The 72,089-nt window shown below is 38.1% G+C and overlaps 1 protein-coding gene across 1 annotated transcript; it reads left to right on the top strand.

Moving 5' to 3' along the window:
- The first annotated feature begins 29,914 nt into the window (after positions 1-29,914).
- On the top strand, positions 29,915-67,720 carry ANKRD10 (ankyrin repeat domain 10). The gene is made up of 6 exons (XM_005145919.2): positions 29,915-30,277; positions 35,600-35,752; positions 44,324-44,415; positions 59,030-59,265; positions 63,143-63,238; positions 66,072-67,720. The coding sequence occupies exons 1-6, from the start codon at positions 30,077-30,079 to the stop codon at positions 66,530-66,532; spliced, it is 1,239 nt and encodes a 412-aa protein (XP_005145976.1). The 5' UTR covers positions 29,915-30,076; the 3' UTR covers positions 66,533-67,720.
- Positions 67,721-72,089: the final 4,369 nt, after the last annotated feature.

The following is a 72,089-nucleotide window of genomic DNA, read 5'->3' as shown; positions in this document are numbered from 1 at the left end:
AAATATATACTAGGAAATGAGACAAAGACTGAAAAAAGAAATGGTGGGGTGATGGTAAAAAAAAAACAACTTGAAATGGACTGTGGTCCTTGCGATTCAAACCCACATGGTTTTCACATCATATTGTCCCATCCAAACTCACAGGACTGTCTGCACCAGTAATGATTAGTTTGATATCATTACATTCCAGTATACACATGTGTGCCTACTGGTCAAACTTCCTGAAAATAGGATTATTTAATTAGTTCATATAGAAGTCAAAAGATCAAAGTCCATGCTTAAGCAAATTGTTACAAAGCAATTAGGAGTTTTACATGAGAAAAAAGTGATGAAAAAGTTCAGAGCCCATTTCTGATTCTTTTTTCTATCCTAAATTTCAGTACAAAACAAAGGAAAAGTGTTGTTTAAAACATAAAGTATGAAATATATTATCTTTTATCCAAAAGACATCATAGCATCAGGCGAATTTCATCTGTGGCAATTTCTATGGACAAATATGAACCCTTCGATCAAACTTGTAGCTGAGTAATATTTAAAAAGTAACACCCTACTTTCCTGGGTGCCATTTCCCTGGCTGAGGAGTTGATGACAGAAACCTGTACAGAATAAGCAAACATGCAGGGAACAGACTTTCACCAGGACTACTCCATCTTCGATTTCAAGCTCAGACAACCAGTATGCCACAGATTAAGTCGAGCCACCAGAAAGCAGATCTTTCACAAATGGGCTCCCATGTGCCAGTTTCAACTTCTTGTTCTTGACATTAAAACTGTTCAGAAGTTAACCTCAAGCTTTGACTGTTTTCCAAGCCAGCTAAGAGAAAAATGCAATTTGTTACTGTTATGCCTGTATGGCTGCTCCCCTTTTGCTCATCCCAACATAAAGTAAGTCTTTTGAACAAATCTTCCATAAAGACATGAAGTATTTCAAGAGAAAAGGCAAGCACTGCTGTTTCCTGTCATTTGTAATATTCTGAAATGGAAAATAAAAACTCAGAGACACCATCCACTTCTGCTATTTCCTTAAAAGTGGAACTGGACCGTTTACTGGCTCCACCAAGGGAGTAACCCTCCAAATCTGCACTTAGCATTCATTCCAGGAAGGATGCTTCCACTGTCCTGCCCTGGAAGTGCAAAATGATGAAAAAAACACTGATACAGGAAGTCTGTATGGTTTCTAGGCTCCTCACCTCATTATGTTTAATACCAAGTCTCATTTTTCCTTCCTCACTCTCTCTTGCTTATTTTAATGCATGAAGAATTATTTTATGTCCAAGGAAAATTGTTCTGAATCTTTCCATATTTTGAATATTGTTGCAAATAAAGTTTTGTCTTTATATGGAAGTTGAAACAAATTATTAATTTAATAGAAGCAACATTGTGTTTGGACCAGAGCTAAAAGTCTTGCATACATAGAAAGTAAGAAGTTAAAATAACGAAGTAATGAATTCTACAATTACCTGTGTTATTTATCTATGCTCTTTCAGCTAGAAACTGAGTTTCTTCAAGGCCTGAAGCCTTTGAAGTCTCCAATTGGTGAGAATTATGAATCAAGTATTTCGACAGTATGATATATACTTATTTAAGCATCACACGAAAACAGCCCATGATGCATTTGACTTAAACGATAGCCGCTACAGAGTGACCCCATAATTTTCATTCAGTCCCTGATAAATACACTGAGATACTTTCTTAAACAACTGTAAGAGCAGATCTTCTGTAATAGAAATGAAACACAATTAAATGTTGGGTAAAAAGCTGGTTAGTCTCATTCACATGGAAAAGGACTGTACTCCTCAAAAAGACACAGCAGGACTGTTTGAGGAGCAGATACTATTCCATGCAATAAGGAAATCAAAATTTAAGCCCAAGATATTTTTAGTTAAGACTGTACCTTTTAATTTGCAAAGCACAGGACAGATTGTTTGCTTTATTTTAAAGTACTTTTTAAGGGTGTATTTATTAAATAGTAGAGGTCTATCTAAAATACACATAACAAAATAGCCTAAAAATGAGAAAAAATGATGGCACATTGTACCTGCAGGACTGCAAAGCTGGGTATAATTTAGCTTCCTCTCACAAAAGGAAAACTCAGAAAAACTAAGCCAACAAACTTTGAAAGAATCCAACTTCTTGATGTCAAATATTGTTCTTTCACCAGGTTTGTAAACACTAGAATGTCACATAAGCAAATTTAGCTTCAACAAAGGCATTTAATTGTTTACTGCAAATTACAGCTGTATATATTTTGATCATCAATGCAAGCCAAGAAAAATATTGTTACAAGTTAAATGACCTAAAAATAAGATGACTGTGAAGAAATACTCACTTTTAGACCACGAACTTAAACACTGCCCTTTAGTCATAACTCTAAGAATAAAATAAAAAACCCCTCTGTGCTACAACTGTATTTCCTGTAACATCTGTTCATGATTGAGGTATTTCACTAGCACAGGATGTACTCAGCTGAAACGGAAACTGCCCTTCTAACTGCCAGTTGAGCTCCCAAAATATAGATGAGTTTGCTGACCACAGCGCAACTGAGCCTCAGCTTTCTACTCAGGCAGGGAGGTATTAATACACTGACAGCAGGAATGCTGCTAATAATCTGAATATTCAGTTAATAATATTGGAACTTATTCTGGAAGAAAATGAGATCTGCAGAAAGGTATTTCTTTAAAGGGGTTTAGATGATGAAAGCCTACAAATGGATTGATGTCCAGCATGTCCATTAGCCACCATGATCTGCTTAAAGACATAGGAAGCCTGTGGCACTGACAGCACAAAGGAGTGAAAAGGACTGTTTGAGGAAGACATTCAAATTGATGCTGAACTCTAAATAAAAGATACATTAACAGGGACTAAGCAAAAACGTTTCTTATTGTGAAGAAAACTCATATAAACAGCCTGAAGAAAAAGGGAAGGAAAGAATTAAACTTTTAAATCCATACAGAAACTATCTCAGCTACATTAACCTCCTGCTCCCTCCAGCACTGTTAAGAGTGTAGCCAGACAGCCAAGGAAAGTGATTTTCTCTCTTTCCTGTATGAGAGATTCTTTCTTGTACGTGATTTTCTTTCTTTTCCTACTTTCTTGTTGCTCCCATTTGAGGAGCTACATCTGGAGGACTTCATCCTGTCCTGGACACCCCAATACTGGATACTTGCTGACAGTCTGGAGCCAGTCAAGTGCAGGGCCATGAATATGAGCACACCACTGAAAAGGAGAGGCTGAGAAAGCTGGGCTTGCTCAGCCTGGGAAAGAGCTGGCTCTACATATCTCACGTAGAGGAAAACAGATGCCTGTAGTTACTCAAAACCCAACTAGAGAAAGACCTTCATAAGCTTTGCTTTAAGCTAGAGGCTGGACTAGAGACCTCCAGAGGTCCCTTCTGACCCAAGTTATTCCATGATTCTGCTCTGGGATTATGTGAGGTGAAATGATCTATGTCAATGTTGTAGGGATGGCAGAGATTTCACCATTGGAAGTCGGGCATGGAAGGAGAGTACTACTGCATGACAAGAGGTACCTTCTAAGGGCAGATTAGCAAACTCTCTGCCAGCAGTTAGCACTGGCAGTCTAGCTAATCCAAAGCTAAATGTTTCTGAGGGACAAGATATATAGCCCTGCTGCCCAAAGCTGTTTCCTAGAAGGAACAGTATCTGCATAAAATCAGACACTCTGATATTCCAAAACCACAGGCAAGTGCAAGGAATACCTAGCTATTTTCCAGCTGGAGAGCATTTTTATAAGGAAGAGCTGAAAACAGAAATCAGCATTAAAAAAAATACTGAAATAAAGTATTAAAATTCCTGTGACTTAGGAAAAATTCTTGGTGTATTGACTTTAGAAATCTTATGTTTTCACCAGTATAAATAAAATAATTCTGCTAAAATAAAAAGCAAGTTTTGATGATTCAATATCATGAAGTTATCCACTGTGAATATGCTAAGCATTTGAGACAAAAATGGAAGAATTATAACAGGCACATGTGCTAAAGAAGCTACCATGCAAGATATGAAGCAAGTGAAAGTAAGGATGCAAGACAGGAACAACAGCATAGTACAAAAAATATGATTTATGCAAAAGGATGGAGCAAATCTTGAAATAGACAGAAAGGCAATTGCAAACCATATGGAAATAATGTTTTCCATGACTGTGGTGCACAAATGAGAAAGAACAAGTTTAAACAGCAGCAAGGAAAACTCAGGTTGGATACAGAAATGTCTTAACAGCTTTTGTGGGAGGTGCTATAACCTTAGCATTGCTGGCAACCTTTAAGAAAACATGAGACAAGTATCTGTCAGAAGTGATATATCTACACATGTTCCTGCCTAGCAGCAGGAAGATGCACTAGATGAACTTTGATGTCCTTTCAAGCCCAATGATTTCATATGGAAGCTTCTATATATCAAAGATAGGAATAAAAAAATACCACTAATCTAAATTACAGCCTAAAATACAATCTGAACTAGAATTACAGAATTATAAATGAAAGATTAGTGATCAATGAGTTTTAGAGAAAACTATGTAATCTTTGCTTGTGATGGTATATGATAATGGAAATTCATAGTAATCACCTTGACATTAAATATATATATAGGAATAAGCTTGAGGCATTTTATTTCTCAGTACTGAAGTACTAAGACAGCAGCCAATTATGAAATGCAGCCTCCATGATTATGACTTAAAATGTGACCTGTGTTATGAAGAACATCAGACTAAATAATCATCACTTTCACTTCTGGCCTTAAAATGCAGGCATAAACCAGGATTATTATTGTTAACACATCCCTCAAGATACAGAAAACAGCAGCCCATAATGAACCTCTGCGTGTTAGCAAAAGGCTCTGTGATTTCTTCAGCAGCATGATGTTAGGCAATGAGCATCTTCTTTCTCTTCCTCTCTGCTATTTCAAGAGGTGACCTCATCCATATACCTAATAAAATCACAAAGGCTGAAAAGCATACTGGCTGAGCTCACTGATGTTCTTAGCTCTGTCTCTTAATAATTACTTTTACAGTGCCTCCCCTTACCAGTAAGTTGAGCTCGATGAATCGGAGCTAACTTTATTATGTGTCTTTGCCAGAAGCAGCTTCCCCTCCTGTCATCTTCCCAGTGATGAAAGGCTCTCCTCAGCTTTAACTACAAAGTCCAGACTGCTGTGCACATACAAATTTTATTCAGGCAGTACGATTTCTATCAGTCCACACAGACTGATTTTACACATACATGTGCGTAACAGTAGCTCAAAATAATACAGCTGCCACATGATTTTCTTAGTTCTGCTGTAGTGTAATTGTCTTTCTGAATTTTAGCAATGGACAAAGGCATCTGTGCAAGCAGTTAAAATTAAGTGCATTTGAAGGGTAACCTACAGTAAATAAATGGTACAAAATAAAAAAGTGTTTAAATAAAGATCTTAAAAATTATCACAGAATGGTTTGGGTGGGAAGGGACCTAAAAGACCATGTAGTTCCAACCCCCTGTCATAGGCAGGGACACCTTCCCTAGATAAGGTTATTCAAAGCCCTGTCCAACCTGACCTTGAATACTGACAGGGATGAGGCAGCCATAGCTTCTCTGGGCAACCTGTGCCTCACGCAACATAACTAACAATTAAATAAACCTGTTAATTTTGTAATAATTTAAATAAGGTTAATAAAAAGAATAATCTTTCTCAAGATTTGACACTCAAGTCAGTGGTATTTGAACAAATATTATTTCTAAAATCCCAAGTAAGAAATTAGCCTGCTTCACATTGACTTTTCCCGAGCCTCTAGCTATATATGTGGCAGTACTGTTTGCACACACAAGGCATTACTGCAAGCAGAAATTACTCCATGCCTTTATTTGCATTTGCACAATCAGGAACATTTTTGGAAATATAAAAGCCATAGAGCTGTAGCAAACTCACTGAAAGAAGCAAATATGAATGTCCTCCCTCAGAACATCTTGTCTTATGCAGAGCTGTTACTTTTATTTAGTTGGAATGTAATGTGATACATATAAACTATCTTAAGTGTCTTACTCAGCATCAGTGCTAGGCACCAATACCAGTGAATGAAAAGAAGGTTCTGGATCAAAGCCAGGTATGATATTTCCTTCTCTGACTCCAGTCACATGGCATGTTATTTCCTTCTTTCTTGCTTGATGCTCTCTCCCTCTTTCATATTTGCTTTACTTACCCCTTGTGTGGGTTTTCCTCTTTTTCTTTTGTCATTACTGGTAGTTACCATTAAAACATAAGTTCTTCTTCCCAGAGGGATTTCATTAAAAGCACATAGAAATCAGTAGTTAGTACTGCCAAAACCATTTCTACAAACAGAGTTTGGCCAAGCTCAGGACTTCAAGGGATATAGAATGCTGGCAACAATCAAATACCAATTTGATTGGCCATTTTTAAAAAAGATGTTTGCTAGAAATTAGATGTTTTGGTTGGGAGAAAAACCTGGGATTTGGTCTGCTCTTGAAAACTAACCAGCAAGATTGGCTAAACTATCTTCTGATAGGAAAGTGTGACATCGACCAAGTACAAATTTCCTTGAAATCTCCTTTTTCACAAAAAAAAATAAAAGCTTTTTTAATTTTCCTTGATTTCTTAAATGAAAATACTTTGACTTTCTCAACTTTCAAGCTTTAATCCAGGGGTGCTTTTCAATCAAAAGTCTTACTTATATTTAGTGGTCTGTACCTTTTAGAGAAAACAAATCTGCTCAGATGCATTGTCCAGTTTACCCTAGAGATACGTAGAACATCTCTTTGAAAAAGAAAGAAGGGCATTTTGTTCCCATTGTTTTTTGTTGCCATGGCCTTCCTTTCCCTTAGTATTATCAGAGGTTTAATTTGATGTAGTGGCTCAGGCATTCATCAGCTGTATTTCATGCAAGGAGAGTAAATGCTTCTGGTTTTGCTCCAGTTCGGTATTTTTCATCCTTGAGTTTTTCCTGTCCTTTAATCCCTGACTTCCAGCTGTGTGGTTTCCAACCACAGCAGTTTGTGGGCCTAAAGAGTCATTCAAACAAATTCTAAAATGTAAAGGCTCTCTACCAGCTAAAGAAGAAAGAAAACCCCACCTGTTCCAAGCGTAAATGTTAGCTCACAGGTTACAGCTTGGAAATCCCTGCTCCAGCACAGACACATTGGATCAGCACATTCAGCTGCCTTGGCCACATCGCCAGGTCTTAAGCACAGGCAGGGTCCTGATAGCAAGAGTGTGCCAAGGGCTTTGAGCCAGACCAGCTCCTCTACAGATTCCAGTCCCTGTACCAAGAAGAGCTGCAGCTATACACTATGTCTCATTCTGCCTCCAAATCTTCAAACAGACAGCATAGCCAATGTGGGACAGAGGGCTGGAGGGCAGGTTTTCGGTGTAATGGGGCGATGGCCAGACAGAGTAGTGGGAACAGAGACAGCAACTGCAGTTTAAAAAAAGAAAGGTCTTGTGACTACTGGATGTGTGCTTCACACCCAGACAGGGGTGTCTGCACTTGATTCATATTTGAGGTGCTAGAGTGTCAGCATAAAATAATATATGATCAACAGAGCCCAAGCAGGCAACATGAATGTTTAATAAATAGCTGAAAATAATAACAAAAATTTGACAGTGTTGATAGCCACCTATTTGGCAGCTTAGCAGAAGCATGAATGATTTTACAAACTGCTGCTCAGATACAGTGACAACATTCAGCTGTCCAGGTCACTCAAGTGTACATCTAGCCCGATCTGCACCACCCTTCAAGAGAGTAACGTAAACCCATTATTAAATATGATCCTAAAAAGTCAGCAGTCAAAAAATGCTCTGCTCTTTTTGCTACACTTGGGGACCTTCACATTTGATTGGTAATATACAGATTAAAAGTATCTGCAAAGTGGAGGTGGATAGACACATGGTCAAACTCAGATGACTGAAAGCAGCATATAGATCAGGATTTTTACCAAGCTTGCCCCTCCTCTTCTTCATGCAACTTTCCCAGTCACAGGACATGACCTGAAGTAGCAGAAAACATGTAGCCCCTGTATAGGATAGTGACCCTTTTTAAGTGGAGTAATAAATCTTATAGAACCTTCTGACATCTGCTGACCTGTTTAGAACTTTTTAACTCATGTATACTTATGTCTTGGTCCTCCAAATAAACTTACGAAGTGCAGCATTTGTCCTTTTCAGGACACAGTCCTTTAATGAAATCTACCAAGATAAATTTTCCTAGATTGCAAAACACTCCAGAAGTAACATCAGCATCTCTGTGAACTGGCAGAGTTTCATCCACCTTTGACCTACGTTTAAGACTTAGCAGAACATACAAAACCCAGCTCCCTATCAACCGATTAAGAGTAATAAAAGATAGTTCTCTGGAGGAATAAGATAAAGAAATCCATAGGATTCACAAATCTTGCTTCAAATCTTCACCATAAATGAAACAAACTTAAAAAAAAAAGAGATTGGCTTTAAAAACATGTGATTTGAAATATGAATAATTTTGGAGTCATTTATCTGCCGTTGAAATTGTGAGCCTCTAGAGTGTGCTCCAGTCATATTTTCAAGTGTTTCCTTAGAAACTGAAATGTGTAGACACTTCATTTCCCAAGAACACTGAGATGCATTCACAAAAGTACAAATATAGAAGTTTAGGCCACCAGAGAAACATGAAGTTTCAAAAATGTTCTGAAATTGTATTATTAGAAATACAGTAGAATATTAGAAAAGTAATAGAGGAGAAAGGGATCAAACTGACGGCAGAAGGCCTGGAAATGCTAAGCATTTCTCAAAAGATTAAGAAAAAATTCTTGTGGTGCCAAGGAATACATATTCCAAAATTTTGGGAATACCTTAGCAGGCCCCTTGGTGTATCAGTTCACTTATCCTGTCAGTTAAGTATTATTAACAACCGACACGCCCAGACAAAGAAAGACTTTTTACGATATTGAACACTCTATCTCTTTTCAAGTTCTGAACTGATTCCTCAAACATAAAGAGGGCTGGCTTGCAAAAAGTTTCAGATTCACTTTCCAATAATTCACTCTCAGCTCCTTTTATTTGCCCTCCAAGGATCTTCCCACATTATTTTTAGTATTTCCAGGCACTTGCCTCCATATCTAGGGCTAAAAACCTTACTTTTATTTAAAGGAAAACAGGTTTTTAAACAACCATAGAAACACAGAACAACCCACAATAGAAATTACCTCAAAATAACATCAGACATACCTTTCATGGGGAAAAGGAGCCTCAGTGAGATGATCTAGCACCCTGTCCAATCTCATCTTGAAAACCTCCAGTAATGGGGACTATCACACCCCTGGGGAGGTTGTTCCATTGAATGATTGTTCTCGCTGTAAGAAATTTCTTTCTTATATCAAGACAAAAATTCCCCTTGTGCAGCTTGTGCCCATTGCCCCATCTTCTCCACATGGCTCCTTGTGAAGAGAGAGACTCTGTCCTCTTTGTAGCCACCCTTCAAGTGGCAGCTGGAATGCTGTGATGAGGTTCTCCCTGAGCCTTCTCTTCTCTGGGGAGAAGAGACCTAACTGCTTCAGTCTGTCCTCACCGGGCAGGTTCTCTAGCTCTTTGATCATCCTTGTGATACTCCTTCAGACCTTCTCCAGTCTGTCTGCATCAGTCTTTAACTGTGGGGACCAGAACCAGACACAGTGCTCCAGGTGTGGCCAGACAAGCGGTGAGTAGAGCGAGATGATCACGTCTCTACCTCTGCTACTAATGCCCCTGCGGATGCAGCCCAGGATATGATTTGCCTTGGTTGCTGTAGGAGCACACTATTGCCTCGCATTGAGCTTCTTGTCCACCAGCACTCCCAGGTCCCTTTCAGCAAGGCTGGTCCGCAGCCACATTTTGTTAAACTTCATACTGTTCTTGCTTGCCTACTCTTCCAGACTGTCCAGGTCTCTGTGTAAGACGGCTCTCCTTTCTGATGTGTCCAGCTCACCGCCCAGTTTGGTGTCATCAGCAAACTCGGTAAGGATGTTTTCAATCCCATCATCCAGAACTTTTATGAAGGTGTTGACCAGTGTGGGGCCCAGTATCAATCCCTGGGGATCCCACTTGTGACAGGCTTCTAGCCTGGGTGAAAACCACTGATCACCACTGCCCTCTGACTGCAGCCAGTTAGCCAATTTCCTACCCATCTTGCAGAGCACCCAGCCATTCTGTATCTTGCCACTTTGTGCACAAGAAGGCTGATTGAAACTGTGTTGAATGCTTTGCTGAAGTCCAACAAGAGGCTGATGGAAATGCCAAATGCTGAAATAGAATCACAAAGTTAGCAATCCTGCATCTTCTAACCTGAGCATTAAATCAAGACCAAATCCACATGAAAAGACAGCAGTGCATGCTGGCTTTCTTCATTCCACCCTGAGTTCAACTGTTCTGTTTACAAGTAAGAAAATAATACTCTGTATTATGTATTAGATGTGGAATATGAATTAACCATGCCAATAATCTCCTTATTTTCCCAGCAGTTCTGCAATAAGCATGTGGAATTAACCATGGTAACATGCATAAGTCTATTCAATTAATATTTGTTCACTGACATGCTGCACTTGCTAACTGAATGACTTTATGATAATTTGATAAGCTAGAAGCTTCTAAGCGGGGAAAACAGGCAGAGTCCTGTGAGCGCTGTTCTTACATATTCAAAGATGGACAGTTTACTGTCCATGCAGAATTCTTGTAAACCTGAACCCCCACATTTAAAAAATGGCCCTTTTCCCTACTGTCCCCAAGCTTTTCAGATTCTCCTCCAGCTTTACCTGTCACACAGTGGCTAAACTTCAACAAGAACAGAAAATATTTTAGCCCTCAACTGGGCATATAGCCCAGTGGCTAAAACACTCCTATAGGCAGTAGATGGATTTCTCAGTGTGCATCTGCATTTGCAGCTTGTAATGCTTGTGCTGTAACTACAAAACATTAATCTAGTGAGATTCCTACACTAGAGAGGTCTTATGACCTGGCAATAGTATATATGGCCATCAGATTAATTTTTCTATAATTTAAACTTATTCATTTCTCTACTAATGAAGGTGGTATTTAACTTAGGTCAATAAATGAGGATTAAACCTTTTCTTGCATAATATGAAAGAATAAAAACTCAACAACCCCTTAAAAATTAGATTGATTCAGATCTGGTAGCAGGTAATTGTTGAATTGTGAAATACGATTTCCTGACCACAATATTTAAGTCACCCAGCCTTCACCCAGGTAACACTCCCATAGATTTGTTCTGGAGATTTACTGAAGCACCCACTTTGGTATTTGAGTGCACACACTTTACAGTGCAAAGCCATGCTTTTACGCAGTCAGATTTCTTCAGGCAGTTTGGAAACATGGATTTCCTGAGGGAGAAAAAATATTGCCCAGAGTCTGATGAATTGTTCCAGCTGCATAAAGCAGTTCAAAAGTGCACAAGGGGCAACAGAGGGGCTGGGAGAGAATAATGAACAAAGGATGGTGAAAATACTGTGGCAGAGCCATGGTCATGAAACAAGCCCATGTGGCAGTAAGACTTCAGAGTGTGTGGCAAATTGCTAACAGACTCTCGTACAGAAAAAAATTAACAGGAACTGGCACTGGCTTCCATTTTCCCATTCATACCCCATGCAGGGCTCCACCAGAATAGCAAACACAACGCCTCAGCTCTAAACCAGTACACAATGGTCCCATACCAGGCTTGTCGATCTCAGAGAACCTTTAGCTTCTGCAGTCTCTTGATTAGGTCCCTGATTAGGCCTTTTTCACAGTGCTAACACAAAGACCTACTTTCCTACCCAGTGTTAGCCTATGTCCTCCCCTTCCTTACACCCACAGCATGTGCTTTAAGTATGAAAAAGACAAGGAAAGCTTGAAAACCTTTCTGAAGCAAGCACCATAATTCAGCACCATTGTGAATTTCATTATTTAAATAAAAAACTATTAATAAGCAAATCTCACATTGCTCATGAGACTGTACATCAGCTAGTATTTAGTCAAAGTAATTTTTAGCTGAGCTAAAAGAGAATAGAAAACAGGCTGGTATTGAGTTCATAGGGCACTTCACACTGGTACAACATACAAAGAACTGAAAAAAACTATTTTATGAACTAGCTAATGAGGAGTGTTGCTGAATGCACACAGCTAGTGATCACACTCAGTAATTAACCTTATAATCATCAACTACAGAAACACATGTATGCAGTCAAATAATTAATCCAGAGAGAACCAAGTTTAAAAAAATGCACTGCAAAAAAAAAACCAGAGCATATGATTTTGGCCATTCTAAAAAATGTCAGATTTTAAAATACTCAGGAATTACAGTGAAAAGTGTAAGGGGGGATCAATGTGAAAGCAGGACAGAATTGGAACCAAAAAGTATAGGTGAATGACAATGCAATAGATGACTTTTCAGCCTTTGGTCACCAAAACAGCCTTGGTAGTGAGTGAAAATGATTATTAACTGATAGCTGTTTATCACAACTTGGAAGCGAATCATCCCAATAGTCTCTAGCCAAGCCTGCATGGGAAGATGTATACACTACCAAATTCTTGTTGCATGTGGTAATGTTTCTGCCAGACCATGAACTACCTGAAGATGAACACAAAAAAGGTGATCTTCAGAAGCTGTCTGAAGGCATTGATAATGCAGAGTGAAGACTGGTTTTTGTCTCTCTTTTGTACTGGCTTCTGCTCCAGGGCATGCAAGTACTTGTAACATTCTTCTCTAGGCACAGCAACCAACAAGCTAGTTCCTTGAGTTTCTCACCTCACATGAGAGATGAGAAACTGTTTGTTAATCCATGCCTCTGTTTTCCTTCAAAGCTAAAGTCAACTCCTCCCTTACTCTCATGTAAAACCCATCAATGTCTTAAAAGTGGTCATCACAGTTTGCTATGCCTTTATCTAATACAGCAGGCAACTGATTTAAACCTGCTTGATTTTTAAGTTCAGGTGGTAAGAGTTCAACAGACACCAGCAAAGCCAGATCATATGTAGAGTACAGGCTATAACAGCAACTATTTCTACCTCGATGAAAATGTAGGGCAAAAGTCTTAATCTAATTATATATATAATGCACACTTCCTGCAATATGTATTTTCTTGCCCAGCTACAGTAGCATTCCCCTAAAAAACTACTAAGAGCTAATCAGGTTCCTAAGCATGACTGTAAGAAGCCACACAAACTGTTCTCACTCATCCATGGGATGATAACCCCTGTATTTTGTGAGATGGCTTTGTGACAATAAAAATGTCTCTGATTCTTATAGATGTTGGCAAATATGACACAGCCATAATAAAACAAGTTCAATTTTCTATTAAAAAACATGTGAAATTCTGTTCTAAGGCTACATAGGTTTATCTGAGCAACTGTGCTGCAGATTTCTCCAACTTGCTGAAATAATTTTGTGAAATTCAGCTGAACCAGAACTACTGTGTGTTATTCTCTTACTAGATACTACCAATAGAAAGAAACCAAAACTGGAGTGACTCTTCTAATATGCTGATTACTTCATGATCTCCATCTTCCCAGCCCTCCCATAACTATCAGCTGCTCTACACACCAAAGCAGCCATATGTTGACACAGAATGTTCCTTTATTGAAAAGCCATCCTTTCCCCTAGATTGACTGCAGGCACAGAAGTTCAGCCTAAAAAGCTTGTTCAACATTTGTGTCTAGACATACAGTTTTTAACATATTCTGCATCTATGGATGGGCTTTTGGCTCTCTGCACTTGTGACCATCTGCTGGGAGGGCGGGATGCCCACTGGTAAGTAAGTTAGCCAGAATCTGTGTCAGTTGCCAAAAGAAGGGGATATATAGTCCTGCAAGTGACATCTGTTTCACCAGAAGCCCTTTTCTCTCTGAACAATGTTTCTGTTTAATCTCAGCCACGGTTGTTAAGAATATAATTTAAAAGACAAACTAATGAAAAACCCTGGAAAGCATTGGAAGGGAAACATAATGATGCCCAGCACAAGGACGCATCTCACAGACCTATGGAGAATTCTTTCAGTATTAAAATGATGGGAATATTGGAAGAAAATTGTAGGTGCTATGGCTGTGTAGGCAGTCTCTTGGCAGATAAAGTCACCAAGGGATAAAATGAACCACAAAGGACTCACTATAACTTAGCCCAAGACAGCAGCTGGGGTCTTAAAGAGAACACTGGAGAAAAAAGGACAACTGACTGACTAATAAGATAATGCCTTTTCACATGGATGAAAGATAGAAAAAAGGAGTAAGCCATTATGTAATCTTTAAAAAATCTGATTGATAAAGTCAGACACTTGACTGTGTGTGGAAGGAGAGACATCAAATGACACAGGTTGCTCGTCTTCTGCTTGTAGGCTTAGCAAGTTGAGCCAAACTGGCACATCTAGAATGGAATCCATAACGTAGAGCAAAAATTATTCAATCCACTAACATTGCCGAGATTCCTGCAAGAGAACTTGAAGTTTCTGACAGCTACGTCCCAAACAGACTTGAGAAGTAACAAGAAATGGGAAAGAGAAACAGCAACAAAGGAAGAAGAGGAAGAGATCGTTGAGAAGTCATTAGTACTTACAGAAATAAAGAGATGAGTTACACTGATTGACTGTTATTCCTGGAACAGTCAATGAAAGGAGGGGATATATTCCAGCAAGATACAACATTGGTCTCAAAGCACCATTGACCATATTGTCTGAATCTTCTGTGTGTTAAGCATGTACACAGGAGACACCTAAACTTAGCTCTGAATCTGAAGCTGACTCCCACTCTGAGAGTTCTGATTCATGATCAGAGGTAACTTGTTCTGGATGCATGTTTCATCCAAACCTGTAGCTGGGTTATGGCTAGGGCAAGTTCTCACACCAAACAGCCTGGAAATGTTTCTGAGATTTTCAGCACAGAATACAATATAACTTTGTTCCCCTCTAACTTCTTGACTTTTTGGGATATTGATAAAAGTTCCATCGCCCTTTCCCCCGAGATTTTTGGTTCTGTGGCAACTATGTCTTGTTTGGAGAACTGATGCTTAAGTACTACAGTTGGTTGGACAATGCTTAAGGTAAGCCAAAAATTATTTGGGCTCAATATACTTAGCTGCAAATTATAGAAATTCAGCAGCTGCCACATAAAGAGCTGAACCATCTCTGCACTGAGGGTGGAAAACTGCATGTCATGGGATGGAAAGGACAGCTGGGAGCTGGAAGTGTCACATCCATCACTAGGTGAGCACGGCCACTTGTGAGTCAGCACCCTCACTGCTCCTATTCTTGACATACTGTTCTTATAAATATGTAGTTCTGAGCGATAGGGTTTCGCACTTCCATTTCCAGCAGTACATCATCTGTATAATAGTAACCATAAGGTTTAAGTAACACTATAACATATATATTGTGTAAGAATTACATCAGTTTTGAAAAAAAAAACAAAACAAAACAACAAAGCATCAGACAAACCCTTGACAGTTATGGGTTCTTTCCCATAATATAAGACACAGGGGAAAACTGAGTTACTCTCAGTTAAGCTACCTGGCAGTAAAACCATGGAAATCCTGAATAAAACTGAGCAAACATTTATAGCAAATAGCTAAATATATCCCAAATCTAGACTACTGAATTAAACTCAAATAATGGAACTTATTACACAAGACCTGCCCTGACAGAGCTCTTGAGCATTTGGTCAGAAGAGTCCAAATAAGTGGCTAGAGATGAGAAACGCAAAGTTAGGCTCAAAGTATCATTAGCATTTTTCTTCCTGATTCTCCTTTCCAGGAAATACCCCACTCATCTGAGACTCTAGCACTGTGCCTATTCCCAAGTTGTCTGCTAGCTACAACTCCCTTCAGAAGCTCTGCTCCTAAATTCACTATAGACCTGACCCCTGATTATACTTACAATTCTTCAGTGAATCTCTGAGTTAATATTCCTGGGTTAAGCTTTTTCCCTAAACTGAAAAATCTAAATATATTCTTTTCATCCCAAGCCTACTTTGGAAAGCATGCAGATTCCCAGCAAAGGTTCCTTATACATGTAGTATGTGCATGTACACACCTCAACACATTTAGTTTAGAATCTTTAAAAACAGCAGCAGTGGCATGACAGAATTTCACATAGCGCTACACTTGTAGAAAGCAGAGAACTGTTGTTTTGTGTAACTGTATATATCACAACTGCCTGGAATTCTTTCAATACAAATTTTCTTATAGCATCAAATTTGGGGGTTATTTAAGCCTAATGGCTCTTATCCACACGCAGGGCTTTATTTTCCTAGCATTTCATTGAGAAAGAAACTGAAGCATTTCCCAAACGTACAACAGATTTATAGCTCGTACTTTTGATTCTTTGTTTCATTTTGTTTTGGTTTTTTTTTCAGTTGGTAATATGCCTTATAGTATGAATATATTAGAGCTTTATTATCAAAGATTTTTCATGGTTATGTATTAGAAAAACTTGTAAGCTTTTGTTTCTGGATTTCTGTGCCCCTGGCTTTTGTAGTAGCTGAGCACTGCACATAAATTACACTTTGCCTCACAAATCTTGGGGAATGATGGAGTCCCACCAGTTCTCCTAGACTTCATTTTCCCAATGAATACAGACCTAGGCACAGACCCATGGAAGTTTTTAAGAAAGTAAGTGCTATTTGAAGTGGGTTTCAGCTGCTACCAATATGAGCAAGAAGCCTTTGTAGATCTGGACCCGTATGCCTAACCCAGGATAACTTAAGAAATCTGTAATAGTGGACAAACCAAACCTACTCTATCATAATGCTGGCTGGTATGCTAACTGCTGGGATACTCCTCAGCTTCTCAAACACTTGAAAGTCAAGGTTGATTTGCAAGTTTGGGCATCCATTTTGTTAATGTGATAAACATACAATTATTCCTTATGTAGGGAGAAAATTATGTGTGTTTCAAAAAGATAACATGTTTTAGACATGGTACTATCCATCATTTTAAAACCTGGCATGGTTAAAGATTTCAGCATCAACTTGCATGCCAACATGTGATATCAGACAGTCTCCATGTCCTGTCTGATTCTTAAAATAACACATTGACATTCCTTTGGGGTTACTCAGTTCCTTTATGTTGATATAACCAATGGCTGTGGCTTAAGCTTTCTTGTAAGATGCTCCATCAAGCTTCCTAGGTCTAATTTCACAAACTTCTTCAGAACAGCAGCATCAGAACTAAATAAAACATGTGTTTTTTCTCCCTAAAATGTCTGTATATCTGTCAGAGAAAGCATGATCAATAAAAATAATATCTGCATGTTAGGATACTAGATTTTTATAAAAGAATGTCATTGTGACGGCAGGAGTGGGAGCATCCGTAGAATAAAAACTGCTACATGGAAATGTTTTCAGGTTAACATGCTGGTTTACACTACTTAAAGCTTTTGTTTTCAGGCCAGCATTTACACGTGGTACTTCCTGCTCAGAACTTGTCCTGGTTTGAGCTGTAGCAGTCATTTTTCTCCATGTTGGTAGCTGGTGCAGTGCTGTGTTTTGACTTCTGGGCTGGGAACAGTTGCTTGATAGCGAGCATGTTTTGAGGTACCGCTCGGGTGTTTTTTTGTTCAAGGCCTTTTCTGAGCTCATGCTCTGCCAGGGAGGAGGGGAGGCTGGGAGGAAGGAGAGACAGGACACCTGACCCAGGCTAGCCAAAGAGGTATTCCATACCATAGCACATCATACCCAGGATGTAACTGGGAGAGACCCGGAAGGGCTGGAGCTCTGGGGGGGGGAATGGAGGAGGTATCGGTTGGTGCTCGGTTGGGCAGGGTGGGGTGAGTTCTGGGTCGGTGGCTGGTGAGGTGTTGTATTCTCTTCGCTTGTTGTTTGTTTTATCATTATTATTTGTAGTAGTAATGGCAGTACTGATTTGTGTTATGCCTTAACTATTAAACCGTTCTTATCTCAATCCGTGGGGGCTACATTCTTTGGATTCTCCTTCCTAACTCTCCGGTAGTTGGGGGAGCAAGGGGGGGAGTGAGTGAGTGAACTGTGCGGATTTGGTTTTAAACCACGACAGAACTGTGTTGTTTCAGAAGGTATTCTAATATGCCTAGCAGATAGAGGAAAATATACTGAAGTGGCACACAAGGCAAAGTCTTCAAGTGTTCAAGGCCAGGTTGGACGGGGCTTTGAGCAACCTGGTCTAGTGGAAGGTGTCCCTGCCCATGGCAGCGGGGTTGGAACTAGATAGTCTTTAAGGTCCCTTCCAACCCCAACCATTCTATGATTCTATTTCTTCAGTCCAGCCAATTAGTTATCTCTGGCACAGATTTATCTAGTAAAATTACCAATCTAATTAACTTAGTATTGTAGTTTAAAGCTGTTTTGTTATTTTGGTGAGTTCAGTGAAAATTCAACTCATTCCAATTAGATCAGAACCTGGATTTAGATATTGCAGAAGATACAGCACCAGAGAAGGACAGGCAAGAACCAACATCTGCAAGAACCAACGCGGTTCAACAGGATTTTAGCAGTGGTTTAAATGACGTCAAGCATCTACTGGAAATGGTAAAAAATATGCTATGCTTCTCAAGAATCAATTTAAAGATTTATGAGAAGAAAAAGGAACAAATATTCACTTGTGAAAATACCACAATAAATGATAAAAAGAGACAACACTCACCTGGAGGTGAATCAACAAGAAATTTTGTTGATTAACTTATACCAGGCTCTCACATCCTATATCCAGCACCATGCATGTGACATCTGAAAGCTTTCTGGGATACAGATAGAGCTCATATTCCTGCATAGATATATGAAAAGTCTCTTTGTAAAAAAAGGATTTCCAGCAAGTCAGTAGTTTACTATTGAACCAAGAGGTAATTAAGCAAATTAGACATTTATTCAATATGCCAAAGTGGAAAAAGAAACAGGGAGACAAACACTTTCTTTTTTGGATGAATTTCCAGACAATGGCATGACAACATTTTCTTCCAGAATCTGCCATTTCAGTATTTCACAATACAGCTTAAAAATGCTTTCCTTACTCTTTTGAATAAAACAATTTCTGATTGCAAACTCAGTGTAATCCTACTTAACAGGAAAAAAACAATCTATATGAAGTACAAAGGAACCTTTAAGGCTGATCTGCTATAAGCTTCCACAAACAGTGGGTGGCAATGATTTATATCTAGGGAAAATCTTACCCTCCTTCTTGTTTATTAATTTGGAAGTGCAGACCTAGGTAGAAAAAACATGTATGACTACAAATTCACTTAGCAACCATGACTTTTTGGAAGTTGAATCCATGTCATTCTAATAAACTCAGCCCAGCTCTGTCAAGAGTGGATACTCTGATACTTTTCAACAGTTTTTGTAGAGTTCAGATATTACAAGGATTGTAATGCGTTTAAAATGTACTCTCTTCTAAGCACTCCATTCTAACATTTGATCCTCTTTTAAACTCATTCATTATATTCCACATTTTTTAGACTACATGTTTATTCTCCTCAGAATACACAAAAATGCCAAAATTCTTGACTTTCATCATCCTTAACATTAAAAAATTGCACAATTACATCAGTCTGGGATCTGATTTTGTTTCCTATGTTTGATTTCAGTTTCTATCTCTGATTTCAGTTTCACCAAAGGAAATCCACGTTTTTACAGAAACATACAAAAAATAAGCTTTTGATTCAAGTCCCACTCAGAAACGTAGATTCAGAGGTCAGGCTGTGATTCTTGATAACTGGGGTGGCTGTCTTCAGAGATGCACAGAGAACTCAATTTTTTAAAATAGACTTTTTGCATACTAACAGGTAGGGAAATGAGGCAAGTGAACTATGCAACTGTGATTATTTTAGTTTTTATATTTAAACAATTATCTTTCAGAATCCTATACATCCAAATACTTTCTTTGCTACATCACAGTGGATTATTTGTGTCAAAAATAATCCCATATATATTTCGCCTCTCTTATTGTAGTGCTCAGAATAATCACCATTGTCATACTAGTATCACTTTTGGAGGGAAGATATTTTAATTCACATTTAACTGATTTCCTAAGCAAGAATCCTCTGCTGTTTCTTTTATTATAGGCATTGTGTCTCCCTTACTAGATGCGAGATAGAGAAATCTTACATGGTACAATACCTTTCATTTTCCTACTTATGTTACCGACAACTATTGTGTTTCGTTCAAATAAGTAATTTTCTCAGATAGTGAGATGCCATCTGATGTTTTGATCTTATTTATTGATACACTGTGAGGGCAGTGAGGCACTGGAAAGGTTGCACAGAGAAATTGTGGCTGGTCCATCCCTGGCAGTGTTCAAGGCCAGGTTGGACAGGGCTTTGAGCAACCTGGTCTAGTGGAAAGTGTCTCTGCCCATGGCAAAGGGATTGGAACTGGACGAGCTCTAAGGTCCCTTCCAACCCAAAGCATTCTATGATTCTATTATTCTATTTTTTACATCCCAAGAAAAATATCATTTTTCAAAGTCTTATCTTTAACTGGGGGGAAGAAGTAAAAATCTCAGTAAAAGCTTAAAAAGCTAAAAGCAACTTGAGCATCTTATTTAACAATTTAAAAACATTTAATTTTGAATTTGATGTTCTGAACTATTTAAATAATTTTAAAGAAATTAAATTTTAATTAAAAAGGTTACACTTTAGGTTTTAAAAAAAAAGAAGACATATTCTGAATTAACTTATGCACACATTTTCAGTAAAAAGCTGGATTTTGCCCCAGTTAATTGGTATCCTCTGACTGAAAATTCTATAAAGTCTAATTTTTAATCCAAAGGCTCAAATAATTTCCCAAAATAAGTCTTTACACTGTCTCCCCTAATCAGCTGTAGTAAAAACTCTTATTAATTCTGTCTCTCTTTTTCCCAAAGTCTACCTCCAATTCCAGCACAAGTAACTACTAGTCTCACTGCAATCCCCAGTTCCACATTTGCATTTTCCTAGAACAGTCTTTTCTTCCTATCCAAGGAATACAGTAAACCTCAAACAGCACATTCTAAAGTAAGACTTTGCTTATCTATTAGTTAGAATATGTGAGCAAATTTACCAGAAGCTATGGATTTTGTACATTTTTGCCTTCAAACAGTATTCTAGACAAATAGCAACCGAGTCAAATTTGTAACATTTTTCTGTACTTTCTTCAAATGACAGTGATCCTTGGCCTTGACGTTACATTTAGTCACCAAAGGCTACAAGGATAGATGGCTAAGATGAATCATACAGAACCTTACTCAGTGTTATTAAGGAAATAGAACTTTAAAAATTATGACTGAGGCTTGTGTTTATACATAGCTTTTAGGTTAACTTAGGTTTGTTTCTTCTAATATACTGAATTAAATTGATACAAGCTCATTGATAAATGAGCTAATCTATCTAAAATAAATTTGCTGACATCTATTCTAAAGAACTAGAAGGAAAATTATCACAGAAGCATAGAGGCATCTTTCGCTTCAGCTTTTTAAGGCAATATTACAACAACATTTGAAAAACAGACAACCACAAGATGGCTCCTTTCATAGGATGCTAGCTAAAACAGAAACCTATACTGAGAATATAGGCTGCTTAGTCTGCACTCTTTCACAGGCAAATGAAACACCAGGCACCATCCTCTTTGACAAAAAGATGGTGCTACAATTTCTTTAATAAATGAGTTTGGGGAGGAGATGCTCTTTCTTCAATAAATCAGTACTAAAACCCTCAAATACAAGCACCTAATCTCACTGAACAGGGTGCAGGTTCCAAGAACACTTGCCAGGCTCAAGCACAGACATTTCATACTCTTCACCTTTCTCAAGGTTTTTGTTTGTCCTCTTTGTAAGAGGATATGGCATTTTCCCCTTTATTAAATAGTTTTCCATTGAAAGACATCTGGATTATTGAACCGTAAAATTACTACATGATTTATTAATTCCACATCCATGTAGATGCACAATCAAGCTACAGATTTGGTTGTTGTTCCATTTAACATCTCAATAAATATTACACAAATGTACCACTTCAAGCTTCCATCCAAGTGCCAAACAAAACAGTAGATAGAATAATTGTGGGTAATACGATTCTTAATATAAGAAAGTCTGGTTTGGTGTGAAAGGTTTGTTATGCTCCATTACATAGATTCTGTACCAGCAGCCATGAATTCCAGGAGTTGCAATGTGCAGTGGCCTGTGGTAGCCTTCCTCAGGGTGTGAGGGCATCCTCTGCATTCCTTTCATCTCAAAACACCTCAGAGCACAACAAAAATGACATGAACATGTTGTTGAACAGCTGGCTACAACATGGCAACTACTTACCATGGCATGACAGTGAAGGAAGACAGCATCGCTAATGAAATATCAGGAGGAATTTAAGGAGTGAGCATGCGAATTATTTAAACAGAAACTTGAGCAAGACTACTCCATGCACTTGTGTGCATTTTCAGATAAAAGTTATTTACTGAACACAAGCAGTCAGGCAGTCAGTTTTACATTCACCTTAAATGTAAAGCTAAGGGGAGATACGAAATTTGGCAGTCCTGCAACTCTGCCGAGAGCTCCTACTTGTGTTTTCTTTTTCTATTTTTACAATCAGAACACAATTTGAGGATGAGGACATTGAAGGACCTTTTTATTACTGTGGCTCAGGTTCAATATAGGTGGAAGATGGAAATGGTTTGGTATTGATTTCTTACAGGACTGTTTCTTACCACAATGCTGGTATCCTGCCTCTCAAGAAATGTTAATTTTCCGTTAAAATTGGTGAGGAATGTGGAAAAAAGAAGGGTAGTTTGACAAAAAGCCAGCAACCATAATTAACTCCTGTACTTTTTAGGCACCAGACCTCTCAGTTAAGCATGGCCCTGATGACTCACGTGTATCAAAAAGAGAATAGTTGCATGGAGGCAGAATTGACAAAACCTTATGAAGAATAAGGTCCCTCTTCCCAGGCTCATAAAAGATGGCAACTTTACAACTGTAGTGTAACAAATCTGGTTTTATTTGTAACCCACAAAATCACATCTTTTCCTAAGTAGCAAGGTCTTAAAAAAGGGCTTCTTTATGCATGAGTAAATATTTTTCTTTTGAAATCTCTGTCTTACAAGCCAGCCCGAGTTTATTTAATAGTGAGATAGCTTTCTCCAGGGAAGGCAGTCAGAAATGGGGGATGGGAAAGGCAGAAGTTGGCTCTGGCTACCGGGCACAGCTGCTCTTTGCTACTAGCCTGCAATGGAGTAATACATCAGTAATTATTTGAAAGTCAGACAGATTCCCTGCTTTCCTTGCCAGACAAAACTCTGAGAACTGAGGGCTGGAAAGCAGGATAAAGGACTTTCAGTTTACTGTTTTTCTGCTCATGGCTTTTTTTTCCATGTTAGCAGCTACTGCTGCTATTAATTTTCTGATCTTCATGCCTTCAAAGGCCTCACATACTATGTAAACTTAGTTTTAGCATTTGAGCACTGATTTTTTAAGTGTATTAAATTAATTCTTACAAAATGTTTCAGCTGTTCCTCCCAGTAACTTCCATTGGAAATAATGATGTTTATTTCCATTTCTGTTTTAGGAGTGATCACAGCAGAACATTTGGTCTTCACTGAAGGAAGGTGAAGAGAACAAAAAATCTAGATAAGAACATTGTACTTCAGGGGGTACACCACTCAGCTGTGATTTAATTTAATAAAAAATAGGAAGTAATACGAACCTTTGAACTAGCCCTTGAAAATTAAGAGTCAGCCTCTATTTTACACTAGGAAAATGATGGAAAGTTCCCACCATTGCTAAAATAAATTCATGGCATCTGATGAAATATTTTATTTTCATCACAGTTCACAAAGAGTTAAAAAAAAAGGTAATGATGAATAATCATAGAATCATAGAATGGTTTGACTTGGAAGGGAGCTTCTAGTTCCACCCCCCCTGCCATGGCAGGGACACCTTCCACTAGAGCAGATTGTTCAAAGCCCCATCGAACTTGGCCTTGAACACTGCCAGGGATCAGGCAGCCACAGCATCGCTGGGTAACTTGTGCCAGTGTCTCACCACTATCACAGTAAAGAGTTTCTTCCTAATGACTAACCTCAATCCACCTTCTTTCAGTTTAAAGCCATTCCCCCTTGTCCGGTCACTACATGCCTTGTGAAAAGTCCCTTTCCAGATTTCTTGTAGGCCCTCTTTAGGTACCGGAAGGCTGCTCTGAGGCCTCTTCTGAGTCTTCTCTTCTCCAGGCTGAACAAGCCCAACTCTCTCAGCTTGTCAATAATGTTTGAAGAAGTTTATCCTTTTGTAAAATCTCCCTCAACATTTTAGATAGGAAAACAAAATTAAACACAAGGAGCTAGTGTAACGCCCCACAGGACAGGATTCAAGCAATAACACAGGAGGCAGCAAGCAACTTTCCCTGACAACCTCCTTCAAAGACAAAAAGTTTTATGGGATTGAGGATCAGGCAAAATGTGAGGAACTCCTTATGTGACTGGGCACATCAATGCAAATGACATTGATGGAGGATTCCTGTACCAGAACATAGATGCCCAATGTGACCTACAAAGCGTTTGGACTCCCAAAGGGTCTATTAGTTCTGCACAGGCACAGCACAGCACCTGGGTGAACTGACTCCTTTTTGCAGCATCAGCTGGCACCACGGAGGAACATTCTTGGCCATCTCAAGAGGCACTAGACATGTATGTGTGGGTGAGTAAATAAAACCCTAAGTGCTAACCAATGCAAGCATCCTACAGCAAGAATGGGAGGATTTGAATGAATTACATAGTTGATGAAATTCCACAGTATTTTTTAACAACAAAAAAAAACCATCTCAACCTTTGTTCTGTACAAGTTATTATCAAATACTCTATATTCACCCTGTCTGAAAAGAAAAATTGGCAAATATAATTTATTTGTATCAGAATGGCACAGAGAAGCTGAGTACATTACAGTTATGTAAGCCAGCAAACCCTTTTTCACGAAACAGTTTAAAAATAACGTACTTTCTAAATTAGTCTTGTTAGACTCTCTTGAATATTCAAGAAGTCCTCATTTACAGACCACTTGCTTTCTCAGCCTTTAGCCAGAAGAGAGTGCAGAAGCAAACATAGTCAAAATAAAATAAATCTCTCCTTCCACCCCGCTTTGCCTATAAACTTCTCCATGTCTTTTTCTGTTTCTTTCCATGGGGAAATTCAGTTCTGTTAAACGCCCCAACAAAACATGAAGTCTACCTCCTTGATCTGACAGAAACAGAAACAAAACCTCTCACTTCACTTAAAAGACCAGGAATAGAACTGAAGGCAAAATTAATGCAAATAGGCCTGCAAATAACAATTTTTTTTCCAAATATACAAAAATGTGGGCTGGTAAATTTAGTAGGTGAACTCTTCTGAGTCATAAAAAAATCAGGAATGTATTTTTTTATGTAAGCAATACTGTAAGCATACTACTTACTGCATTCCATTAGAGAATTTCAGTTTATAAAACACATTAAATACTAAAATCTGTCTTCATACAAACCAGAAAATAAAAAAGAACCTGAGATATTATGTAGTACTGCTTCCCTTTTTTCATAAAAGGTTGTAAATTACAGTTTAACCCATGACTGTCAATTTCCCGAATTACGCTATGTGCAAACAGACCACAGTAGCAGCTATATCTGTCAGGGAAACCAAATCTATCATCTAGAAAGAAGTTAGAATCACATAGCAGATTTATACTTTACATATCTGATCTTTTGGACAGAAAGACTGTTGAATATATCTTCAAGATTTGTCATTGTTCCATATAGAAGCTAACTGTGACAATGACAGAGAAGTACAAAAGAATGAATTATAATGTAATTGTAATTAAATAGTAAAAAAATTAAAACCAGAATTCCCAGGTCTCCAGTTTCACAACATCTGACATCAGCTAAAGAAAGCATTTTTAATTAAAACTTAATTTCTATTAAAATCAGCTTATAAAGCCCATTGCCAAAATATATTAAGGAAGTAAATGGAAAAGCAGAATATTTACATTTATCTGGATAATGATTCACTATTTAAATCAGAGAGAGACAAATGTGACTCCCCAGGTCATATGCCAACTACAGACTGATTATGGAATCAGTATAATATGGAGAGCAGTGTGCATGTCTATTTTGGAACTGTTGGTGTAGATGACCAGCAGGAAATAAAAAAGGTTGACCTCACAATGAGGAATTTAGTTATGAAACACGCAGAATTCCTATGCAGCATTGTTGAAGCCTCCTCCCTTCTGTGCATTCTGCTTCCCCCTTTCTAGAATGAATAGAACAGCACTCGTCTGTCTTACATTGAGTGCTAGAAGGCAAATACAGTGTCTATAAGGAAACAAGGTAGACCACTGCATTTATTCAGTATGGTGGTTCCCAGTAAGAGAGAAAAAATACATGCAAATCCTTAATACCTATCTTCTCAAGTTCAGGGATATTTAATTCTTGTTAATCTTCACTATAACCCACTTTTTTATATATTTATTGCTTTTTATTATGAACCGTACGTGAACAACTTTGTCAATGCTTATACAATACCATAAGAAACAGTTTGTGTGTTTTCAACTTAAGAAATTGTATTCTTTAATAGCAGGTATTTTGGTAATGACTATTTTTATAACATAAGTTATGGTTCTGGATATTGGGTTGGTTTGGGATTTTTTTTCTCCCTTTTTTCTTTCAAATGTTCTATCACGTGGGGCCTTTCTTATTTAATCCCAAAAAAAGGCATACTGATGTAAATTGTTAGCATCTGCCTAGCTACAGATTGGGGGGGGGAGGGGGGAGGAATCTACATAACCCAAAACCAGAAATGCATGCAGAATTAGAAACTTGTAGAATATGTGAAAACAAAGGCCAGATCCAACAGAAGATGAACCTGTTTGTAAGGCAAAGGATAAGGTACTAGACTGAAAGTTGAAAAGTACTCCCTCCCCTGGCCAAAGCGTTTACCTTTCCCGTGCTGCAGTGCTCCCATCTATAAAAGAGCCTGTTTCTAATTCACCCTCCTTTACACATCATTCTGAGATCTGTGACTTGGCAGCCTTGTATAAATCTAAGTTTGTTTTGGTGAAGATAGAGTAGTATCTAGAAGATGTAAGTATTAGCTGCACCAACTTCAAGTGTTGAAATTCGTCATCTGTATATTCCTATTGTAGTACTATATTTTTACCTCAAAGCACTTTGATTAATTGAGCTTCTTACAACCACTCAGGACATGACTTTATTATTCCTATTTTGCAGATAGAAAACCTAATGAAATAAGACTCTAAATAATCCCACAATGAAGAACACGGCTAAGGTCAAATCAAAGTTTCTGACAGCCAACTTTCTATCTTTGTATTCTCTGTCTTGACAGTGCTGTAAAAATACAACCACATACAAATATAATATTTTTTATGAATTTACAGTTAAATATGATGGTTCTTGATACCAGACTTGTGCTACTTGCCTGAAGTAGAGACATATGTTATTACTGACTGTCCAGATCAAAACAAACCTGAGAATACAAGTAAGGTGTTTCATTTTGCTAGTTTTTACAGTCTAAACACCCTGTTTCTAGCTCAGGCCACCATTGTGATATTTTAAGGAAAATTTTTAGCCAAATCTCTTGTTAGCTGTTGCAACAGCATTTCGGAAAGCACCCACACAGTATCAGCCCTTTCCACAGTGAATGAATGTCCTTATCACCTCCTTGACAACTAAAAATTTACCCCATATGCTGTATATCTAATTCCGTTTCTAAGATTTTACATATGTACAAAAAGACTCTTTGCTATGGAAGGCATATGTCAAGAGGGTGTTTTATGATGGCTGTATTCCAAGGTGCAGTTTTTTCTGCTTGAAGGTAGGTGTTTTTCTTGTCTCTGAGTTCAGGACATCATACATACACAGTTCAGCTATGCCAAAACACAAGGAAGCCAAATAAATGTGAGGATCTCCTATGGAACCACAATACATACTTTCTGAGAGTATACAAAACCATGACCAGGGACAGTTTCAGCAAAAACTGGAAACTAACAGTGACGTGTTAGCCCAACAGAGTTCCCCCTCAAAGAGTATATGGAATTTTAAAAAGCTATTTAAATAAAACCCCAAACCAAAAAACTACAATCTTTATACATTCCAGTACTAGTTCAATCAGAAAAGTAATTTAAAAATGCATTTAAGCCATATAATTTCAGATACTGATTTCTACCCATCAGAATATAAAATTCACATTCCTCATGCACAAACTCTAATCCAAAAACATTTATGAATGTTTTAGTTTTCTTAATTTTTGGGTTTTGCTTTCATAAGAGAGAAAACCAACATACCTTCTGAGAAGTCAGAATTCCTGTTATAAGCAAAAGATATTTCACAATATCTTAATGATCAATTTAACATAATGTTAAAGAAAAGCTTTTAAACTGTCTAGGTCTCCTGGTACTTTTAACAGAAATTACTTTGTACCTTCCGTGCCCCTAAACATAATTCCCAGCTTACATTGCTTAAGAGTGTATACTGAAAAAGGAACATTCCTTGATTTTCAGGGGCAGATGAATGTACTTAGGCTTAAACCAACCCACTACCATCAATTTAATTTTGCTACAGTAAGTAGTTCACAAATACTTTGGACAGAAAACAATTAGAGGCAATCAGCAAAAGATTCCTAAAGTTTTTGTGGAGTCGTTACTCAAGGACCTCTCTCATGAGACCCCACCTGCAGTAGTGTGTCCAAGTCTGGGGCCTCCAGCACAAGAGGGACATGGACCTGTTGGAGAGGGTACAGAGGAGGCCATGAAGATGACCAGAGGGCTGAAACATCTCTGCTATGGACACAGGCTGAGAGAGCTGGGCTTGTTCAGCCTAGAAAAGGGTTTTGAAAGGCCTTAGAGCAGGCTTCCAGTACCTAAAGGGACCTATATGAAATCTGGAGAGGGACATTTTACCACAGGGACATGTAGTACAGGGCAAGGGGGAATGGCTTTAAACTGAAAGAGGAGAGATTTAAATTAGATATTAAGACCATTTTCTTTACTGCAAGGGTGATGAGACTTGATACAGATGGCCCAGAGAAATCACGTATGCCTCACCCCTGGAAGTGTTCAAGGCCAGGTTGGACAGGGCTTTGAGCAACCTGGTCTAGTGCAATGTGTCCCTGTCTGTGGCAGGGGAGTTGAATTAGAAAGTCCCCTCCAACCCAAAGCATTCTACGACTGGTTTTTAGTTGCAGCTGCAAATTTGTCATTGTCATTTTAATCAGTCACTAACAAGGTTATCCTTTGGTTTGTAATCATTATACAGTGAAAAAACAGTGACCTTGGAGTCCTGAATTTGGCTTGAAAGCACTTACACAGTTACAGAATCACCACAACTGGCTATCCAGACAGTCAGCAAGTCAGGGCCCCCAGCAAGGAAACACATTCCACACATCAGCAGCCCCTTAGACCAGAGGGGAGCCTGCTCAGGTGAAGACTCTGTGATGCCTGGAAGAGGGCTTGATGAGGTTCTCTTTGTTTCCACAAAATCTGCTCCCGTGAGTGCTTTTACAAAGACCAGCATCCTGCATTAACTGCTGCTGCTACCGCACGGGCGCTCTGCACAGCACAACCCGACCGGGAGGCCGATTCCCCTACCAAGAGCTCGGGACGGCTCCCGCCACCAGTTTCCACCCGCGCGGAGACAGAAGCGGCAACACTACCGCGCCGGGAGAGCACAAACCCGCCATCTCTCCGCCTGCATGCCTCTCCCCGCCGGCGCCTCGCCTCTCTCCACCAGCGCGCCGGCCTGGACAAGGCCGCTCGGGGCCACCGCCAAACTCGCACCCTCAGGCAGCTGCAGCAGCCGCTCTCCCGCCTCAGGCGGCAGAAAACAAACCACGGCCGCTCACCCACCGCCACGCCCTGCCTGAGGCCGGGCGCTGCTCCCGCCCCGGCTCCCCGAGGGGTGCACGGCACCGCCCGCGCGGGGCGGAGCGGCGTGCGCGGCCCCGCCTCGCTTCCTTTGTGCTCGGGCAGCTCACGGCCGCCGCATTCGCCGCCGCTTCCAGCACGGGTAGAGCGCGCCTGCCCGTGCCTTCTCTCTCTTTCCTCCTTCCCCTCATCCCTTCCTTCCTATTCCCCCTCTCCTCACCCTTGCCACCGCTGCTGCTGTCCCCCTGCCCGCCATGTCGCTGGGAGCCGGCCCCGAGGCGGGTTTCTCCAGCGAGGAGCTGCTGACCCTGCGCTTCCCTCTTCACCGCGCTTGCCGCGATGGGGACCTGCCAGCCTTGTGCGCGCTGCTCCAGAGCTCGCCCCGCTCCGACCTAGCGGCGGAGGATTCCTTCTACGGCTGGACACCCATCCACTGGGCCGCGCACTTCGGCAAGGTGGGGCCCGGCCGGCGGAGCGAGGAGCGGGAGCGCGGGGGAGGGGGAAGGTGTTGAAGGGGAAGGAGGGCGCGAGTCCCGCTCGCGCGCAACACGGCGCCATCTTTGTCCCTTGTGCGCGCTCTGCCGGGAGGCAGCTGCCGCCGTCCCGTCCCCCTACGCCATGGCTGCTCGTTGATTCCTCCGGGGATCGGGTGGGAGTAGCGGCGGCGCTTGGCTTCTGTCCCGGCTTACTAGCGGTCAGCGAGGCGGGGGTAGGGCTGGTGGCACCTGCCGTCCCCCAGTCATTCATCCTCTCCGTGTCGCCGGCTGGAGCGGCCCCGTTTTTCGTCCTCTCCCGTCAGGCTGGCCGATGGAGGCGCCTCTGGGTCTCTCAGACGGGCGCCCGAGCGACGGCCGCCAAAGGGGAGGAGCAGGGGCTGGGGGCTCCCCTCTAGCCGCGGCCGGGGAGCTCCGGGGAGGCCGGTAAGCGTCCGGCTGCGCTTTCGCACCACCCACCCCCTCCTGCTGCGTGCTTTGTCCGCAGAGCCCAGCCGCTGCCCTTAATGGTCCTCGGGCTCCGCACCTGGAGAGTGTTTTGTTGTGGTGTCTGTGTTATGACTACCGGCTGGCTGGGAGTTTGGGGAGAAGATGGGTGTGCTTGTCAAGCGCTACTCTGTTGCCTTCAGTATGAAAAACAAACGGTGGTTGATCCGCACGCAGATGCGTACGGGGTTGCTGCATTAATTGGCATGGTTGCAGTGCAGAAAAGATCAAAATATAAGAAGTAGCTACATTATCTTGCAGTTCTTAAGATAAGTGGTATCTTAATTCTCTGATTTTATGTAGACCCTTCATGTTTCTAATGTGTTGTTACAGCCTCAGCAGAATTTCACCATAGAGGGCTGGGGTTTGGTTTTCTTCTTCATCAGTTTGTCCGGCGTTGGATTTCGAGGGGCTTTTGTTCTTGTTGTTCTTCCCATTTCTAATGTATTTGTACTTCTTTATTGTTTGTGTGCTGGAGGAGGAAAATGAATGTATTCAGGCAGTCGTTACGGTTTATTAAAGTACATTAAGACATGGTTTCCGTATGTTACATGATCTTATCTGAAGTGCTTGTTTAAGAAACATTTTGGAGACATAGCTAACTAGCCCTTCAGTCTTAAAAACAAAACAAAAAACCCAAACAAAACAAAAAAACACCAAAACACACCACAAAACAGACAAAAAGCCCCAAACCCACAAAAGCCAAGACCTAAAACAACCTGTTCAGAAAGAAGCTAATATACACTTCGGGGAAAAAAGAGTGCTTTAAATTTTATTGTGAAGTACATGCATAGAAAATATGAAGGTACTGATTTGGTGTTACAGTCTTCTGTTTTATTTTTCCATCCCACAAGAATCTCTTCAGTATGAGCTTATAGCAGTTGTGCTTTTGTGTTGGAGGTGTGTGTGGTTTGTTTTCTGTTTTTCCTTTAAGCATCTTCAGCTTTCTGTTAATCACTGTAGATTGTGTGAGGTTTCTGTATATGTTCAAGTTTCCTTTCGAGAGACTCCTGAAGAAACAGATGACAAAAGTAATAAGTCTTCAAGGTAGTGTGTTTGTTTGCCACAGCCATCCTTGGGGGTGAGCAAAATTTGATGCCTGGGAGAAATATGGCAAGTGAAATAAGACTTGCAAAGATGACATAGGCTGCACATGGTTTTTATACAACTTTGTATACATGTACCTTATCCTAAAAGCCTTGTGACAAGGTGTGGGCAATTACAGTCTGCGGAAGTTATCTGCAGGTTTTATAATCTTGTTAGGTAGTGCTCATTCCTCTGAGCCAGAGACTATACAATACAATTGAAAGAGTTACAGCAGTGTAATTGGACCCCAAATTCGACTGACTTTCTGTGGCACAGCTGTACTTTTTGCCTTTCACCAGTTAATAGGGGATTGCCAGCACTGAAACAATAGCTGCGCTTAGTGGACATTTGCATAAGACGTTTGTATGTCTTTTGTTCCTCTTCATCTCTTCCAGCCCTCTCCCCCAATTCAGGTTCATCAAAACTTCAATTGGAGAGTTCTGTTTCCCAGAGTATTAGAGTTTTAAAACATTGGTTTTGGAAATGTTCGGTAGCAGCTACTGAACATAGTTTTACAGCTTGCAACTAATAAATAAAATACCAATAGAGTCAATTAAAAGCAATAGATACTATAGCCAGCTATTTCTGGATGTTTATCCGGAGTTTTAATGACAGCATGGACTTCCTTTTAGACATAAGTAGCAAGTCCATATTAACATGTGTTGAGTATCTGTGGCAGTGTTTGCATTTTCAGGACATTCCCTGACTGCAGAGAAGTGCTCATATCTTGAGATGTCAATTAATTCTCATTAGAGTTACCATATTCCAATTAGAGTTAATTATATAGTGCCCTAAATTACCCTGGCATCCTGTAGATTTCTGAGAACATGGGTCAGAATATAAAATTGTTAGCAATCTAAAAATCTGCTAGAGATATAGGAAATGAAGGGCTTGTATAAAAATCAAGGTTGCTGTTAATTCACTGTGTCTTGCATTAATTTAACCTCATTTCAACCACTTGAATGTGTATTTTAATTCTCTCAGACAGCATCTATTTGCTCTTACTCTTCTCCTACCTTTTATTTTTGCCATTTGACTGTTTACATTGTAGGAAACAAAATAGGAGTAAGTACATTCTGTTTCTTTTGGAACAAAAGTAATAACAGATAAAAGTGCCTGTCTCTTCCTTGGTGTTTTGCCAGCATTATGGCCTGTGTGGAGGTCTGTCTTTCTTCTTCATTAAGTAAGTTTAACGTCTGCTTGAGGTATAACAAAACACTGGAAAATGTCTGCTAAAAGGCTAATGAAAGCAGACTTCTGTGTCGTAATCTCGAGCATAGTCAATCATGTGCAGTATTGTTCTTTTTATGTTGACTTTTCCCATCTGCAGCAATTTACCTTGCTCTTCCACAATGTTGGAAGAAGCAGGTTTTTATGACAGCTGTGATACGGAAGACCCATACTTAAGCTTTTAATGGGAGGAAACATTATATTCACTGTTAAAACCCTGTAAGAGATTATGAAAAAAATAAAGCACACAAGAGAAAACAATTTAAACATGAAGTTGTGTAGATAATAATGATGTGCAACCATGTTACAAAGTGGATTTAAGCATTTTTGTTGCAAGGTGCCCCTGGTGAACCAGTTCCAGTGTGTTTCCCTTCTCAGTTGATGGGCTATAATGCTTGTCTGATTATGGAAATTCTTTCAGCCTGGTTTCTGTGCAGGAAATAATAATATTTTCTGAAGTTGTAATGCTTGTCTAAAAGTGTTTTCAGATTAATTCTGTTAGAAGTCCATTGTTTTAAAACTGGCTGAAATTTATTTTTGTTTACAGTTATACTAGAGGAACCTTTTGGTGTAGCTGGGGTTATTTTCCATCACATTGCTTATTAATAATTACAGTGTTACAATTATTAAGGGTTAGCAGCCGTGTTAGGGGTGCTAGCATGTGAACACGGAGGAAAGTCTAAGGTTAGCAAACACAAAAGGTATTTGGGTAGTCTAGCATTAGAATTACAAATTTGTTTACACAAGTTTTGATGTAAAAAGATATTTTTTTTTTTTCAATATAAGTGCTTGTTTGCTTTTGAGAAGGTACTTTGTCATTGGTAATGCTGAGGTTTATGGAGCTAGATTCATCAATACTGCAGTATATCAGTTACGCTCACCCTTACATGTTTACTTCATGTAATTAGGGCGTTAGTGGTACATCTGTGTCTAGTCCATTGCAATCCAGAAAAGTACTTCTGTGTATCCTAAAGGGTGGGTTCATCTGTGTTTGTTTGACATATAAGGGGGGAGAAAGCAGTTGAAGTTCACAATATGTTTGCAAAACTAATACAAAATACTTCACTACAGTGGCTGGTAGTTTTGTATATGCAGTTCATGAAGATCAGGAATTTACAGGTTTAAAAAAGAGACTGACATACAGTAGTAGAGAAGAACATTAGAATCTTGGTGTTTGTCTCTGAACCAAACTACCAGCTTGCCAGATGATTCTGGTGCCTTTTTTTTTTTTCCTTCTGTATGAACAGACCGTGGTGTAGCTAACAAACATTTTCTTTATCTGTGAGAGACTGACCCTTGGATTTTTATGTGAACCAGTGCCCCAAGTTGGTGTGAAGGTTTTTTTGTTTTGCTGTCCCGTGTGTGCAGTGGTGTTTGTTATCTAACCACAATAAATAGAAGCCTAGACTAAACTGTTTATTTTAGCATAGTGCATTCCTTTTCCTATCAACAAGAAGACAGTGTTACTGTGTGACAGGAAGGGAGCCTTTTTTTTTATGTGTGCATGTGGTGGATTTTTTTGGTGTGTGGTTTTTTTTTGTTTTGTTTGTGGATTTTTTTGGGTTTTTTTGTTTTTTGTGTGGTGGGTTTTCTTTTTTTTTTTTTTTGGAAGTTGAGGTCATCATGGCTGTGGCTTGCTTAGCTTCTACAGATGTGGTGTTATGAACATCTAAAAATAGAAGCTGTATATCTGACACTTCTTGTTAGTGTGACAAGAAAATGAAAAAATATAGTCTGATAAAATAGTGCAGCTTTTTAAAATAAAGTTTCTCTTTTTTTGATATTGCCACAGACATGCAGCCTAGTGATGTATTTATTTATAACAGCATTTCAGCCATAGTAATAAGAAATATAATTTAGTCCTTTTATAGTGTTGTCATATTAGTTATTATAATGTTAACAGGTTTAGTTGTCTTTAGTAATCTGCTTCTGTCACTTTAGTGAAACATTAAAGAAATATAAAACATTTCTGTTTTTCTGATTTACCTTCCTCTAAACTCTCCTGAGAGTAGTCTTTGTCTCTCCTAACAACACTTGTTTTGTCAAACATTATCTAATAATGTCTGGTTAGTATGGTGTCTGCAGCTTTGCTGGATCAAATTTCTTGAGTTTTTGTGCTTTGTTTGGGTTTTTTCACTGGTGGTTTTTTTTCCTCCCTTCCTTAACAGTAGTGAACCAAATAGCTCTGTAGTCAGATCTCAGGTATTTATGCCCTCTTTCCCCCCATCCTGAAAATAAATGTTGGTATTCAGTTTTGATAGTGAAAATTATGTGTATCTTTGCTATGGCCTAAGGCCAAAGTAGGGAGCAATAAAAAGGAGGAAGGGGAAAATTCTAATGCTCATATTCTCTTGGTTTGCATCCCTGTAGTCTCAATAGTCTGGTTATCTTTTCTAGGATTTACATATTTATTTATCACGTGCTGATTGTCATAGCACATCTGTGTAACATTTTTGGTTTTATTCCCTCGTGTCTTTAAAGCTGGAGTGCCTAATGCAGTTAGTAAGAGCTGGAGCTTCTGTAAATGCCAGTACAACACGTTTTGCTCAAACACCAGCCCACATTGCTGCTTTTGGAGGACATCCACAGTGTCTGAATTGGTTGATTCAAGTGGGGGCCAACATAAACAAACAGGTATGGATTCACGTTTATTTCACGTGTGCATAAAATTTTGGAAGGAGTGTCTCAGTCCCATTTTCCTGTGTGTATGATCCTTACATTCACATACAGATACATTATTTTTAATATCAGCTAAAGTCAAATGACTTAATTATCATTTACAGACTTTTATAATTTCAGTAGAGATAGGATTAATGAATGTCCTTTAAGCCACTGAAGGTTTGGAGAACATTTGGTTTAGGAGCTGAAATCATACTGTTGCTTGAACAGCATGGTATGATGCTCTGGTGTTGGCAGCATCAGTAAATACTCTGATAATGCCTCTTTAAGGGAAAGAAAAAACGTCTAGTGAGGAGCATATTATTAAATATGTTAAGAGTTAAAAAATTCACCATTACCTACAGAGCCATGAGACCTTTGTGGGGCTTCATGATATAATCATACATCTAACTAGTAAGATATGCCATGGTTTATTTTAAGGTGCATCCGGTTTCAAACTGTTTTCCTTTTTAGATTATTTCTGAAACTTGTCTAGTAACTTCCTGCAGATAGGTCAGAAACATGTACTTTACTAACAAAGAATGAATTGGGGATTTATTTTTTTTTTTTCAATTCTGTTACTTTTACAGTTAAGTATGCATAGTGATGTATTTGGTGGAGGACAGTGTATTAATATAGCAAAATTCCTGTAAAGAACTGTACTCTAGTGCAGTAACAAAATCAAGTGCTTGAAGCTATTATGCTTTTGGAGATAATTTTTGCAGCACTGAATAAATCTATGTATGCTGGGCATGCATAATGTGTGCCTTTCTAACAGTATGCAAAATTATTTATAGTATTCTATGAGAGTAATTAATACTACAGCATATGCATTTACTAAAAGCTGTAGTATAGCACAGCATCTGTAAAATGCCTGGTCTGTTAAATCTCACATATTTTTTTAATATCTAATGGCCAGACTGTGTATTATATGCAGTAGAATTACACTAAGTCTGCTGAAGGACTTGAACATTTGTATTTCTAGAGTTTGGTTCTTTTTGTTTTTTTAAGCTATGCAAAAATAAGAAATGGGGAAGTTTGTGTTGAGTTTTCAGAAAAGAAGGCTGGTGCATTGAGAACAGCTGTGAGACACCAGGAGAATTGTAGAAACAATGAAGTGACTGGATGCAGAGGCTATAGATGGCATCTTCTCCTTGATACCTGACAAAAGTAACTTATTCAATAAGTTATTGCTGCATAGTGGTAGAATCTTCAGAAGAGAAAATAGAAGAACTATAAATGCATCTGGAGACCAGGTAAGAATGTAAAGAAACGGTGATTAGAGAGGAAACATGGCATGCACAGAATAAAGGTATACAAATATCTGCTAAATGAGAAGAGAAGAATGAATGAAAATGAATGAATGAGAAGAATGAAAGTTTCCAACTATGAGGATAAAGAGAAGAACTGACCAGTGAGGTTGAAATGGAGTTGAAGAACAAGCTGACTGTCCTGGAACATGTTGGGGGAAAAGAATCACATCTAGTGAGTGAGGTTATAGCAAAGAAGAAAGTAGCAACTAGCCCCCAAAGAAGAGAAGAGTGCAGAGAGATCTCTCCATGGGCTGAGGGCACCATGCAGATGACTGTAAAGGAAAACAGAAGGCAGTATAATATGCAATTAAAAATAGGTAGGAGACTGGTTCCAGCTAAAAGAAGCCACCAAGACTAGTCAGTGACTCAGGAATCTAGAAATTGATGGCCTGTCACCCGACCAAATCCTGTTAATAGGTCTGTGGTCCTCCACAGGAGGAAGAGTACTGAGGTTCTCAAATTTTCAAAAGATAGTGGTGATGGTATCCTATAGACTTCTAAGGGCAGATTTAGGTATTGACAGGCAAAGTACACTAATGTAGATGGTATTGCAAGCTGACTGTGTGGAAGTGTTGAATGTTGTTAATAGGCTCAAGTTTCACTTGAGTATGATAGCTTATTTTGCCTGCACAAAATATTAATTGAACGTAGAAGAAGAGGTATTCTAGATTTAGTTTGAAGATAGCTCTGGTTAATTAAAATAGTAGTAGAAATAAAAAAGTCTAAATTCTTAGTTAGGATGCAGCTGGTCAATCATACTGGTTTCACGTGAATGAGCACTGAAAGCTAGGCAAACTTAGATACATCTGGAGTATTTCTTACATGGCTATGTGAAGCATAGTGCATGCTTTGCTTTCCCTGGTTCCTTCCAGCTGTTTATTGAATTGCAGTCAAATTCTTCTATTCTTGTTTCATTTGAAGTCCTTAATAAATGATCTTGGTTCCTTATTTAACTTCCAAGTACTGTCAGGTGATAATCTAGGGCTTCCACCCACACTTTTGAGCTTCCAGAGCACTATTTCCTGATGTGTATTTTGTTTGTTCCTTCCAGCTCGCTGACTGATGCTGTACTTCAGACAGACATAGTCACTGGCTAATGCTTGTGTGAGGACAAGTGTTCCATGGACACTGGATACAAAACACATGCTGAGAAATCTGGGAATACTTGATAATTAAAGTAGTAAAACTTTTCTTCCACACTGACTCCTGTTCATTGGCTACAGACTAACCCATCACCTCTGGGAAAAGAGAAGGATAGCTTCTGAAAAGGAATCCACTCAAGTCTCTCAGTCTTTATGTAAACCTCCGGTACTCAGTAGAATTTGCATGCACGCTTTCTCATATGTGCCCTGAGGTACTGTATTGTAGCACATGCTGCCTGCCCTGAAGTTTAGGAAAACATGGAAATGTGTATCTCAGTGCTGGTGAAAGCTGCCTGAGACATTTCTCTTGCAGCAGCCATAAAGGACTTAGGCTGAAAGCTTCTTGTCCCACCTGTACCTTTCTTCCCAAATAAATTCTCTGATTATATCTGTGATGTCCAGCCCTCTTATATTACTTTATGTGCTGGCTAGAACCCATTTATCTCTTATGATCAGTTGGGCAGTTCTCTCACCTCCAGGATCACTGTAAAAATGCAAAGGAGAAAGCTGAAGTGCCAAGCAGCAATCTGTCTGTTCTACCCAGCAGTCCTACTATATATTTTTTTTAATTTAGTGGGCAGTGCCTGCCAATAGTTTTTGACTCAAGGCCTGCATTTGGCTATCTGCCTGCTCTAGTTCACTGTAACAGTGCAAAGCAATTATACTGCTACTTTTACTTTCCATGAGGTTATTTATTTTTTTTTTGTTTTACCCTTGTCACAGATTGATTTTTGTGCTGTTGTGCATATTAACAGTAAATACTCATGAGTGCTTTTTGGTTAAAAAGCCTGTTACTTCATTTAAATATATTTTCCCTCTAGCTTCAGCCTGTTAAAACATTTCTATTGTATGTTGCCTGTGTTGATTTGCCCCTTTCCCCCCATTCTGTTTTGTGTGGCTTGACTTAAAGATGGGATAAGAAATACTGCATCCTTACAAGTGATGCTAATATACTTTACATCCAGCCAGTTACCATCTTGTGCCAATGATGGCAGATGGATTTAGGAGGGTTAGATTACCTATGCTAGCAAGAGCTGTAAACATACTGGTATCCTTGATGAGGAGGAAGAAGACACTCGTTCTTTGGTATGTTATGGTTCTGTATTTTAAAAAGTTTGGACTAAATCCAGGTAAAAATATTCCATCAATTCTCATCTGTACTCAAAATTCAGAAGGAGAAAGCATAATGAATTCAAAGCATTCATTTATAGCAAAGAATAACAAAAAATACTTTGTATTCTCCAACATGTACTTGGCTTCAGAAAGGGTGGGTGCTGGATCTGATAAATCTAAACAGTTTTTGGAAATATGATCTGTGGATAGAACTTACAATTCAGTTGATTGACATAAGGAATAGAATTAATTTGTATTTCTTGTCAGTTAAAATAGTGCTTCTGTGTCTTAGATACCTGTGCTAGAAGTATTCTGAAGTGCTTGCATAGTGTTGTGGTTTAACAGCAGTAGACACCTAAGCACCACACAGCCACTTGCTCATTTCCCCTCCCCACAGTGGGTTGAGGGGGAGAATCAGAAGGGAAAAGTGAGGAAAACCCCCGGGTTGAGATGAAGACATGTTAATAGGTAAAAAAGGAAACAAAATCAAGAAAATAAAGTTGTTACTAAAAACCATAACAAACAAAAAACTAAAGCCCCTGCACCATAACCAGACAATCCCACAATTGCTCATCAGTAGCTGACTGATGCATGGTCTGTCCGTGAGCAATGATGGCCCTGGAAAGATGCCCCAGCTGTTCTTAGTGAGCATTGAGACACACACTGTGTGGGATATTCTTCTAGTCAGTTTGGGTCAGGAGATGCAGCTGTGTCACCTCCCAGCCCACTCCTAGCTGGAACATTCGTGTGTTATCAGCATTATTTTGGTTATGAATCCAAAGCATAGCACCATGCCAGCTACTGTGAAGAAAATTAACTGTCCCAGCCAAAAACCAGTACACATACTTGAAAGGTTTTAGTGTAAATGTGCGTGGGGCTTTTTGTTTTAAAAAGAAACATTTATGGGTAAGTAGCATATATACAAAAAGGGTGTAAAGATATCAGTGAAATCAACTGCATCATATCTAGTGGTTTGGAATTTTAAAGACAATGGAAAATATGCACCAAATTCAACTGGAAGATCCCAATGTCAACAGAGATGTGGATCCCAAAAATACAGAAAGGGGAAAATGGAATAAAAAAACGGCTTTACTGAGTTTGAGATACAACCATATCTAAAAGAGGTCTGGGAATAACAAGAGAGTTTGAGGAAAAATACTTGATCAGGAGGGGAAATGTCTTGAAGTTAAGCAGCATAGTGAGGAAATGTGAGCTGATTAATCAATCACATAGAGTTACTGATTTATCCAAAAAAGCAAAGACTCTCAGCACATAAATGAAAATAGAATCAGGAAGGTAGCTCAGTAAAATGAAATAACAGTGAAAGGTAATCTAGTCATGACCCTAAGTGAGAGAAGACTGCCTTTGTCTTCACAAAAGGATAGTTACGCTCCTCTAAGGGCAAGGAGGAAGGTGTTTGGCAGTGGCATTGAGTTTCAAAAAACAAATATGTCTGTGATGTCTCATGACTCTTACTGTCATATCTCCAGGAGCACCATGCACAAAATACTTGGATCTGCACAGAAGCAAACTTGTGTTACCTTGAATGATAAACTAATAAGGCTTAATTGGCCTTTCTGCTCATTTATTTACAACATGACTTTTGGATTAAGAGACAAGTTTGGGATATTGGTGCAGTGTTAAGTCAGAAGGGTGAATGGGATCTTGAAAAGTTCTGCTCTAGATATGAGAGGCCAGTACAAGTTATTGATGTTTCAGTTCCTGGAATGTCGCTACGGAAGGGATTATAGCAAACTGAACCACATATGGAACTGTGGACAATTACAATAATTATGAGGTATGTAAAAGATAATTAGGAATTTGTAGAGCCCCTCAAAGTGACTTGTATTTTTTCCACGTAGCTGAAGAAGAGATAGGGAAGAGGTGTCTTATGCATGAAAATGTGCAAACAATCTAGAGCCTGAACAGCTCTCAGAAGCTTCTTGGAAAAGCCTCTGTTAAATTGCTTTTTTTCTGTTTGGTGCCATCAGTTCCAGTTGTTGAATCAAACCAGAATTGTTCTGAGGCTCATAGAGTACTTCATTTTTCCCTGTATGTGTAATTTTGAATGTATTGAAAAATAAGTAAACTTTAAAGCCATTTTTCAGTGGGACATGTTTTTTTTTCCGTTCAGTCTACCTCATAGCTCAAAGAGGATGTTTTCCTTATAAAGCTAGGAGACTATTTCATAAACTTTCAGTGCAGATAGATTGGGTCCTACAGGAGAACTTCAAGAGAAGATTAACTGATGACTGAAACTTAGGTGCTGTAATTAAAACCAAAGCTATAAAAATCTGAATTTGAATATTTGACATTCTCAAAGTGTTACCTGAATTCCTTAGCTTTAGAGGAGAAACACATGCTTTTCTGGGCCAGTGATTGAAAGAAGCCTTTCTGAAGACATGTTCTCTTCTGACATACTAACTTTTTCTGGCTGTGGGTGACAGGATTGTTAGCTGCTACAAGCTTAGTGTATTCTTGTAATGCAAAGGTCTTTTCTCACTCTTCTAGCATTTCCTCACAGCAATGCTTCATAATTCAGCTCTCTAGATTTTATTGTAGGCAACATGCTAGGTTTATGGGGCTAGTAGAGATTTCTGTCATCTTTGTCATACTGCATGGCTAGTTGAGCTAACTTTCCCTGTTCCCCTGAGCATTCAATTGAATGATTTATTACCTCTCAAGTTAGGGTTGGGGTTGTAAATACTAATGCTGAACAAAAGAGGCAAGTCACTTCTTTTCTGTGCTCTTAACAAAAGGTGTGGAACCATAGCAAAATGATGAATCGAAGACAACTTCCATTATGGGAGAATATGAAGAAAATTTTCCTGGATAAATTTGTGCCAAATTAATTTTCGTATGTGATAGTTAATAATATGTCCTCTGTTAAATGTCTCTGTCTTCCTGTAACTTCAGAATAAGTTACAAGTAGGAAAAATTACATAAATGTCATTGGAAAACAAGTCTTCTATTCATCAGCTACAGAAAGCCATTTTGGGAGAGGGGTTCTGTGGTTCTTTTCTAATCACTAAGGACTTCATGGAGTTTTCTGCACTTCTCCGTCACCAAACTTCCTTGTCAGCCTCAGCAATCTTCCTTAGTTTATAAGCAGATAAACTTTTGTCTGGTACCACTGCTGTTCCTTTCTGGGGTGCTAGGTGGTTCACTTTTTGGCTGAATATATGTCTTAAGCACTTTTATACTGGCTTCACCATCAGTGAATTTGTAACTTGTTACAAAAATATTTTGCCATAAAATAAAATTGGCACATAGAAAATTGAGAGTATATAACACATAATCCAAAATTCATTTTCAAGTTATATTTGCATGGTCTAAAAGATGTGATTTAATTTCTCAGAAGCTTGGCAGACAGTTTTAAGACACTTGTTACCTTCTATATCAAAATACTAGTATGATCATATTCTAAATATATTCACATTTCAAATTGAGCTAAAGTGTAACTGGTACTGTAGTATTAGATGGTGAGCACTGTTGTGTATGAAGACTGGTGAGTCAGTAAAGGTGGTGTGTTACTTCAGTAGCTAGTGTTGATATTTTAATAAAAGGAACACGGAAGCAAGAACAAGTCACGTGACAGTTGTAACATGGTTAACATTGGTGGAGCAGATGAGTGAAGTCTGTCAAAAATCAGAGAAAGAAAGAGGATGAGGAAGGAAGGGGAAAAAAAAAACTCTTGCTATCTATTGGAACTGTTGAGGACTGTGATAATTGCCTAATAAATCAGTAACTGAACATTTGCTTGCTACTTCAAGGCTCTATTTCATTACAAATTCTTAATAGCTGATGACCTCATAGCAGCCTTCCAGTATCTGAAGGGAGCCTATAAGGATGCTGGGGAGGGAGTATTCATTAGGGACTGTAGTGATAGGACAAGGGGTAATGGGTTCAAACTTAAACAGGGGAAGTTTAGATTGGATATAAGGAAGAAATTCTTTCCTGTTAGGGTGGTGAGACACTGGAATGGGTTGCCCAGGGAGGTTGTGAATGCTCCATCCCTGGCAGTATTCAAGGTCAGGTTGGACAGAGCTTTGGGTGACATGGTTTAGTGTGAGGTGTCCCTGCCCACTGCAGGGGGGTTGGAACTAGATGATCCTAAGGCCCTTTCCAACCCTAATTATTCTATGATTCTATGATTAATTGCAAGTACTGAATTTTGTCTGCAGCCTGTAGATGATGATGCATGGAACTGTCCTGCTGCTTTCCAGTTGTGTTTATAAAATTGCTATAGATTCTCTCAGTTACCTGTGAAGATAGCTTGTAGGGAGGACTTGCCTGAAAAGTAATACACTACTTCCAGTATATTTGCACTTAATATGAACAGATGAAGTGATTGTGTTTGCCAGTTAACAGTAATGGACTGTAAATGAATAAAGATAGAAAAGTATATAGGACATGAGTCAGTGTGTATGTCTCAGGAGATTATCTGGCCTGTCCTGTGAACTCTGGGCTTATTTCTATTACAGTAGAGTTAGATGTGTACTCCTCACCTGGTGAGTATTTATGGTGCAATATGGTACTGCATGTGTCAGTGAGATCTGAAAGCAGTATAGACCCACAAACTTGGCTATGCTGCTTCTAAATTCAAGGCAGTTTCCTCAACCCTACGTATTGGGAAACACAAGGGCTGGGCAATAAAGGTGTTAGAATAATTTGATACAGTGGTATATGTTGTGGGGGGTTTTAACACCTTTTGCTGAATTATGACTCTGCTGATTGCCTAGTTACTGGATAACGCTTATCTTGTGAGTTAGATGCCCTTAGCATTATTTCTTGTTAAATATCTAATGTACATGACAGCATACTGCAACCTTTAAAATAATAATGTACCTGATGCATTTGCTACCTAATAAATGTTGCTTTTGTATATCTGCTTTCTTAATTAGAGTGAGTATTGTAAAAATACAAGATTTTTTTTTTTGGGAAGATTATGCTTGACAAAATGTAGTTTGTCTTTACAGGATTATGTTGGTGAAACTCCTATTCATAAAGCAGCACGGTCTGGTAGTATGGATTCCATAAGTGCCCTTGTGGCTCATGGTGCGCAAATAGAGTAAGTGAGGTATTTTTTCTTGTTGTTGATTGTTGTGTGTTTAGCTAACTAACTTAGACCAGTAAATATATATACTAATGTCAGATGGAAAAGTCAAAATAGCCAACACCTGATTAAAAGACAGCTAGACATGTTCAACTGTAATGAAGCCCAAGATGGTTTGCATGTCTAGTGATAAAAGTTTCTTTTACCTAAGTGATACCAGTGTGCTATATTAGTATTGCATTTATATCTGATATCTTAAAATATTTATCATGCTTCTGTCAGACGTCCCCAAATTGTACACCTCATGTAGCATGTAGTTATTTTTTATGACAAATTTACACCTTGCACTGGTGAATAAATACAGAAAACAATGCAAAAGCAACATTGCAGAATAGCGTCTCACACACTCTTTGCAGTTAGTTTAATACTGTTTGTTAGTGTATTGTGTATTTGCCTGTTAACTTTTTTCTTTGAAGGTTTATGTACTGCAAAAAGTTTCAGAAAATCTCACAAACTTTTGAAACTTACAGCATGGACAAAATGGATGCAGTTTTCACCTAGAAATGTTGAGTATAAGCTCTATGGCTTATAATAATGTAAATACTTTAGCAATTTGTTTTAATTAGATCTAGTCTTATTATCTTAATTGGTAACTACTTACTGTATTTTAATCTGGAATATGAAACTTTTAAGTTGTAAGTGAAATAAGAATCACGTAGTCAAATTCTTGTTTTACCCTTTGGTTTCCATCTTACTGTTTTTGTAATGCTGCCCTGATAAATCTATCATAAAATTTAACTCTACAATAGTATGATAGAGTATTTGAGTATCTTTTAAGTTAATAGTAATGAACAGATTGTTTTATATAAAGAGATTGCTTCATAGAAAGGTGACACTAAAATAACTATGCATCTGTCTCAAGTTATTGACAGGCTCATGAAATCAGTCTCAAATTTATGAATTCTGATTTTGCATTCACTTTCAGATATCTTAGGATAAACTTGGATGTAAATTTACTGTGGAATTGAGCAAACCTTAATTATCATCATCAATTAGTATGTAATCTTGCGATTTTTACAAAGTAACCAATCAAAAGGGAAATTGTGGAACTGCATAAACAATGTGAAATGAGTGAGTTAAGAGTCTGATGTAAAGAAGAGGATGTGTTACATCCAGAGGACTTTCAAAATGAGTAGCTGAGTAACTGAGGTTGGAGATGTGGCTGCAACTTTAACTTACTGAACTAAAATTTCACTTTTTAAACATCCTATTTGCAAACCATAAGCCAAACATTTCTGTAAGTCTTGGAGAGTGGTATCTGCCTTTGACCAAAACTATTTGCAGCAGAAGTAGCGTAGGTTTATAGCAGTTTTAGTGAGCAGGAAAGAATTTGAATTCTCAGTGTTCTAACTTTGAATTCCATCTGTGTTTCAGTAAGGTAGACTTGTGACAAGTTCCTTAGGTAATTAAATATCAGATCCTATCCAGGAAATGTTAAAATTAGGGATGCAAATGCAGTAGGCTGGTGGAGCAACCCACATTTAGTCAATTAGAGGATGAGGACTTGACCCTCTCACCTGAGTGAGCTAGCCATTGACTAACTGGGGTGGGGATTTTTTTCCTTAGAATCTAAGTTTCCAGGCTTAATATGTTAAATTAGGCCAAACCCGTGTATGGGATTTTGATGCTGAGTAATTTGGGGTTCTTTGGGTTTGGAAACTGGCCCCATATCTCTAATGATTATGTTGCTGAAAATATATGTGCTCTGAAACTTTTGACTCCTTTATTTTATGGCTTCAGTTAGAAGAAAAGGAGAGGGACTTCATCCATCTGTTGGAGTTCTAATTTGTATGTATATTAACCAAAATTATAATTGGCTATCCAGGACCGAAGCAAGAGTTTTATTAAATGTAGAGTTAAGCAGTAACTAGAACTAAAGTGCTGATGTGTACTGATGGTGAATATGGCCTTTTTTGGTGGGGATCTTACCCCATTTTTTATTTCTTCATACAGTTACAGTACCAAAATCTAATTATGTGAAGATATGGAGAATATCCCTTGTGACTGCAAATAGTCAAATATACTGCTTATTCCTGATATTTATAGTATGCATCAAGTATTGCACCATCCCTAGTTTTTTTATAGGAAGTAAAACAGGGATGTTACAATTTCATTATTACATGAGCACTAGTAATCAGTGTAATACTGCAATAAATGTATTTTTTATTAGTGCACGATTACTGAAATACTGCTTTCAATATGAAATAACTTGGACTAGTATAATTTCTGGTATCAGTGTTTACCGTATTTCTACTTCATTCCCTCCTTTGGTTATATTGGAAGCCAAAGAACAATAGTCCAGTAAGGATAAAAGTAAGAATTTTAGTTTGAATAAAATTGCTTCACTTGCTGTTCCAGTTTACTTTATTTCAGGCTTGTTAGTATGTTGCTTTTATGGAGTATGTTGCAGTCTCTAAATTTCATTACGATGTTGCATTGTTTTCCTAATTGATGAGAGAGAATTTGGGTCTCTATTCCTGTGTAAATTTTTAATAATATTAAAAAATAATAACTGTACCCTAGTGAAAATATTTTGATTTTTTTTGTGGTATTTACCTTCTCATTTTAGCTGAAGCATATTCTGTGCACAGTTTGTCCTACAGCCATAAAAATGGTTGCTCCACTAACTATGGTATTCATGGACCCTTGAAGAGGGGGAAGCAGGTGGTCACAATGTCCTCATATGAGTGAAAAGGTTTGCTGTGTAACTGACTTTTTAATGTGGATAGTACCTTTTAAAGTATCCATAGTAACTGCTGGATTTTCACTAAAAAGCATAATTATGCAATTTATGTGTGTTTAATTGTGTATTATTTATCATGGTGACAAACAAGTGTCCACAGTTCTTTGCAGAGGAAAAGCCTTCTTGGTGCCATGTTTTGTTTTGCTCTTTTACGCTGTTTTTTAAAATACTGGGTCTTAATATAATTACATAGTTTGCATCACAGCATATATATAAATATAAAAGTCAGCTATAAACATGGAACATGGATAAAAAATAAAACACAGATGCAGCTGTTACACTGATTTGAACCTCTTCCGTTTTACGTCCATTTGTATGCAGTTCCCTTGTGCATTGTGTACACTTATTTCTGAGTAAAAATTCTTATGCAACTGTCATTCAAACAGTTGTGTATTCCTTAGTGACTTGATTCAGAGCTAGGAGAGAAATTTCAAACACTGTATTATCCTGGGATAGAGGCGTAACTTCTGGGACAGGATGTGGCTGGATGTGCACCCATCCAATTGAACACAAGTACTTGCTTGCTTCAGAATTTAGTTGATCAAGGTGCTTGAATCGTAGGATAGGAAGGCTTTTAATTTTCCTGCCAGAAATCATAAGGATTGGGGGAAAATTGGTTTGTATAATGTGATGGGGTGCTACAAGACATCATAGAGATACTTTCCTTTCTAGTTTCTTTCACTCTGGTCTCTAGGGCTGACATGCAGGGATAAACGTATCAGTACATCTGTTTCTACCAGATGACAGATTCATATCATGATGTTGATCTAGTTTAGGCACATACTTCAGCCACTTCCTCATTAAAGCTGTCTTGCATTCATTTGAATGTGTAAATTAACTCTTCTGTGATGCCAGAAATGTCCTATCTCTGGTATTCAGTTTTTCAACAAAAATTGCATTCTATTCTCTGACAGTGGCTTAATTTTAATTAATTCTCCTTTACAAAGTCATGTGTCACGATCTGCGTTGTGTTATAAAAAAAAAAAAGAAAAACGTGCTTTTTTTTTTTCTTCAGAACTGCCTCCATCCTCCCTAACAGAAATCTGTTCAGTGTAAATTTTTTAGTGCTGCTGGATTAGCCCTTTGTGAAATCCTTGCACTATGTTTCTGTTTGAAGTCTCTTTCATATTTTAATCATGACCCTTCCTGTGATATCTGAACTTTTGTTCTTCTCATTTGTACTCTTAACACTTCTTGACTTTCTCAAATCCAGTCACCTTTAATGAAGAGATAGAAGAAGAGTAATACGTAGATTTCATGAACATAATGCAGAAATTGGCCATTCCTTTGTGATATAAACTCTCAGTTCGTTTTCAGTTTGGAGGGGCCTGTTTTCTTGGCCCCTCAGTTCCATGGCCTGTTTCCTTGAAGGGTCTCAGCATTCAGAGATCTCTCTTGTTAGTTTCTAGATTTCTTCTGGCTTTCTTAAAATCTTAGCAGATACTTGAAGGTTTTTAACATCTATGTGGTTTTCTTCACTCTTAAGTATTGATCTGCTGTCCATTTCTGATGTTTGCATACTTGGGAAGTGCTATTACAATGTCATCCTTTCCCTTTAGAAGCTGTACTGCTGCTGTATAGATAAAAGTGTAGAAAAAACATCTTACTTTCTTAGGGTGATTAGCCTCATTTTAGGGTTATTAGCCTCATCTTGAGAGTTCAGGTTCTTGTAATTTGTCTAGGAATAGGATTTAGGTGCTTTTTCAACAGTGCTTTTAATCTGTTAATTGGTATTTTAATACTGATAATATGTTACTTTTCAAACTCTGCCATTTCATGCATGCTTCTTTCTGCAAACCTGATTGCTTGTTCTGCAGATAGTAGTTAAACTGCTGGATTAATTACTGTTGTTGCATTATTAAACAGTGCAGTATAGTTGAGGGAGAATGTGGCTGTTCCTGTTTAACTGTATTTAACAAGCATTTTAAGGGCTGCCACTGTAGTATTCTTCTAGTGACAATTCTGCAGTATGGAGGCTATACATATTGGAATTCATTCTTCCTTTCCTGCCTTACATAAACTCTTCTGGAAAGGAAAAGTCAAAGTGGTTTGTACATTTCTGTGGTGAAGCTCTTAATTCTTCTGCAAAATAATTACAAGTAAAGCTTGCTGATTTCTTCCCTGTTTGGTTTCACGCTTGATTGTCTTCACTGTAGAAGAATTTAAAGTGTAGGAGGTTGTGATTGTGAAGTAAGGCAGTAATTTGGGTTTAGTCTCAGAGAAAGATTTGGAAATACTGAAGCAGAACATAGATGCATGCATTTCTGATAAATAAAAAAAGTGGAAGAAAAGGGCTCAGTCTTACAGTTGACCTGTATGAAAATAGGTAGTTTTCACAGTTACAGCTGTTCTAAATAATTGCAGGAAGCTGAGGCAAACTCCTATCACTAAGTTCCTGATCAGTTTGAGAGTCAATTATTCTTAGTGGGAGTGGAGTAATATCAGTAGTTACCAACATCAATTCAGAAATAGAAGAATATGAGAGATTGTATTTTTTTATTAAGATAGTTAAATCCTTCATTAAAGCAATAATATTTTATGACCTTTCTGGAGCATAAAGGAAGTTCACAGGATATGGATCAGCTTGATAGGGGAGCTTATTCATTAGTGCTGAGCTTTTGTGATTTTTAGCTCTGGTTTCTCAGCTTTTCTTCAGCCCAAAAGAGCTAGGATAAAGAACACTGAAGTGTTACTAAGACTTTTATGTGAGGAAAGCTGAGATTTCTGACAATAATGTATTTTTTTGTTGTGGGTGGTCTGCCTCCAGAAGTGATACTGTGCTCATGGCCACTGTGCAGCTTCCCTTCAGATAGGTTATTTTTTTTTCTGCAAGGTAAGCTATTACTGACATAGAAAACCTGGGTGTGGTTAAGTCAGGTGGAGAAACCAAAGTGTTACAAAGTGGAACATGGCCAGAGCACAAGTTAGATACAGTGGAAGAAACAAGGATGCAGTATATTCCCAAATAAATTGGTCTGATTAGTTCTGCTTGTTACTTCAGTTGTCACTGGTGATGATCTGCACACAGGTTCTGTGCTTGATTTGCTGGTACTTTTGGTTGGATATGTGATGGGAGAATTGTTAATTGTAGCACATTAGTGCTAACTTCTGCTGTATTGATTTGGATTTTGTTTGCTATTCTAGTTTGTGTCTTTTCAGTAGAGTTGATCATAGTTCAGCTAGTACTTTTGAACCTGGACAAAGACCAGTAGGTAGTTGTGGCATGGCCCAGAACTTGTTGAGGTTAGTCAGAAAAAATATTCTAATGTGTCATGTGCTGCAGATTACAAGATGTATCCCATTGCATGGAGGCTTAACAAAACCTGAAGGAGCTTTGGCAACTAGAAATTAGGGGAAATGTTGCTCTTCTGTTTCAGCTTCTGTTTCCTTCTTCCGATGTTGCTTGTTGCTTAAACATGGTAGATAAACTTTCTTTCAAGTGGAAGAAAAATCTAAGTTGAAAAAACTCTTGCAAAATTAAAGTGGTTTTATGCACTTCAGTAGTTTCTTAATCCAAAAGATCATCTGTCTTACTGAATAAGAACATCAAGTTAGTTCTGTCACAGAATTAAATTTTTTTAGTTTGATGGTCTCCCTCTCCATACCTATTACAGGAAAATAATGAATCCATCTAATACATTTAGTTCTGTAATTCTTGATTTTTTTTCCCTTTTGACACAAAAATACTTTAAAATTAATTTCATTCTTAAGCTCTTACTGTCCATGCTCTTGAACTTTCTTCCATGTTTGGCACATTTGAGAGAAGATTGCTTTCTTTTTCTGATTCTAGGCTATAACTGGTTTTCATTTGGTATGCTGAAGAGATATAGCATTTTATTTGCTACTAGAAGCATCTTAGCAGAATATAAATTGCAAGGTTGTTTATCTTTCCAAGTCAGAGTTTGCACTGAACCTTCCCTTAATAGTATTCCATAATGCTTTTCTCATTGTAAGCAACTTTATCTGCAGTTCCTGGTCTGTTTCTAGAAACATGACAGCAGCAGCAATGATAGTTCTCATTTTCATAAGGTTGGCTAGCTAAGTAACTCTTACATTCTCTTTGGATTTAAAGTGGCTGCAGTGCTAAAATGGTGCTTATTTGGAATTCATTTTTGCTATTGATCTAGGAAATAGTTATTTTCATTTTAATAGGTGAGGTCTTTTCTGTTTTGCTGTATTGCAATCAAACTGTTGTTTCCATAATCTTTGATACCTTTCTTTTGTGAGTTGTGCTTAGGAATCACTTGTTACATAATTGGATATGAATTTAAAAATGCTGTTGATTGTTGATGCCAGGCAAAGTCAGATAGGCCTATATTGTTCAGGCAAAAATTTATTTGAAACTGTGGATCAATTTTACAAGAGATACTTCAAAGTGAAATATTCTGTTTGAAGTCTTTCTTAAAGCATATAAATTGGAATACAGATAGAGCAATAAATCACCACCTGATGGTGATGCTTGTAGTAATGCCAGTGTTGCCTGCCATGGTTAATGAATTCTTTCTTCTGCCAGCATTTACTCAGTTCCAACTTGAAGTAACTAGGAGCTAATTAGAGCTGCATAATTTGTAGTGTACCTGTTTTTACATATGAAAAAAATGGCTTCATAAAGGAAAGCTTCATACTTCCCAGTACAGACACCTTGTTAAGATTTTGGGAGATGTTTGTCATAACTCTACCACTGTTTTTAAAAGTCTAAAATAATTTCAGTTGCCACGTTTGGTTGTGAAATAAAAACTTGGCACCAACTTGTGCTTTTGTAGATGCCTAGTATGTAATCCTAGCATGAATTTTTATAGCTTCCCAGCAGTGACACACATCTGTTTAGTTAAGAGTATCTTTCTCTTGGTATCTGAAAAAAAAAAAAGTTTGAAATTATCTTACAACTATTGTATTTGGACACCAAAGGGTTAAAACACTTTAGTATTTTAAAATCATTTTGCTTTTAAACATTTTAGACTAGTATACTGATGTTTATATAGGAAACGTTTTTTTTTCTCACTGTGGGTGATTTAGTGTTCTGATCTTTTTTTCTCTTTCTTCTTTTGTTTTGTTTTAATCCTTGTATTTGCTAATTTTTTGTATAGGAATAGTTACTAATTCTTTTGAGATACAGCCTACTAAATTTAAAGTAATTGAAGCCATGAGTTGACCAGTAATTTTAATCCATTCTATATAAATTTCAGTGAAGAACTGACAAATTGGTTTCAGGATGAAAGTAATAATGCTTTAAAGCATAAAAGGCTTAGTATCTTGTTGTTAAGGTGGTCACATGGTAATGGCTTACATATTGAATAATGTGCTACAGCACTTTATGTATGTTAATGTAACTTTTAGTCTTAATGTTGCCTGCAAATATGTGATCCCTTATGATATAAGTTTCCTGTTTATGCACCATTGCCCGTTTAAATCAAACAGAAGATTCTGAAACTGTAAAAACTACACATGTCAATGTTTTACAGCTACGTAATTCGAATTGACTTGATTTTTTCAAGTAATCCTAGAAAGGGGGAGCATTCCATATAGAAACTGCTGAAACTGCCACAGGTGCTTCTCCGAAAACCTTACAGTTGTGGCATTGAATGTTCAGTATCGCTTCCTTTCTGCACACAAGGCATACTGTTGAGGTATTTGTTGCGGTGATTGGTTTTAATGCTAATCTAGGAATTCAGATATAGAATCTATAGATTTGCATGCTTTGCTTACCCTAATTTACAATTATCTACATTTTTATTTGTAAACTAACAATAGATAAGTTGAGATCAGTATTTTTTAACAGATATGGCATTGATATACAAAAACTGTGGTTTATTTTCTTAGATTGTCGCATGGCATTAACAAAAACACAGTAAGCTGTAGGCAATGTAATCACTATTTAAAATTAAATATTTAGGGGATTCTTTTTTACATATATGAATGTTTTGGGGTTTTGGTTTTCGTTTTTTTTTTTTTTTTTTCAAAAAAGAGTAACTGTTGACTTTTTGTAGCAAACATTTGTTTTGTTTTTCAAGGTATGTGACATTATAAGTGGAAGAGAGTATATTTCAAATGTATTAGACACATGATTTTTTCCTCCAATAAGTATGAAAAATACCAGTAATTGAAACAACTTAGAATCAAGTTTTTTCTAAGTAAATTCAATATAATTTATAATTCAGTGCAAGAAGCACAAATCTTTTTCCTTTCTGCAAATCTTTCCGAGAGTAAATTTTGTAAGTTATCTTGAAATAAATCTTTCTTACACAAATGTATTTATATTTAAACAACTCTAAATTTTGTATTTGTTTGTGTTTTTTTACTTTCTGTAACTTAATCATAGTGGAAGTGTGTTGCATATTTTTTGAGAGCTTGCTTCAGATATTTTTTCCTTCCTTTAGTAAACTTCCCAAAACAACAAATTGTGGTTAGATAGAAATAACAAAAACATCCTCCTAAACTGGAAGTTAACATCATGTTTCTGTACACCAGTCCTATTTGGTCAGATAACATACCTCTTTTGGTTCTGAAAAACACTTTAATTACACTGACAGCCAGCATCTTACAGAGCATTTCTAAAGAAGAAAGTATCTAAACATATGCTTCATCAGTGTCCTCTTTATAGCTGCTTTAATTTGACACCAAGACTCGTATTAGATTAACTGGGGCTTCACAATGGGAGTTCGATGATGTCAACCAGAGGGAGAAAAACAGATTTCAGAAAAAAGTCATCTTCATGCCAAGATTAGTCAGTTTTGAAGACTGCTTGTGGACATCACTTGACGGAAGAACAAAAATGTGTTTTAAGAGTGTTGTTTTAAGCACTGTAGATGTGTGAATAAATGTATATAAAAAAGTCAAAGCTTTAAACCTTAATATAACAGTTCATGTTTTGAGTTTATTTATAAAACACCTGTCAGTACAGAACAATGCAAGTGTTAAATGTCATCTGTCAAGGAACTTCAAGATCACATACTTATACTCATCCATATTCAGACTTTCCTCAACTTTCCTTGTGGATTTTTTTTCTATTTAGCATAACTTTATAGTAAGAAAACGTATCTTTCTGATTACATTTGTCTGTCTTTTGCTTTGGAGTTAGCATCTTCTATACTCTGAAGAAAATGGTATGTCTGTGATTCTCAGCTCCTGGATTTTAGCCTACACCAAGGCTGAGGGTAAATGATATCATGCTTCATGATTCTACTTTGTTTTGTAAAACAAAAATGGAAATGGTGAGTAAACTACAGAACAAGAAAATATGCCAAGTAAAAGAATCTTAACAGGACTCATTCATTTTTCAAATTCTTTAATTCCTTTGGAAATGATGCAAGGTACATGTTTTCTGGCCACTTACTAAAACTGCATTTTAGTCCTGGGCAAGGTTAAGTAAGGAATTTTTATCCTGTTTGTCAGTTCAAGTTTTCATGTATGTTCCTCTCCAGAGTAGGTGCTAAAAAGGGAATGGCATTTTCAGAGCTTAAGTTTTCACTGCCCTTCCTTCAGTTTTTACACCTATTCATGTAGCTGGACTGACTTTCAGAGATGTCTTCAGGTTTTGAATTCTTATTTTTTTTACTGGAGAGAGAGGGAATTAAGTTTTTGGAACACAGCTGTCTGTTTTCACAGTAACTAGAACAGCCTTTAGAAAATACTGCACCAAGTTGATGAATACTGACTAATCATAAAATTCATGGAACTTTTCAAGGCTTAGTCTTATTTTCTGTAATAAGACTTTCTTGCATCCTTCCACACCTTTCTTACTGGTAGTTGCTTCCTTCAGAAGATCATCTTTGGAAAATACAGTCTGTAGCTCTCTATTTGCCTAGTCTTGGGTCAGTTAGGTAGCCTTGCTTAGAGAAAAATACTGAAAAGAAATGAGCTTGTCCTCAAGTTTGGCATCTTTGTTGTGGGAAAAACCCCACCCCACCCCCAGAAAAAAAAACAACCCCAAAAGAACAGGAAATTGCCTTACTTATTCTAAAATTCTGAGTAATGCAGTTACAGAAATAGAACTGTCATATTTGCAGTATGATGAGCAGTAACAAAAGGACAGGTTGCCTGAAGATTTAAATCAATGCACTCTGAGCTTCTTTGGAGCTTCCACTACTTCAAGGTGTTTAGGATGAAAGATCAATCAAAGCTAGTTCTGGAGGAATTTTTAACTTATTAAGAAAACAAAGGATGGGTGGAAAAGAAGGTTTTAATTCTTCTTTTCCAAGGGAGAGTAAATTCTGAGATATTTATGTCCATGTGGTCCAATGATTTAATTATTTTTCCCCCTCTGGTTGCCTTTCACAGTCCAGGTCTTGAAGTTACATTCAGTTATAACATCCTTTACCTGGTCAAATACTTTTTATTTATGTAGGCAGCTATGGGAAGTGAAGTATCTTTCAAGGAATAGCTCTAATAATTGAAGTAGTTGAAAACTTACTTAAATATAGTGGTTACCTCTTTTGAGTTTCCTGGTTGTTGATTTATTCTATTTTTTTTTTTTAGTCATGCAGGTCATGCAGGTATAGTCTACTTAATAGCCAAATGAATCTTCAGTTACTCTTTCCTCCTTTTCACTTGAGAGTTTAAGTGCAGCTCATAACCAAGGGCTGGCACAGGAACTGCACATAAGAGAGTGAACTCCTTTTTGTTTTATGTATAGCTGGGGCAGTGAACCATTTCTATTTTCGTTCTTGTAATGGAGTGTGTTTACAGTAATGGCATTTATATTCTTAATGCATGGAGTCAGCTGAGGTAACTGCTTCATTTTCAGTCATTGACAGCATTTGAGGTAGACCGTATGCTGCACATCTAGTAATGGATGTTCGCAGCTCTTTGTAACTACTGCTTATCTATAGCAGGATAGTTCTACTCAAGTCCAGAGTAACACTTTTAAAGAATGGTCTAGTAGATGTCTTAATGTTCATTGAAGTATGCCAGGGTTTACTAGAAGGACTGTATTTTTTTGTTATGCACTCAGGTTCCTCACAGTGGTGGCAGTATTTCTACATATTTTGGAAATGCATAAAATTATTCTGGTCTGGTAAAACTGTGATACCCTTTAAAAGCTTTTTTTTATTTAGCCTTTTTTTCTTGGATTGCATTCATTTCATTATGATGAGCTAGTATAGCATGGTTAGCTCTTGTTGCCTGTTGCATTCCCACTGATAGATTTTTGCTCCTAGAGAAGGCTAGACAAACCAGCTAAAGGAGTAGATCTTTCTAGCCTGTTTTTGAGAAAGTCAGAAGTCAAAGAGATTCTACCATTTTGCCAGCTTCTCCTTTCCTTTAATATTGGAATGCAAGCCAGTTTAATGTAGTCATGTTCCCTTTCACAGCAGTCTGCCAACCATTTCCTACTTATCTAGGTCCTGTAATCTCCTTACATTTGATTAGACTTTTTTTATCCTCTCTTTTGTTTTCATTACTAACTTCTGAACACAGGAAATTCTCTTGATATTGACAGGCTAAATTCAGACTCAGATTTTTAAGAGAGACATTTCTAAACTCTCAGAAGCAAGACTCTTGTATCCAGTGTGTTTAAGTCCCTTGAAAACCTATGTGGTGCTTCCAGAATAATCCTGTAGAACAAGTATGTCTTTGTTTACCCATTAAGAGTAAGCTGTTTGGGAAGAAGTGGGGACAGATCTAAAAATATCAAGCATCTAAAAATATGAAGGGTCATTACATTTTAAAATCTGGCAAACACTAACTTCAAGTGCATTTATTTTGTTTCTGGGAAACCTTTCTTTCCTGGAGTTCAGTCATGCAGTCTTACACACTTGCATCTTAGTTTGTATATCTCCCAAGTGCCTCTGGCAACTTATATTTACATTCCTTGGGAAATGGTGACCTAACTGTTGTCTGTCTTGCAATCCGTTTTTCAAAGCAGAGTTATTGTCCAATAACATTTGCTAAGTGATAAAATTAGTTACTACTTGATGTTTAATTAAATTAGGTGGTTGGTCAACACCATCTTGTTTTGGCCATTTTTATCTTTGCATATCTTTAATTTGCTCCTGTTTATATTTCCTTTACTGTCCTCTTGAGGCTCTGAACTTAAATTTCCAAGAACTGAGCTATTCTATTTGACCAAAATAGCTATATTGACATTTCTGTTTCTTAAGTTGTAGTTGCATTGTATTGTGTCCGTCTGCTACACAAGCAAATTGGAACTACTGAAAACACATTAAATATTGTTAGCAGGGACCTTAGCAGGCCATGTAGTTGAAGTGTAGGAAAGGATCAGCTGTTTTGCAGGATTTCTGAAATGATAATCTGCTCTTAAAAGGAGGAGGGAGAAGGGAACCCACTGGAGATTCAGCAGACTTTATACTTTGAAGCTTTCTCCTAATGCCTAAACTGAAATATCCTTTGTTCGTGTTAATCCCATTCATGTAGTGCCTGCACTAGATGTACAGAACAAATTATTCTGTTTGTTCATATCTTTTAGGTATGCAGAACAAATACCTCTACCTTGAGATTTCATGTCTAACTTTTTCTTTTTTGGTCATCCAATGTCTTACTTTCTAGACCTCTCTTGGCCGCTGTTCTCTGGATTTTCCCTAGTGGTCCAAGTAAATGACGACTTAAATAGTGAAATTAACCCTGATCTAGCCTAATGCTTTTTTCTGATTCTGTAGTATTTTGACTTAATCTTCCAAATATTATGTGATCTAGCAGTATCCATTTATGGAATTGGTCTTGCAGTAACAGTTTATAAAGATTTTTTTAGTCCCATTTTTATAGCAAATAAGTTGCAGTGATCTAGGAAGCAAATCTGGGCTTTGTTCTTTATTTTCTGTGAGCTGGAGTGAATTTTCTGCTTCATATGAGTTTCAACAGAATTAGGTCTATTAATCTTCTGAATTCTTATACTGTTGGCTGGTCTGTTTCTGGATATTTAATAGACTTGATAGAGTTGTGTAAACTGCTGAAGCCAAGAAACAAAAATTCAGTTTTCTGACCAGTTAGATCTGTCTGGAAAGGTGGAAAAAAACTTTAGAAATGTTCCTTGGAATCTTTCACTTAACAATCTAGTTTTGTGACTTCTGGCCCTCTTGTCTCCGCTTTCATGCACATCCTTATGAAGTTAGCCTGTATTTCTAAGCACAGACATACTGTATGTTTCTGTAATTGCATATGATACAGCACATTCTCAGATTAAACGTCTACGTCCCTGTCTGTCCTACCTGGTTTCATTTATAATCTCCTTGATGCATTAGGATATTCCTGTTTAAATAACAAAGCAAGTCCCAGCACTTATGATGTCACACACTTTGAAATGAGAAACAAACCAGAAAAAAAAAAATAAGCAAAGCATAACTAAATATAGCATCTTTATCTCTCTATCTTTTCCTATATATGTATATATTTTGTTGTTAGGAAGAATAGTGATGATGTTGTTACCTTAGAAACCAGAATGCCATGGACAATTGCCAAGTCATGTTAAGTTTGTTTTGGGTTTTTGATCTTTTGCTCAAGTTAAAGCAATAGATTGCAGACGATGATAAAATTCAAGGCTTAAAGTAGTCTGAAGTTTATGTAAAGACGAGATACTTCAGACTATTTTAGAGTAAAGCATTTTGAGAACTTTAAATAGGAAGATGTTTTTTTTAAGTCACATAGTATATTGATTTTATTTAAAAGTGCATTGTCTTCCAAATTTGTTTAGAAGCCAGATATATGTGGGAAAAAATAAGTTAGTTATAAAACTAAGTTTGTTAACTAATTTTGTAATGGAAATTTGCTAAGTGTATATTTTCTCTCACCAACAGATAGATAGTCAGTAAGGGCAGCAGCAGCAGCATGCTGACTTGATGAATGAGTGTAATTCAGTTCCTTTGTATTGTACAGCTTGAGAAATGCCAGTGGCCTGACAGCAGCAGACCTTGCACATACCCAGGGCTTCCAAGAATGTGCCCAGTTTCTCTTGAACCTCCAGAACTGTCACCTGAATCGTTTCTATAGCAATGGCACCTTAAATGGGGTTCATCAGAATGCAGGTCCCAATCCATTCAGTGGTGGGACAAGTCGAAAGAGATCCTTTGAAGATTCAGAGTCTGCTGGAGTAAAGAAGGCTAGAACTGAAGGTGAGACCCTGGAGGTAAAAGGGATGGGGGTGAGACTGTTGCTGAGAAAGGAAAATAAACATTTTTAAAGCCTTTCAGAATGGATGTTGAGTATTCTTGACAAACTCATGTACATACCTAAGTTACATATCAATACAAAAAGCAGATGAATACCGTTATTATGTGCTACAAGATCGCAGTTCTCCCTGTCATCATCTTCGTGTGTTCGGGAATTTCTATTTACAGAGAGTGCTAAAGTTACGTGATGCCAAGAATAGTATGTGGAGGAGTAGTAGCTGAAATTAGCTTCTACTCAATTTTCCCTTTGGGATTGATTCACAATTCAAAAACCGGTTGCTAGATAAGATGGATGAAAGAAATTTAATGCACAAAGGTTTCTCAAACAGAGAGGGTTGTATCTGTGGCATTAATGTAACTGAAGTTTCCAGGATCATGTTCCTGGAAAGTGATCCCTTACAGGAGGAGGTAAGACTAGGATGAACCTCAAAGGATTCCTATTCAGCCTTGTGCATTGAGGATTGTGCTTCTTCCTCTGCCAGCAATAATATCATAGTACAACCTCAAAGATATGAGTACGGATTATTCCTGGGGAGATTTCTGGTTGGGCACAAGAGAAAAGTTTTTCACAATTAGAACAATCAGCCATGCAATAATTTCCCTAGGGAAGTGGTGGATTCCCCAACAATGGACACTTTACGATTCAGTTGGATGGGGTGCTGGGACATCTTGTCTATTGATTTTTGACAAGAAACGTTGCACCAGATGATCCTTGAGGTACCCTCCAACCTGATACTCCTATGATTCTATCCTTTTTTCTTGGGGGCTATATGAAGGAATCCTCCTTTATATTTTTGAGCACCTTGAATAATGGAAATTCTGCTTTCTTTCTGTTGGTCATCCCATCAAATTATTAAAAAGAATGCACCATTCTGCATGCAGGCCTCATTTCTTTTTCTGTGTCTAGCATTAGAGAGACTTCCTTCGGCTAAAGTTTATATTGTTCTAACAGATGTGACTGTCAGTGAGCCAAATAAAATGGGCTTAAGTCCAGATAACAGGAGGGGAATTGAGACTAAAACAATGCTTCTAAATATGACATGGACAACACAAATTACATCAATATTGACACTCTAGTAATTGCTTTAGTCCTTGCTATCCAGCCACCATACAAAGATAGAGATACCGGGATCTGAGGCCTTAACAGGGTACTCCATAGCCAGTCATAAATGGGATGTGTTACTTCAATTTGGGAAATACAGGATGTAATTGGTCTAAACTGTAAGTAATTTCATGATAGAGAAGAGCACCTATGCAATTAAATGCAGGACTGCTTTTCAGGAATAACCTTAAATAGCTACATAAAATGAGAGAGCATACACAAGTATGCAAATGCCTGTAACAGCTGCTGAAAGATTTCATCAATGCATTCATGTTCTGTTCCTGGGAGGTGCTGCTTGCGGTCAAAGATACATACCTTTTTTTTGAAGAGCTATTCCTAACAAATGTTCATAACCAGCAGTCTCTTCTAGATTCAGAAAACTGCTCCGATCTAGTCAGTTGGAAACATTTCCCCACAGTCTGTGAGAGTGCCACTGGGCTAGCTATTTTTCTTCTCTGTGTTGTCATTTAATCACAGTATCTTTGTTACCTTTCAGCATAAACAGTGGAAAAGTTACACTGAGCAAAAAAAAAATAGACAACATGTTTCAGTTAACAAGATCTCCTAAGCAGCTGCAGAGGTGTTAGAAAAGCAGAGTAGGTGAAACTTGAAATTTTTACTGGTATAACTTTTTTAAAGACCTTTGCAAACAAAGCCAAAAACTTTGCTGCATTGCTTGAAGGTTTTTTAAAGCAATTAAGAGATTCATCCCAGCTGTGAAGCTGAAGTTTCTAATCTGGTGCATCTGCCCTCAAAAACATGAGCATTAGTAATACCTATCAAATCAGTGTAAAAAGTCTATTGGAGTGAGAATGAATCACTGTTCTTGAAGCACTCTGTAAACAGCAAGGCTGAGTAATGAGAGCCCATCTTTGTGCTTAGCTAGCCTTTTTACAAAACAAGCCCAATTCTGTGGTAATTTTGCCTTTCCCACAATCATGCTATTCTGTTGTCCTTTAAAGACTATTTACACAGGAGATTACATGTGTTCAGAGAGAACGCAGGCAACCTCTGTTTGCAGGAAAGAGTCAGATTTTGGTGGCCATACCCCAAACTGGAGCAGTCACTGCTTTGAAAAACCGCTTTTTGTGACCAGGCACAGTATGTGCCCCTCACATGAACCTGTAGGCAGCAGAGTTGGAAGAAGAGAAATACTTCAGCTATGCTTCACCCTTTGTCCTGGAGTAGCTGAACTAAGAAGTGCATGGCTGTTACTTGTGTAATTTTGTTTACATGCACACATATGTATCTCCTATTGTGTGCATAGTATTAAAAAATCCTTCAGCCTCAAAATTAACCAACATTGATACATGTCACACTGTGATAGAAACTGATTACATTCAACTGTATTACAAAAATTACTTCCAAAGGATGAAGCTGAACTTAAGTAAATTGGTGACTGCTTTCAGGATATGCACAAACAGGTTTTAATTTTGGTTTAGAAACATGCTAGATTTTCTATCAATTTTTCTGAAACCAGTTCCAGGAATTTCACCCTGTTCCCTGGGCTGGTTGGGTGGTGCACAGGGTCAAATATGATGATGATGGTGGTGATTGATGATGGTGTGCGCTGGGCCTGCTAGTCACGTGGCTGTGTTTGTGGCAGTCCTAATCCCAGCCCTTCTGGCTGATGGCCCTTGACAGCCTGGCATTTGCTCTGTCCTGTATGTGGTACATGTAGTGCTGACCTGCTGTATACAACCAGTGGCTGACTGTATCACAATATCACAAGTTCCAGCATGGCTGCTTTTGTGTTCTTTGTGAGGTAGGGATGGAGAGTATTGCCAGGTGTACCCTTGAATTGGCCAGCATAAAACTGCACTTTGATACTCCTCTAGGTAACTGCAAAAAATGCCTTTTTCTTCCTGGCACAGGGAGAGTTGAAGCTCACTGATCCAAGGGCCTGCATTTCCTTTAAGCCCTATGTGATCTCTGGCCCTGAAACACTTTAGCTCTTGCTTAAGGTTCTTTAAAAACAAGCAGTTTACAAAAACGTCTGTTGTGCCCAAGGTAATGACAGCTGACTTGCCCTCTACTACAGTAGCTGTTTATAACGTAGCATTAGGAGTGTGTGCAGTGTGTATAGAAAGGTGTGTTAATGTCAGTGTGAGAGCAGTGCAGGGTCTGATGGGGTAGTACTGGAGCAAGGCTTTGGGTGGTAGGTATATGAAGTAGTGAGGCAAAGCACATCTTGCTTATCAAAGCATTTCCCGTGGCAGTCTAACCACTGCCAGCTTTTCTTGGAAAACAGATGTTTGTTCAGCTCTTGAAGGGATCCCTGGAGCAGTCTGGTTTGACCAGGGGGTGGGTTACTGGAAAATGGCCCTTGGCATTAAAGGAGGGAGCAGTCCAGACTGACAGGACGCAAATGTGAGGTTGAAACTGTGCGTGACTGTCAGGCACAGTAGCTGTAAAGCCTGAATATGAGTAACGTAAATTACTCTTTATTCAATCTATTAGTATATTAGACTAATAATTATTTGATATGTAATTGCAAAATCTGATAGATACACTGGTGATTTTCCATTCTGAGGAATTAGAGTGTGCAAGTACTTAGCATTTACTTATTCTGTATTTGTAATTTCAAACATGTCAGAAGTTTTCAAATGTGAACAGTTCACATTTCTTTGTAAAAGGTTTTTTGCTTTAATAGTTGAAGTACTTGTTGGCTGAGTTTTCAAGTTACACCAGTGACTAAATGTGATTTTATTTTATCAGCTTACAGCTTCGATGGCTTAATACCAATGACGAATGGCGGAGTTGAGGACGATGCTGACAATATGCACGTTGATAGAGAGTTTGCTGTTGTATCAGGTGGGAGTGGACAGTTACCTGTTAACTGCAACAACATTCAAATGGTTGAAGACACCAAACAACAGGAGAGTACTTCTGTTGGACCAAAAGAAATTGAAATATACACTGTTTCTGCAATGCAAACTCCTTGTCGTTGCAAGAATCAATATGCATTTTATTTTTAATTTAAGTATAAAACTTAGTCTTTTATTTTTGCACATTGCTGTCTAGAGTCTTGAAAAATACTGTATTGATGTAACACCCATTATACTGGGGGTTTAGTAGGTATCGGAAATTAGCTGTTCACACAATATATTGTAACGGTTACAGAGAAGGTTTATTAGTAGTTCATTATTATTTCGGATAAGCAGAAATCCACAGTGGCTGTTTCAGTTTTAACCAGAGGCTTGTATTACGTTGTGCCTTGCATTTAGTTGCTAGACTTTTAGGTAAGAATCAAAAAATAATGTAAATTATTCTTTTAATTTCCATTAAATAGGTTTAATTGCCAAGAAGGCTTCATAAGGAAATACATCCTCGTGCTTATATAGCTTTGAAAATAACATATGTTACCACAAAACTATATTCAACAAATACTATAAAGAATAGTTGAGACATATACCATGTTTTCAGAATTCGTTTAGACACAGTAACCTAAGTGCAGGATTCTGCTATGAGGTTTTTTTTTTGTGTAAATACAAGACGACACAAATACTGTAACTAGTATTTGGAACTAATGTATCTTGGGAAAGTTTCTGTGTTTCGTACTGATCCTCATGAAACAGTCCAAGTGTTACCAGTATTAGTGAATATTAATGCTCTAATTTTTTTTAAGGGCTGCTTAGTTAAGATGCTTTTGGTAACCCCAGGATGTGTATAAAGTTTCAGTGTCTTGGATCAGCTTTTTCCATGCACTTTGTAGGTAAAGGCATGGAGTTACTATGACAGTGCATTATTACATTCAGAAATTAATTTCTTTAATTTGTTCTGCGATAAACATGTTTATGCTTTGTACCATAGATCAGATTCACCAAAGGGAATGATAATAGATATTTTAATATATTAGGAATAAATACATACATATATATATAATCAGTACTTAAGAAGTAGACTATGGTATTTTCCAGTGATAATTACTAAGTGTTCTTATTTATGGAAAAATTATTGTCTTTCATAAATATGCTCTTATTACTATAGGTGCTAATTTTTAACATGATAACAGTCTGCAATTATCACTAGACTATTCATTACCTACTTTTGCCTATTAACTAACAGTAGTGCCATTTTTATTAAATTTGATTTGGCAAAGACAGCCTATGAGAATATATTTTTAAACAGTTAAAATTTTGCACTTTTCAGTTAATAAACACTATATGAAATTTCCTCCTGTGCATTTTCATCACTGAAATATTAGCTTTGATGCCTTGATGGGTTTGGGGTTTTGTTTTTTTTTTAATTTCCACTTTCAATAAGAATTTATGGTTACTGAGTTCAGCTGATATGGTTATTTTAACTTGTGTAGGGACTAAACAGGAAACTGCAGTGAGTACATCCAGTGAGTTACAAATCAAACACATTTCTTGGCATTATGTATTGCTGTATGTGAAGTATCAGTATCCTAATCCATATTTCATATAATAGCCTTGCAAAAGAATAATAACCAAAACTTCAGATTGCTTCTTGTCAAACAGTGGTACTCATTATAAACAGGAACCCAATGTTCTGCAAATGTGAGAAGTTACCAACAGACTTAACTGGCTTGAACAGGAAATACGCAGTAAATGCAGTCCTATTTTGCACATAGGTTTATGCATTTATGTGTACATAAACATATGTGCAAGTATCCAAGAATAATAGCAGAAAGTAAAATCTTAAAATGTCATCATATATATCTGTAGTTTCCACATTTGCCTTGCTCATCTTTACCAATATAGATGTGCATTTTTGATGTCTTTTACTGGTAGGCATTTTTAAGGCAGAATATATCACCCATTTTTTTTGTGCTAGTACTTTGAGTACCACTGCAAAACCATATATTTCAGACAAACTGATGAAAACTGTTTATGGAAATAAAAGACCATTGTATTAACTATTAAATTCAAAGGAGAAATTGCTTTAAAACAGTTTTCTGTGGGGGTTTGCATGCACATTTTAGAATTTTGTTTCCTGCTCTAATCTTTTTTAGTCTTCTGTGCACTCTGCTGTTGCTGTTGTATGGCATTTTGCATGTGGATTGTACAGATTCTAGCTAGATAAATGGAAGAACTTTCTGAATAAAGGAACTTCAAAACATTTTATACGAGCACCCCAACATAACATTTCTTTATTTGACCTATTTCAGCATCTGTTGTATTGTGAGTTATCACTAAAAGAGCCACAGATAAATAACAGCTGAAAAATAGTAGAAGAAAACCTTTACCTTCTCACAGATAACTCAGTTCCTGTATGCACATATTCTTTCATCCCAAGAGTGCATTACAGTAAAGGTGGAAAGATGCCTTTTATTTCTGCCTTTCAAAACACTGCCCAGAATGTTGTCTGCTACTTATTTTATACAGTTAAATGAAAAAGATTCTGGGAAGTTTGTGTTGTGTTTGCCAAGATTAATATAGGCATATTTGCATATTGAATGTAGATAGATAGTTGTATTTACAACATAAGAATCCATGCTACAAGCTTACTGGTCAACTCTCCTTACTTTGAACTACCTATACTGTTATAAATAAAGAAAGAATAGATTATTTTCAAAGCTGTGTATGGAAACATTTTTTAAATCAGTGGAGTATAGTGGAGACATTTGGATGTATTTCGATCTATTCTTAATTGTTGGTGACAGGTGTATTTCTTAATGCAGATATGAATAGCAGTAGCTCCATATTGAATGCACTGACAAATGGATGTGCCATCAATGGACATTTGGATTTCACCACCGCACAACAGCTCAGTGGGATGGATGCCAGGCGTGAGGAGTGTTTAACACCTAATGGAATAATTCCTGGAATAACTTCTCCCAGTAGGCATAGAATTCATACCAGTAATGGCATCGAGGAACCAGAAAAAGCCATGAATAACTCCACCGAAATGTGTGGATCTCTCCATCTGAATGGAAGCCCTAGCAGCTGTGTTTCTAACCGGCCCTCATGGGTGGAAGACCCTGGAGATACTTTGCACTATGGACACTATCATGGGTTTGGGGATACTGCTGAAAGCATCCCTGAGCTCAGTAGTGTTGTTGAGCATTCCAATTCTGTCAAGGTTGAACAGAGATACGACAATACTGTCCTAGGCACAATGTATTTGTATCACGGTTCCTAGGTGATGACCTTTGTATCAAGCGCATATTGAAATTGCTACCAAATGAAACAGAGGGGAGAAAATCCTCGCATAGCATTAAATTTGAAGATCGCAGTTTATTGCTATTTTTACACTTTGTTTATATGAAAAGTAATCTTTTAATTTGACAGCCTTATACAATAGTTGTAGTTTGTTGCATGTATGGGGCTTACTTAGTGATAAAATAGGTGCTGTTATGATGAATGTTTATTGTTTATTATTTTTTATTATTATTACGGAATGTTCTGGTTTTGTATTTTTTTATTTCTAAGCACGTGAACACTATCTTTCCCTTTTTAGAGCTGTTTTATTAAAACAATGTTTAACGGTATTTTGTGAAGAAAATGTTACATATGTGCATCACTTAGAAGCGAAGATCTTACTTTTCCATATCTTCTGCTGAAGCTATGGTAGCAATATCAATGCCAGCTATCACTATGCAAGGTTGAAAGTGGCAATCTTCTGGAGCTTCTCTGACTTTATAGTTTGTACATTTGTTTGGTATAATTAGATGTTCACCTTTTCTGGACGAGTTGTTGAAAAACGCAGACTTGGAAGAAGTTAATCGTATCACTTCCTGTGTAGTGTAGAAGTGCTTTTTGTTGTTGTTGGGCTCTTTGCATTATAGAGTGGAAAAGAGGGCTGCCTTTGTTCGGTTGCAGTTGGGTGTGCTCAGGTTAGCTCTGAATTTGTGGCAGTTTCCTTCGGCTTCTCTCCTTTATACGTACGCTTGATATTTTACCATAGCTCACAGACTGGAGGCATGTTGGCATTGTTCTGCTTTGTACGCAGTTTAAAATTGCTGTTACTTGTTATAGAATTTGCCAAGTCAAAAATATTTGAGTTTGACTGTCTTAGATATACATTTCTTGTCCTTTCTTTTAACATACGCTTTGGAAATGTAATGTTGTGTACTCTTTGGGCAATGCTCACGGAAAATACATTGTATTTAAAGCTTAATACACAAATCAAAATTCATATAAGTGCACTATATGAGCACTAATAATATAAGTTGCTGCTTTGTGTTATGATAAGTGAAGAGTGGGGAAGAATATGGTAAATGAGATAAGCCCTCTGAATTGTGTTGATTTTTTTGTTCTTGTTTTGTTTAAAAAGGGACCTTTAAAAATTGGATTTAAAAAAAAATAAACCTATTACATTGTATCTGAATATTCTGTTTAGACATTATTATTTTGTTGGCAATTTGAGAAAGTTTTTAAGTCACATTTCTCCATAATCCTCAGTGCAACTGTGGAATTTCTTGATTTTTTCAGTATATGGAAGCAATTAAGAACAGCCCAGTAAGCTGTCTTTGAATAACAGAAACACATGCTGGATATTCTCTGTATAATGCTTGTATCAGCTTTGAAATCCAAAAATAGGTTAAAATACTGGCTGGCTGCCTGGCTTTCATGAAAATTACAGTCTCCTTTCAGCATTTTCAGGCAAAATTCTGTGGACTACAGAGAAGTCAGGGGTTTAAACAGACTTCATGTGGTCCACTGTCTACATACAAGATACTCACAGTGTATTCAAATTGAGACCAACACTGACAGGAAAATTGACTGGTCCTTTTGCAAATAGCTTGCCAGGCCAGCAGAATTCCTCAGTGGCTTCCAGAGACCAAGATGACCATTAAAGAAAGCTGAATCTCACCTGGGACAAGCTGTTTCTGGCGTGCATATAACCACTTGCTTGTGCTCAAACAACAGCATCCAGGCCCTCTTCTCAGGCAATTTAATTTGCTGATGTAGTGCCCAGAGGCACGTGTTCTGTTGCCATCATACTAACAAGAGAGATTAACTTAAATTCCTTGTAGCTTTTGGTTTGGGGATCTGCTTAGCATTTGCTGAGCTTGCTGCATATGCTTTCTTGTGCTGCTTCAAATAAAGCAACTCGCAGTTATAATAAGCACTGCCATCTTATGTACATGGCTATAAACTTGATTCCTAAAGGATTTTCTTAGGGTAAGAACGATGTTTGCATGTGTCTGTTTCAATGGTAAAATTTTAGGTACATAATTTTAGCATGACAAGATTTATACTGTGTTCGTAAGGCAACGTTTTTAAAATCTGTGTACATTTGGGTTTCATTCACTTGCTTTTCATGCCTTTTCACCTAAAAATAACTTGGAGGACACTGTTTCAGATTCAAAGAGAAGAGCTACTGCTTTGTTTTGAAAAGCACTTCTGTGCCTGTGTGTTCAGCCACATGATATCAGAGAGACAGATTTCAAGGTCTGTGTCTGTTGCCAGACTCCATGGAAGCTAAGTATTAAATTCTAATTAAATGTAGAAGACCAGTGAAGGCCATATGATGTAGAAACACTGGGGTGGGGGGGGGGGGGGGTGTGGTGGTGCTGGGTAGTTTATGGCTAATGTGGCAAAAGATGGAAGTCTCTGACAGAACATGCCTCAGCCAGGAGCTGAGATGTATCATTTTTAAAGCATCGAGCAATTGTTTCTTAGGAATTCTGAGACTGCCTTTTTACAGATGCTCTTTGAGACAACATGTATTTACAGCAAATCCCATCTGAGGTCTTTGTTTTAGATTATTCCATAAATCTTCGCTAGAACATGAAATGGGGAGTCACGGAATCACAGCATGGTTGAGGTTGGTGGGTACATACCCTAAAGGATAGTACTGTTACGAACCCATACAGGTTTGTTTTCACAGGAAAAAAAAATCTCTTCTGTTTAATTGGAATTTCCTGGTTTTCAGTTTGTCTCATTATTTCAGACACACGTAGCCATAAAACTATAAAAGTAATAAACAGATTCAGGTGCACTCCTGGTAGGGAAGGTGCTGCGTTAGCAGATGAAGAACTTGTGAAGCATGCAATGAGTTCTGCCAGGTGTGGCTGTGTCCTTCCATATGCAACTACTGGTGACACAGAAGCCTTGTGTTAAATACCTTGCTGTTAAAATACAGAGGACTGTCCTGGTTTTGCTGTGTTAGACCAGCTGACGTAGTTAAAGCAGCCTGGTAGGGTTCACAAACCCTCTTCAGCCCAGAGTGATGAGTTTCAGATTCTGCTAACAGACTAACAGTGCTGAGCCATTTTATTATGCTGTGCTCTGCACTTCCTGACAAGATTGCTGAGTTCTAAGCACCTGGGTTTAAATTCTCACAAGCTTTTTGTTGAGCAAGGGCAGCAGTATTGTTTGTACTCAGGCCTTTTGTCCAAGTCTAGAATTTTCAAGGTTTTATCAACAGAATGTTGCTTTAGTTGACGCTTTGTCTTACCATTATATTGGTTCTGGGAATGGCTCTCCAAAACTGAAGTTTGCTTTCCATCTGCCTGGTTTTAATTCAGTAACACTGCCATGAATTTTCATGTGGAGTACACCAACCAGTTATTCTCATCATCCTCCTGGTTAACTCTTTGGTTGAGACTCAATTTTGTTTCAATTTCAGTTGATTTATTTCTGGCTTCTGTAGATGTTTTTGCCCTAACTCCCCCAAAATGTAGCTTTTCCTATTTTGTTTTTGAAAACCATTGCAAAGTTTTTGCAGAAACATAAATAAGTAAAGATTCAGGCAGTGTTTTGATATGGAATATTTCTGACAAAGTAGTTGAAGTTTGGCAGGGTGGGAAAAGAGGAGCATTACACAACTTCATACATGTTACAGTCTTCAATGTTCTTAACACTTCATCCCCTGATTCCAGGTAAAATATTAGTATAAATGTCTGTCATGGTTTAAGCCCACCTGGTAACTCAGAACCACGCAGCCGCTCGCTCACTTCCTCCCTGCTTCCCTCCTCCTGCTCCTAAAGGGATGGGGAGGAGAATAGAATGAATGTAACTCCCACAGGTTGAGATAAGAACAGTCCAGTAACTAAGGTATAACACAAACCACTGCTGCTACCACCAATAATAATAATGAGAAGGGAAATAACAAGGAAAGAGAATATGAAACTGAAAAGGGAAGGGAACAAAGCAACAACACAAGTGATGCACAATGCTCACCACGTGCCAAGCAATACCCAGCCCAACCTGAGCAGCGATCTGGACCTGCTGGGTAACTTCCCCCAGTTTCTATACTGGGCATGATGTGCTGTGGTATGGAATACCTCTTTGGCTAGTCTGGGTTAGGTGTCCTGTCTCTGCTTCTTCTTGGCTTCCCATGCCCCTCATCACTGGCAGAGCATGAAAGACTGAAAAGTCCTTGATTGGAGCAAACATGACTTAGCAAGAACTAAAAACATCAGTGTATTAGCGGCACTGTTCTCAGACTGAAAACAAGCCACGGCACTGCACCAGCTACTAAGGAGAAAATTAACTGTTACAGTTGAACCCAGAATAATTTCTAACAGCTGTGAAGGAAGGCTATCATTCAAGATACATATTAGCTTAAGATGAGATGCTGCTTGGCTTCAAGACCCATTGCAAATGCTTTCAGGCTCTGAACTTTTCTGATCATTGCTCTTGCACTTTACCGTGATTGAATCCTGATCCTTGCTCAGATTCACATTCCATAAGTGAACAAAAGTTTCTCTATGTCTATTTCACTCAGTTTCTTTACCAAGCTATCATCCTTCTGCAGATTGAACCCCAGCTTAATATTTATAGCCAAGTTAAAACACTAAGCTTTGCCATTCCAATGGTATTACAAATGTAATACATGCAAAATACATGCTGCCTCACAAAACATCAAAGGAAGTCCTGAGCACAAACTTACAATGAAAAAGGAATCCTTGCTGTCACATATGCTAGAGCCAACCTACAATACAAGCTTTTATCAGTAACTCACACTCTGAAGCACAGCTTTACACACTTCTTCACTTACTTTGCATCAAAACAGTTTCTTCCAGTGAAAGACTACACTACTCCAAGCAAAACCCCAAAACACCCCTTCAGCAGCACAGAACTGTCCACCTTGCCATTCCATTCTGGCATAGCCAGGGCAGGATGTCCCTTACACCCCTTCATCTCCTGGGCATGTGGGGCGTTAGTAGCAGAGGTAAGGCCACTGGACCGTTCGTCCCTTGCTGGTGCCAACAGATGTGACACATGTTGCACCTTCCCACTGGCACCATCAAATCCTGATGAATTTTCTTCAGGATGGTTACTGCTCTCATGAAATTCCTTTTAATTGTGCTTTCTAGGGGTCTTTGTGACAAAAAATACCTCAACCTTCTCTTGCGTTCTAGTAGCTGTATTTTCTTACTTGCCTCTAACTCTCAAGTATGGCTTTAAGTAAGAGAACACAGATAAAATGAATTTCTTGGTGCTTCAGGGAGGAATTCCTGGGTGCTGTGGTTTGGGGACAGGTGAGCTGGGGATGGAGCACTGTTGTAGATTTCATACAGGGACGAGAGGAAGGGCAGGGGAAGCTTCCCATGCTGGGCAGCGCTGAGAGCTGCAGCAATCCTGCTGGAGCTGGAGAGGGGGTGGAAGATGCACCCTGAGAGCATTGGAGTTCACTGCTGCTGCTGGCCTGGGGGACACAGATCCACAGGGAAGGAAATCTTTGACACCCAGACAAAACAAGGAAGGAAAAACGAAGTCTTGTGTAAGCTGTGCCTTTACTATTC

Source organism: Melopsittacus undulatus, chromosome 2 (genome assembly GCF_012275295.1).
Source record: "Melopsittacus undulatus isolate bMelUnd1 chromosome 2, bMelUnd1.mat.Z, whole genome shotgun sequence".
Taxonomy (NCBI): domain Eukaryota; kingdom Metazoa; phylum Chordata; class Aves; order Psittaciformes; family Psittaculidae; genus Melopsittacus; species Melopsittacus undulatus.
The sequence above is the reverse complement of the archived record's forward strand: the minus strand, read 5'-3'. Positions and strand labels throughout refer to the sequence as shown.

Excerpts from the sequence above, each read along its gene's own strand:
- ANKRD10 (XM_005145919.2), top strand. The coding sequence starts at position 30,077 with ATGTCGCTGGGAGCCGGCCCCGAGGCGGGTTTCTCCAGCGAGGAGCTG. Across the intron at positions 30,278-35,599 it reads GGGCCGCGCACTTCGGCAAG|CTGGAGTGCCTAATGCAGTT; the intron begins GTGGGGCCCGGC and ends GTGTCTTTAAAG. Across the intron at positions 63,239-66,071 it reads AGAGTTTGCTGTTGTATCAG|ATATGAATAGCAGTAGCTCC; the intron begins GTGGGAGTGGAC and ends TTCTTAATGCAG.